General features: G+C 39.5%; 2 protein-coding genes across 3 annotated transcripts; one reads left to right on the top strand and one right to left on the bottom strand.

The window, feature by feature from the left end:
- Positions 1-29192: 29192 nt before the first annotated feature.
- On the bottom strand, positions 29193-41241 carry LOC109410470 (uncharacterized). 2 transcript variants are annotated; one of them, XM_019684028.3, is made up of 6 exons: positions 40904-41240; positions 40326-40754; positions 39493-39792; positions 35817-35909; positions 32889-33363; positions 29193-30446 (listed from the first exon to the last, which is right to left on the bottom strand). In XM_019684028.3, the coding sequence occupies exons 1-6, from the start codon at positions 40922-40924 to the stop codon at positions 29200-29202; spliced, it is 2565 nt and encodes an 854-aa protein (XP_019539573.2). In that variant the 5' UTR covers positions 40925-41240; the 3' UTR covers positions 29193-29199. The 2 variants fall into 2 exon arrangements, with proteins under 2 accessions (XP_019539573.2, XP_029724060.1); XM_029868200.2 differs by having other exon boundaries at positions 40326-41241.
- Positions 41242-51249: 10008 nt separating this feature from the next.
- On the top strand, positions 51250-56561 carry LOC115264479 (uncharacterized). Its single transcript, XM_062860413.1, has 2 exons — positions 51250-52552; positions 54995-56561. Exons 1-2 carry the CDS (start codon positions 52012-52014, stop codon positions 56239-56241), a joined length of 1788 nt encoding a protein of 595 aa, XP_062716397.1. The 5' UTR covers positions 51250-52011; the 3' UTR covers positions 56242-56561.
- The last annotated feature ends 15528 nt before the right edge of the window (positions 56562-72089 follow it).

Below are 72089 nucleotides of genomic sequence, written 5' to 3' on the forward strand. Positions count from 1 at the left end.
CCTTATCGAATGATAGCGGCCAGCGATGCGTAAACTTTGCAGCCTCCAGTGGTATGCTCGTCCAAAGCACCTTCTTCCTCCGCAAAGATATCCACAAAGCCACCTGGAGATCACCCGACCATCAAACAGAAAACCAAATCGACCACGTTCTAATCGACGGTAAATTCTTCTCGGATATAACCAACGTCCGCAGTGCGAATATAGATTCGGATCACTACTTAGTCGCTGTATGCATGCGCTCAAAACTTTCGACAGTTATCACCACGCGTCGAAGCCGAGCGCCGCGGCTCAACATCGAGCAGCTGCGTAACGTAGAAGTGGCTTTAGACTACGCGCAGCAGTTAGCAGTGGCCCTACCAACGGAAGAGCAGCTTAGCGCAGCTACACTTGAAGATGGCTGGAGGGATATCCGATCTGCCATAGGTAGTACCTCGGCTACAGCACTAGGCTGCGCGACTCCGAATCACAGAAACGACTGGTACGACGGCGATTGTGAACAGTTGAAAAACGAGAAGAATGCAGTATGGGCGAGAATGCTGCAACACCGTACGAACGCGAATGAGGCATGTTACAGAAAGGCGCGGAACAGGCAGAACTCAGTCTTCCGGATGAAGAAGCGCCTGCAGGAAGAACGAAATCGCGAAGCGATGGAAGAGCTGTACCGCGCTAAGAACACACGAAAGTTCTACGAGAAGCTGAACCGCTCGCTCAGAGGTTTTGTGCCACAAGCCGACATGTGCCGAGATATTCACGGGAATATTCTCACCAGTGAGCGTGAGGTGGTCGAGAGGTGGCGGCAGCATTACGATGAGCACCTTAATGGCGACGATGCAAGTACCGAAGGTGACGTGGTAACAGATCTAGGAGTATGTGCACAGTACGAAAAAATTCCGGCCCCTGGCCTATTGAAGAGGAGGTTGGCCGGTTGAAAAATAACAAAGCCGCTGGAGCAGATCAACTACCAAGCGAGCTTCTGAAATACGGTGGAGAAGCACTGGTGAGAGCACTACACTGGGTCATTATCAGTATTTGGGAGAAGGAAGTATTACCGGAGGAATGGATGGAATGTATCGTGTTTCCCATCTACAAAAAGGGCGATAAGTTGGATTGCGGGAACTACCACGCGATCACACTACCGAGCGCTGCCTACAAGACACTCTCTCAAATTTCATGCCGCCGTCTATCACCGATTGAAAGAGAGTTCGTGGGGTAATATTAGGCTAGATTTATGGGTGAACGCGCTACAACGGACCAGATGTCGCCATCCGCTAGGTGTTGCAGAAATGCTGCGAATACAACGTGCCCGCACATCACTTGTTCATCGATTTCAATTCGGCGTATGATACAATCGATCGAGAACAGCTATGGCAGATTATGCACGAATACGGATTCCCGGATAAACTGACATGGTTGATTGAGTGATGTGCGTAGTTCGAGTATCAGGGACACTTCCGAGTCCCTCCGAATCTCGGAGAGGGTTGCGGCAAGGTGATGGTCTTTCGTGCTTGCTGTTCAACATTGCTTTAGAGGGTGTAATTAGGAGAGCGGGGATAAACACGAGTGGAACGATTTTCACGAAATCCGTTCAGCTGCTTGGTTTCGCTGATGATATTGATTATTGCTCGTAAATTTGAGACGATGGCGGAAACGTACATCCGACTAAAGAGTGAAGCCAGACGAATCGGATTAGTCATTAATGTGTCGAAGACAAAGTACATGATGGCAAAGGGCTCCAGGGAGGAATCACCACGCCCGCCACCCCGAATTCATATCGACGGTGATGTAATCGAGGCGGTTGAAGAATTGGTGTTCTTGGGCTCACTGGTGACCGCCGACAACGACGCCAGCAGAGAAATTCAGAGGCGCATTGTGGCAGGAAATCGTGCTTACTTTGGATTCCGCAGAACTCTACGATCTAATAAAGTTCGCCGTAACACGAAGTTGGCTATCTACAAAACGCTGATTAGACCGGTCGTCCTCTATGGGCACGGAACATGGACCCTACGTTCAGAGGACAGACGCGCCCTTGGAGTTTTCGAACGGAAGGTGTTGTGGCGGAGTGCAGGTGGAAGACGAATTTTGGAGAAGGCGAAAGAACCACGAGCTACATCAATTGCTGAGAGAATCAACCAGCGTCCGCACCACGAAAATCGGGAGACTACGGTGGGTGGGTCACGTCATTAGGTTATCGGATAGCAACCCGATTAAAATGGGGACGAGAGCAATCCGCCGGTACATGAAGACGTGGTGCGCAACGAGCTAGTTGGATCGATTAAGTGGAGGACGATTTGCGGACCCTTTGCAGAGTACGGAACTGGAGTCGCACAGCTATGGACCGAGTAGAATGAAGACGACTCCTACGTACAGCAGAACACACTCAGGCCTTAGTCTGACCGGTAAGGTAAGGAAAGTAACTTTTTTCTGTTAACAGTTTTAAGTTGTCCCTCTGTTATTGGCTGTTTCCGGTCAGAATTGATTTTTACCAACGTTTTGGCTCTTGGTTTGGGCCTTCCTCAGAGAGGTTATAGGCGTACCGTGTTATGCTCAAAGGGGATTATCCCGAGACGCTCGCTGGGGGGGCGAGACCTAACAGGCCTGCTCACCAGGGGTTCCCAAACTCTTCTTTACAGGGTCGGCTCTTCACGCTGATCAAAAGTCCAAACACTTTTCACTTGATTTTAACTATAATATATTTCGACTTACGGTTAGTGTAGTGTGGGTGTGTAGCTATGGCCGGCCGGCACTGGAGGGAGGGTTGCGACGGATCTGGTGGGCCACCTCTGGAGGCTTGACTTCGCTGCTGGGCTCACAATGCTGATGGGGTTGGATTCTCTGTTGGACGCTTTCCACGTGGTTCCACGGACTAGGGAGGGAATATCGTAGTTCCTCGGGTCAACTACTCGCTCGTGCGTGATCACCGGACGTGAATATCGTGATCTCCGGGTGCACTGCAGGGTTAGATAGCGGGATTGGCTACCGCTCGGACTCCTAACCGGAACTTAAAGGGTCCTGTACGAAATATCGCGGAGGAGAGGTATTAGGGTAAGGGAGGTATTTTGGACCGCTTTAGGAAGTGGATGAACAATTCAGCGAAAAAAGAAGGTCCCCACTTCTGAATGTGGATAATTTCAGTAGGCATTACGTAGAGCAACATGTTTTCTGTCGAAAAAGGCCAAACAGAACTCAAAATTGTTGTAGTAAATACAAGAAATATCAAAACTCCTGAAGGATCTCGGGCTTCTATTTTGGACCACCTGACTTTATTTTGGACCACCAAGTGCACATATTTTGGCCCACCAAATTAAACTTCAATTGATTGATGAAATGAAAGCCACCTCAGCAAAAATTTAAACATTGTTAAAACTACGTGAAGATTACATCTTTTCTATTCATTTTTTGAGGCAGGGAACGTTTAAAAATTACGTAACGGTAAAAAAGGTGAAATTTTGTTGCTATTGCCAGTATTTTCGCATTGTAGTATGATGTTTCATAAAAAAAAATTACGCAAAACGTGTATTTATTAACTATTGCATGACGTAAGTCACCATGTATAAATTACGTAACGCTTCATAAGAAGTGTGAAAGTCTAGTGATTTTGCTAAATATAAAGGCGATCCACACATATTGTAATGAGTGGAAAGGCCATCAAAAATAAAGTAATTTGAATGATACATAATTTATCAAACATACATTAGATAACACAGTGTCTCAGTCAACAACTAATTGCCGAAAAGGACAACTTTTCTAAACTGGATGACTGAACACCTGAAAACTTCAACTTGTGGAAAAGTTGTTAGGGCATAAATTGAATCGAGACGAAACAACTTGGCGAAAATTTGTTAGAACAAATCGAACCCACAACAATCTCATTGTGAAATAAACGTATAACAACTCAGATCACGGGAGGTCCCAACTTATTATATTCATTTGTTTTCAGAGTACATTACATTGGCATGAATGTTTTCTCCCTTTAGAAGGAACAGGAGAGATGGATCTGGCAGGGGGTCCAAAATATGTCCACATCTGATTATGTTGAACATATTTTGGCCATACCTCACATCACCATTTTAGTAAATATTATCGCTCCACCGAGGTTAAGAACAGTTTATTTTGAGTTCTTACATGGCCCTAACTACATTCACATAAAATAAATATATATTTGTAAAATTTAATACCTCTTCGAAGCCGAATACAAATTTGTCATCTCTTTTGTTTTTGGTGCTTTTCCGTGCGTTTCATTGGAAGTGAAAACATTTTCTCTATTTTTGATACTGAACAGCATATTTAACTGACATCCAAAATATTGGTCATCACACAGTTGAATACTTTTCGTGTTCCAATAAAAAATTACCAAGATTTAGTAGAGATTATGTGATAAATATCATAAAACTCCCTAGGTGGGCCAAAATACCTGCCCGGTCCAAAATACCTCCACTACCCTACGGATCTGGAATGCCACTGATCTTCTGTTTCGGGATCAATTTACCTGACTCGGAATAGTGTGGTCTCTCAAAACTTTTCCACAGAACTTGGTTTGAACTAGTGAACTAAACTTTCAACTAGAAATCGTCACTTGCTAATAACTTTGTCTCTAAATGGACACTTCTGGTCTGCTTGAAGTTCTAAGTAGAAAAGACCTACTCCGAGTTTTCTAACTCGTGGCATACCCATCTTCAGATCTTACCTCCCCCTCCTTCCGCCTCCTTTTTCCCATCTCTTAGCCACTCCTCTAAACAATTCCATCCGTTAATCCAACGCCCGCTTAATCCTCCCAATCCAGTTCCCTTGTGTGTATGTGTACGTGGTGTGTTATGTGCGTTACAATTTTCCTTTTTATTTAAAAGAACAGTTGCTAGTGGGAGTATATAAATAATTTTCCTTTCTAAAGGTATATAATTCAAAATATTGCTAACAATATTGCACACAAGAAATGGATGCGACAATAATTCACAACGAATAGTACAATACATTTATTTCTCTTCTTCTCCACTCTCTATCTTACTACCAACGATTCGCTCGGGTTGGATCCTAGGGTAAAGTACCCGAAACGGTAACAACCGCTAGCGTTCAATCGTCCTTTGCTGGTCTGTGGAGTGTCGGATTAATTTTTGTGAGTAAACTGAAAATCGGGTTAAGTACTGTTGACTTGAGTCGAGTCATGTACAAGATTCTGAAGACGACCTGACAGTTGAGTTCGAAATACGAATCTGTCAAAGGATGCAAATTCTTAGTGGAATTAAAAGGAACAATATTTAACTCGATTTTCTTTTTAGTTACAGGTATTACACTACCACTCCCACTAACACTAACACTAACTAACACTAACACTAACTAACACTAACACTGAGGGTGAATTTGCTCATTTTCGTGTTTACCACTTCGCCAACCACTAACATGTCGTATAGATACAGTATACTGGTCACAGTAGTGTCTAAAAGTCATGGAAATGGCGCAAATTTGAAATTCTTCCTCTAAAATGTAGTGTATGACCTTTATTACATTGGGTTGAAAGCTTGTCTAAGGGAGGCCATCCATCTCCGGATTGATGATCAAAATCCTTTTCTACTCCAAGAAGAAGTTCTACATTCAAATTTTGTTGTAAATTCTTCCCACTACTGATGCATCTTTCAGATTTTATCTAGTTCAAAGAAGTTTTATTTTTCTTATACCACTTCCCTGGATGTTAAACCCTTCAATATAAGTTGCACATATTCCGCTGCCCCTTCCCGAAGAAGTGTTAATCACCGAGCACAAAAAGAGCAACAATCTTACCGATCACCCGTAGCGTCGTCGTCGGCGACAACAAAATGTATTCCATTTCACTCCTCTTTGTAACGCGAGCATGCGAAAATCAAAAGTGACAAGTGAGCCATAATTAGCACGGTAAACAGTACGCACGCAGTTAGCACACACTACGGTAGTGCGGTTCTGGTCCTTTCGGAACAGATGCATCTGGTACGCGCGATATGTGCACAAAGTATACGGGAGGCGTTAATTGTTGAGGGCATTGTTCGTTTAAAAGGGGTGTAGAAGGAATCGGTAGTGAAACGTCCTTTATATTGGAAAGGACTGATTAAAATTCAAAATAACTGAACATACTGTATACCCTGCAATATGGGAAAAGTGTTGAAGCGTAGCATTTGAACACAATGGCGCATTTTCTCCTGATTCCCTCTAGCTTTAACTCGTTCATTTCAGGATGCGGGATTATGGGAATCAAATTTCATATTCTGAAGTGGTGCTACTGTCAACGGCAATTGGTATTTGTCACACATATAGCTAAATTATTCTCGCCCTCGATGGGTGGTCCGCATCCCTTGACTCAATCACCAAATGTTACAATTCCTTAGTTTGCTGAAGTTTCCAAATTAATGTCTTAATTAAAAAGACGCCATCAACAACGGGAGCCCAGATTACACCGGAAAGAATGACTCCGGTCGCCACATTATAACCCTAAAATCTCCAATAGTCGTAATTATTTATGGACCTTTTAGGACAGAAGATTGTTTCAGGAAGAAGAAAAAAACTTCCTCTGCGTAAGTCCCATTAAGCCATTATCTCACCCGCTCGTTGTAATGCTGCGTTTTTCTTCACTTCGTAGCATCTTTTAAGTAATGACAGCTAATGCTTTCATTTTTCTTGTCCTCGACCCCACCGAACTACCACAGAAAAAATATACTTACTAAGAAGGGTTAAACACTCTTTCCTACCATCAATACGACCGCGGTAGGCGGAAATCCCGGACAGGACGAGCCTCACTCCTCGTTTTGACACAAAAATTTCATAATCGTAAAAATTTTACAACTCCCCCGTGTAAGGCTAAGCTGAGTTGTCTGTCCATCGCGAAGAAGTTCTCCCCTCGCTTCACCAGCCTCGGACGGGGCGCCGTAGAACTCACGGGGACAGTTTTTCGCCCGTTTAATGAAATACCCCTATAACTCCCCAAGGGTCGATAAAACCATCTTCGTTCTAGCTCATTTGCATACAAATTTGGCCGATACAATCAGGACCTGCTGCAGCCGAAGCGACACTTTGTAGATACTCTTGGCAAAAAGCTATTTGTACGTAGTTACTTCGTAACAGCAGATAGCTGTCGACCCGTCTCGCTAGAGGAAGAATGCATCCACCGAGAGAGGTGAACGCGTTTTTCCCTTCACCACCGCCAGCTATAGCCGGCCCAGACAGCCGAGAAATATTAAAACAGTAATTGAATAAAATTAAATTTTCTGAAAATTATGTCATCACCCTTCCTAATTATCCCAGTGCCGTGTCATGCGATGTGCCCAAGAGAGGTAGTATCGTTGAGCAATTTTTTTTTATCTGGTGATTTTTACTTCTCTCTTGATCCTTTTCGGTTGGTGGAAAAATGTAAATAAGATTAAAGGATTGCATTTCAAAGGAATGGTGCGAGAAACGTTCAAGATATCTGGTAACAGCGAAAATGTTTCGATGTAGAAATTGTGGAAGAGAACGATTTGCAGCACAGGGAAATCAGCATTGGTTTTAGATATTCGGAAAAAGAGTCGATGTACTCGTAAACGACTCTTTTTCCGAATATCTAAAACCAACGCTGATTCCCCTGTGCTGCAAATCGTTCTCTTCCACAATTTCTACATCGAAACTATACAAAGGACCTTTTACCACAGAGAACAGACGTTTAGCTCGATAAAAAATACGTCGAAATCGTATGTGAAGGATTTAAGTGTACCTCAACGTCATCAACGGAGACTGCCCGGCATATAAACTCGATTTGACCACACGATGGCAGTGTTCATCGTTAAAACACACTAGCCCACAAAGCGACACGGGTGTTCAAATGTCAATTAACGGCGAACACTGGAATTAACAAAAGTGACAACACGACAGAGTAAGTGATTGTATGCTAGCACCACGCAACTGGAGCATAACAACATGCTCTGATATGACCGTTACAAAGTTTTACATAAGACAGAAAGCAAAGATAGACGTCTGCTATCTGTGGTGAAACTAACTTCAGAAACCTGAATCTTCAGAACGTTCTGTTGTTCTTGACCCACTGTGGTAAAGAGCTATAGGCCCCTTTTAGGGCTCTGTTTGAACCCATTGAGGTATGCTCATGCGTTTACGAAGATCCTATTCCCTTACCTTACGGCATCCCTACCTCACTACGTTCATAGAGGTCCTTTGCGAAATGTCACTTTGGCTCTATGTTCCTTCATCGTTCAGAACCAAATTTCTGCCCAAAATGGCGGGGTTCTGCTGTCCTTTACCCGCAATTCATTCGGTATTCAAAGAATTCTTCACTCAAACTTTTTGCCTTTCTCGTACACTAAGCGTACTGGAAAGGCTATATGTTCACTCCAAAAATGACTTTTTGATAGGAAGCACGGAGGGTCGAGTCACATATACTAATCGACTCAGCTCGACGAGTTGAGATAATGTCTGTGTGTATGTGTGTGTGTATGTGTGTGTACAAAATAAACTCACATCACTTTTAGGCAGTTAACCTCAACCGATTTTAATGACCGATGGTTCATTCGACGCGGAATCTGGTCCCATTGTTTCCTATTGAAAATGGTTCAGATCGGTCCAGCGGTTCCAAAGTTTTGGCCATTTAGGTGTTCCGGGCCAGTACTCCAGGAAGGGGCCAGATATGAAAACGCTACAAAGACAAAACCATCCATGCGACAAATCAAACTACGGCATTTTTGTTAACTTGATGAACGGTAAGCAAAAAAATGGTCTTAGTCCACATCTGAACCGGTACTGTCCCGGAACCGGTTCCGGGTGTCCCGTCGGAAGTGGTCAAACATAAAAGTAAACTAAACCCATGCACGCGACATATCAAACAGCGGCTTTTTCGATAACCCGATGAACAGTAAGCAGGAAAACATTCTCAGACCATATCGGAACCGGTAGTGTTTCGGAACCGGTTCCAGATGTCCCGCCGGAGGTGGCCAAGTATAAAAATTACCCAAACCTATGTATGCGACATATCGAATAGTGGCTTTTTTGATATCTTGATGAACAGTAAGCTGGAATAGATTCTGAGAACATATCTGAACCGGTAGTTATCTGGATCCGGGTCCGGGTGTCCCGCCGGAAATGGCCAAATATAAAAGTGAACCAAACCCATGCATGCGACACATCAAATCGCGGATTATAGGTATCTTGATTTGGCAAAAAAAAGTTTCCGGCCATATTTAAGACAACCGGTAGTGTTCCGCAACCGATTACGGCTGCCCCACCGGAAGTGGTCAAATATAAAGGAGAACCAAACCCATAAATGCGACACATTAAATGACTTTTTAGGTAACCTGATGAACGGTTAACAAGTCGTAGACCATACTTTGGAAAACCAATAGTGTGCCGAAGAACGGCCAGCAAGAAAATAGCCTCAGGCCACATTTGAGACTACCGGTAGTGTTCCGGAACCAGTTTTGAGTGTCTCGCTGGAACTGGCGAACTGCACAAATGAACCACACCCATGCATGCGGTACAACAATTCGCGACTTTTCAGGAAAACTAAATAATAATTTGCATGAAATTAGTCTAAGACCACATCAGGAACAATCGGTAAGTGGTAAAATGTGAACCGAAAGTGGTAAATTGTGGTACCATAAAACCACGCTAATTCGACAATGATTGCAGTCACCTGGGGTAAACCTGGGTTACCTGGGTAAGCTTTCAATTCGATAAACTAACACTATTTTAGTTTTTGTTTAGATTGTAGGATTTGTTTTTGAATACAAATCCTACAGGTACTGTGGTGATACGAAATAATAGCTTGTTCATTTTAAGATTGTTGGCTTCCGAAGTTCACTGCGGTTGATCACCAAACGGATCAGGTGTCCGAAAGTACAAAATTTGAACTTCCGGAAATAACAGCTGCACGAGGAGCCCATTGGCGTAGCTAGGGGGGGTTCCAGGGGTGCCTGGCACCCCCTAGAACAAATTTGGCACCCCCTAGAATTTGTCCTTGACAGGCACCTAAAATTTAAAACTTCACCCAATAATGCCAGTATTTATTAATGGCACATTTAAACAAAACATAAGCAAACCTAAAATTACTGATATACAGGGGGTGGCCAAAATGTTTGGAATAGACAACTTTTTTCTTCCACAAAAAAATTCAACATACTATAACTTTTCATAGAGTGCATCAAAAAATCTCAAATTTTGACTGTTTGTCAACCTGTTATATGTGCATCATTGGTACAAATTTGGGCTCGATTGAATAATTTTTCGCAAAGTTAGAACCGTTCGGGTAAAGCACTATTTTTTAGACAAATCATTTTTGAGCTGTCATATCTCGGAAACCAGTGAACCGAATTGAATGAATTTTTTAACGTTTATCAACAATATATTGATACTTAATACATTGTTAAAATATGTAATATTTTCTCACGGCGAATTAAGTTATACCGGGTTGAAATTTTTACCCATATGAAGGAAAATAAGTCAAATTTACAATACCACACAAAAATTACTAAATGTGTTCTTCTTTAATCTAAATAGGCTCCAATATATCTGATTAGAGATAACTTGAGAACAAAAGTGGAAAAGCTTTGGATATCAACACTAAAATTTATTGACATTGATGTAAAAAATTATCATTTTTTCGAGAAAAATCCAAAAAGTGTCAATCTATGATAACTTTTTTCAACGTTCAAAAAGTATCTATGTTTTAATAGTTTGTGAAGCACTTTTATATTGTTAGTGTACGTTCAAAATTTTATTCGATTCGGTTCACTGGTTTCCGAGATATGAAAGCTCAAAAATGAGTTGTCTAAAAAATAGTGCTTTACCCGAACGGTTCTAACTTTGCGAAAAATTATTCAATCGAGCCCAAATTTGTACCAATGATGCACATATAATAGGTTGACAAATAGTCAAAATTTGAGGTTTTTTGATGCACTCAATGAAAAGTTATAGCATGTTGAACTTTTTTGTGAGAGAAAAAAAGTTGCCTATCCCAAACATTTTGGCCATCCCCTGTACTTGTTGTAGGTTTTGGCGTTATGGATATTGGTAAGAACAATGAACAGACTTCTCTCAATGGATTCCTCCAGAAATACCTCTATCAATTTATACAGTGATTTCTCTATGCCTCCTTAATGGATTCTTCAATAGACTTCCCTTAGGATTTTGCATCTGGTGGGGTTGTACAATGTACATACAAGAAATTTCTGCAGAGATTGAGCTTCGGTGATTCTTCTAGCAATTCCTTTGGAGATTTTATTCAGTGGTTCTTCCAGAAATTTTTCATGGAATTCCTCCTGGAGGTTATATTGGCCTTCCTCCGGGAATTGTGGCTAGCCTTCCTCAAGCAACTCCTGCTGAGATCCTTCCAGCAATTTCACTTAGAACTCCTTCAAAAAATCTCACTCAGGTACCTTCAGGAATTCTACTAGGGATGTTCTTCTGGAAATTCTTTCGGAAAATCTCTCTGAGATTTATCTAAAAATCCCTTCGGTGATTCTTCCAGAGATTTTTTCAACGATTTATCCTCTAGAAATTCCACAGCGGATTTCTCCAAAAACTTCTATTGACCTTCTTCCATGAATTTCAACTGTGGCACTTCAGAAATTCTTCTAGAGCTTTCTGCTGGCTTTTGTGCTGGAATCTTACCAGGTAATCTTCCTGGAATTCTTGCAGAAATTCTTTTGGTTGTTCTACCAGAGTTTTCTCCAAGGACTCATCCACTAGTTCCTCTAGAGATTTTATCCAAAGATTTCTCCAGAAATCTTGGCCTTCCTTTAAGAATACCTCAAACAACTCCTCCTACGGTTCTTCCCGCGATTCCTCCAGAAGTTCTTACTATGATATATCCAGAAATTCTTGTAGTGATTCATATATGAACTTATCCTGGATATCTTCCGGGATATCTTCCTGCGAATCCTTCAGAAATTCCTCCTGCGATTCCTTCAGGGCCTTCCTTATATATTCTTCCAGAATACCTCTACCGGTTCTTGCAGGGACTTCTCTAGGTTTTCGAAGGCTTTTTCCTTAAGATTCCCCCAGGCATTCCTAAAGGGGTTTCTCTAGAAATTCCTGTATAGTTTACTTCAGCAGTTCCTCATAGGATTTCTGCTGAGATTTCTACAATGATACATTCTGAGAATACCTCCCGAGATTTTTCTGTGATTTCTTTAGAAGCTCTCCTCCAGGAATGTTTATCCAAGATATTTTATCCAAAGATTCTCTCATAATTTTCTCATGGATTTTTTCCAGGCCTTCCTCCAGGAGTGGATGGATTTTTCAAGCTCAGAAGTATCTTCGGTGTTTCCTCCTGGAAATCCTAAAGGTTTTTTTTCCTGGGATTTCTTCAAATATTTTTCATTGGGTTCCTCCAGGAACTCCTTTGACTTTAGGATATTTCCAGAAATGATTTTGATTTTTTTAGGGATTTTTCTTAATACTCATCTAAGAATTCCTCTTGAGTTTTCAATCCTGGATTGCTCTAGAAACTAATCATAGTATTACTTCTGGAACTCCTCTTGGCATTCTTCAAAGAATTCCAGCTGATGGAATCCCAATAGAAATCTCTGTAGGAATTCCTTAACGAATTTTGAGAATAGTTGGAATTTTCAGAGAAATCCTAGGAGGTATTAGTAGACAAATCTCTAGTGATATCCCATAGGAATAAACGGTAAAAACTAATTGATTAGAAGGCACCGAATGTTGCTAATTGACAAATTGAGAGATGAATTTGTAAAAAAAAAAACGCTTTCTGGTGGGATTTGAACACACGACTCCGTATTCGCTAGACCACAGTATGGCAATTTCTTAGAGGGTTCATTCGGCAAGTTTTTTTTTTTTTTTTTAATTTCTGGGGTAGTTTTTAATCAGCAATTCCTTTGGATTGTTTTTCTATAACTTCAATAGCTATTCCTCTGAAAATTTTCAGCAATTTCTTTTTCAGTTGTTTTGTAATTTTCTCAGGCAATTTCACCGTGATTACTGTATGATTTTATTGTGATTATATATATTGCTTCTGAAAATTGCTGAACTGGAAATTCCGAAATTCTCAACTGGACTTGCTCAAAGAAACCCCTATGAAATTCACGAAAACCATCCAGATAAATTCCCAAAGCGATTGCCGGGGATTACCAGACGCAGACTGCGTAGCCGGAAATACTCTAAATTAACCCTACAGTCGTTCAATTACCAGTTTAATAACAATTTTTGATATTATTATTGATAATAATCGGAAATCAAAATTTGTTTTGATATCAAAATTGTAACTAAGTAAATTATGATACTTATTATATAAATGTATTCTCTTTGTCTCACAAACCCACTAATAACATGAGTAACAATATTTTAAATGATCGAAAAACACTATACAGGTATTCTTCGATATAACGTACCCTCGATATAGCGAATTCGATATAACGTACATTTTGCTTCGATATAACGTACAACATTTAAAATTTTTATTTTTCCCAGGAATAACCTTCACATAAACTACGAAATCACTAATTTCAATGCTGTGTTTCAGCATTAGCCTTGTTACCCAAAATTAGTGCAATTTGGGGAAAAATTTAGTGTACGTTATATCAAAGCAAAATGTACTTTACATTGAAGCAAAAAAATACGAAATTAATTTTTCGTGAAAATTCATGTTTTTCATTATTGGTTTTGTGAATTTGACCGAAATCATTATTTGGGGTTTTTATCTTGTCGAATACATCAACACTAGCATAAAAATTATTGAATTTTTCTCTGCTTCGATATAACGTACACTCCGATATAACGTACAAAGAGAAAACTTTTTTGTACGTAATATCGAAGAGTACCTGTATTCAGTTTTTAATTCATTCTAAGAGAATGAAAAAGAAAAATCTTCCAGAAATTTCTCCGAGAGTTCTTCCACGGAATCATCCACAGATTTTCAAAGACTCCACTAGAAATTCCTCCAGAATTATGAATAGAGTCCCTTCAAAGATTTCTTCAGAATTTCCCGTGAATATTTGTCCCAAATTACATCTTAAGATTTCTCTGAAAATTTCTTTGAGAATTTCACCAGGAGTTTTTTCCGAAGAATTCTCTTGTAGTTTTTCAAAAGATTTTGCCAAGAATGCTCAGAAGAATTACTTCTGGAATTTCTAAGAAGATTGCACCAGAAGTTCTTTTGAAGACTTCCCAGGGTATCGAAGGGCTCCTCCAGAACTTCTAAGTGTTTTCCGAATATTATTTAAGGAATTTTCAGAGGATTCGTTCAGAAATTTCCTTCCTCAGTGAGTATAAAAATAGAACAAAACAAAAGGACAGATCATTATAATCGAATTGTTGCTTTGATTTCAAAACTTGTTACTATTGTTGATAAGTTGAATAATACAACAAGAACAAAACTCGTACTTCAACAAAACATGCTATTGATATGTGATTAAGTGATTGTATATCAATAGCTTGATTATAACAAAATGAGATTGTCCATCAAAATTTGTTATGGAAAAGCTATACCTTGATAATTAAATAATAACAAAACAAGATATAAAAACAAGTTATGTGATTTCGTAGCTATTAATTTGATATTCTCCTCTGCTCGGGTACCGAATTCCAAACATATTATCAAATAAATTATTAAAGAAATTGCTGAAGGGGATACGAAGAAATTTGCCAAATCCAAAGAAATTACTGAGAGATTTCCAAAAGAAGTCTCAATTGAAATAAATTGCAAAACAATTTCCAAATAAATTGCCGGAAATGTTCCCCTGAGGAATTACCAAAAGAATGTTTTGCCGAGAACACAAATTATAAACCAGATCCGATTATCTGAATGTACGGAGCTGACTGATTACTACAATGTTGGTTTTACGTAAGTCAAAATTTCAGCTTTATGCACCATTCTGTTCACCAGTTATATTATCAATCCAGTCGAAATCATAATTTGGTGCGAGCATCAGAATCCCGAAGAGAAGAATCGAAGTTCGATCGCAACAATTTCTCTGTTAGAGTATGTTCATGTCCACGTGGTAGTGTTGCAACTAATGAAACAACAACGCTGTCGCCATAAATGTTGTGGTCAAACCAAAAATGCAAATATGTATTATGATTTTGCAATTTTAAGCATTTATAACTCTCACAAATGTTCTTGAAAACTATTTTACAAAGGGTTGTTATTATGCTAAAACAAAGAGTATGTCACGATGAATACAAGTTACACGCAGATTGGTGGATATTTTACAGTTTCCGAGATTTACACTTCTAATAATTGCTCTGAAAATGCATTCTTACGAACCTGATTGTTTTCAATTCACAAAACAAAGTGGTTGTCGCGATGATTGTTAAGTTCAAACTCAAAATGCAAACTCCATGTATTATACGCAATCAAGTTATCAAGTTTCCAAACCTCACGTGACGGAGAAAGTGTTAAATCATTACATTACTAATTACTAAGAAATTGAGGGTGAATCGGTATTTTTCCTTTACAAAAAATAAACAAAACAACCTGGAAGCCACTGAATCTGGCACCCTCTAGGCACCCCCTAGGAAAAAATCCAAGATACGCCAATGGAGGAGCCGCTGCGGGTGTAAGTTACAGCACAATATCGGATCATTCGTATTTACAGAGTATTACACTGTGACATTTGAACATTTTTTTAATTCGACAAATGTCGAATGAGCGGCACGAATTAAAAAGTGTCATATTGAAGAGTGATGAATACGCGATGTTTGACAGTACTCAAATAGCAGTTTTTTTTTGTTAACCTTCCGTAACTCGCGCGGTTGACTACCTGCGTCAGCACCACGCTAATGCTGAGTATAAAAAGCGAGATTCTTTCAACGTGTTGTACAAAATACAACAGCGCGATCGCTCGTGGGTTAACACGATGATCGATTCGTAAGAACATAGCCTCAGACCATATTTCAGACAACCGGTAGTATCTCGAAATCGGTTCTGGGTGTCCCACTGGAAGTGGTTAAATGTAAACGTGAACTATACCCATGCATGAGATAAATGAAATCGTGGTTTTTAGGTAATCATATGAACTTTAGCAATAATATAGTCTCAAACTATATTTGGGAGACCCGGTAGTGCTTTGGAACCTGTTCCAGTACCGCATCGAAAGTAACCAGATGTAGCATGCGACACATCACATTTCGGAATTTTTTAATAACCTGAGGAACCGTTAACTAGAAAATAAGCTCATACCATATTAGAGACTACCGATAAGGTTATACAACCAGCGTTTGGTGCTTCGCCAGAACTACGAAAGTAAATAAAATCAATCAAAGCGATAAAAATGTGTAAGAGAACAAAATCTTGACAAATTAAATCCACATACAAACAAACATCTCACTATACTCACTACCTATCATTATTGTTGTCAACTGTCATAAAATGCAGAAAAAAACTTTGTCGAAGACTACAAAGTGGTCTGTGATTGTGTAAAAAATTAAATCTTAGCTTGTTAATATCGTCATGATATTGATCAGTCTCCAGTGCTAGTGAAGGTGCTCAAGCAGTCAAGTAAGAAGTCTGATATTATTCAGCTCTGCGTATACGTTGAACATAACGTCGGACTATGTGCCATAATAAGTTTTCAATTAAATGATGGCTTTGATAAAATGCTTGCTTTTCTTAAAAAAAATATAAGGATTTAGGAACACTTTGACTCACGTCGGAAGATCATGAGAACATATTCGACGAGAAAGGCACTATCACCACTAGGTGGATTAATTTAGGTTTTAGTTGGTGGTTTCAACACGAGTCAGAAGCATCATGGAGTACAAATGAGTCACTGGCCTTCAGCGTTCGAGCAGTGACCCGAGATAACGAAAGAAGGTTTGTGTTAATCGTTAATCCGTTCGTCATCCTTCCGTCTTGGTGGATCTACCGTATTGCCAGCTCTCTTGGGCTACCAAAAGACGAATGGTAGACCATCCTACCCTTGACTGACAATTAACTAACGGAGAAAACTGCACAATACTTACGAACACTACCTGCATTTTATATAAAAAAAAACGCGTTTATAATTCACACAAAATCTCAAAAACACTCCACACTGAACCAAGGGGAATGACATATTCTTTTCTAATCGGAAAATTCGCATTTATCCATTCCTAACCATCGCTAACCGCTGGTAACTGAGCAGCAGTTAGACGTGGTTAACGACGGTTAGCAACAGATAAAAGCCGGTTTTTTTCTATTAGCAAAGGAAGTGTCATTCCCCCTGCACTGAACACTTACACACTTTCAAACATTTTGGCACCCATTCACCGTACAGCTTCCACTACCCCTTTTTAGCTAGTATATTGCTGCTCACTTTCTGTTTGGCACTGCCTTCGCAGTCAAACAGCACATTTTTTATTGTTATCACACATCAAATCGCATTATGTAAGCAGAAACGATTCTAGCTTATACGAGTATGCTTTTACATTTATGAGATTTCATTCGTACATCAATGCGAGTTAAACTGACATAATAAGAATAGTATCAAGTGACAACATCAACATCAGAATATCGTTTACTAGTTACAGTGTTGTGATGCCTTATTGAAGTTTATTTGTATTCTTATATGACTTTACTAGATACAACGCACTAAGCTCAAAAAAATAATGTTGCGATAGCATTTCGTAACTATAATGCGATAGCTTTAGCCTATCCACCAATAACCTGGGACGTTAAGATTTGCTGAAAGAATTTCAATCCACGACCACTAGCCCTACCCGTCAGCAACAAATAACATCATATATGGTGAAAATTGTTCTTCCGCCGTACATATGTGCGATAGTGAAATTGTTATATGCACCATTTAAGGACAGACTTGTTAGAATCCCAAAATGGCCGCCACAATGGCCGACTTTAGCCCTACTTACGATTTCGAGCGCACAAATCTCTTCGTAAACAAAACCAACGCACCTGATTTTCTTTTTTTAAGCTTATAAAAAGTGAGCAAGAATAGAATTAAAAAATGCACTGTTGTTTGAAGTTTGCTTCTTGAGAATTGTTCGTCTGAAGTTCTGATGCACTGTTGAAACGGGATTTTAACCCATATCCGCCCAGCGTCCTATTTATAGGACAGATGCCCCGAACGCCCAGCGTCCTATAAATAGGACAGTCCTTTGGATGTGAATATCTCCACAATTATGTAAAATTTTAGAATACTTTCTTCAGAGAAGATGTTCTCCACATCCATACCTTGCTCATAGTGCACAATATAGTATGTGACTGGTTCACTAGGTGGCGTAAACGATGCTGCAAAGAATGCATATTGTCACGATCTGTGAGCATCATTTCCAATGCGAAAAAAAAATATTTCCCTGGAATCTTGACAATGGTTAGTAATTAACAGTTCATTTCTTCGGCAGAGTTGTTAGTCACACATTCCTTAGGATGTGGAGGTGGTAGCAAGGATATTTAAACTCAAGATGGCGACTTAGGTTCTAAGATGGCGGTCAAAACTCCAGAATATATGCTTTTTAACGACAATGCTGCTTCGGATACTATGCAATATGGGTATCTATCGATCGGGCTTCACAAGTAGAACTCAAAAATGAATATTCGACGCCATTTTGAAATTAAAGATGGCGAACCATATCCAATATGGCGGCCATGAAATGGCAGTTTGATTTATAATACCATGCAATATGGGTATCTATCGATCGGGCTTGATGAGTAGAAGTCAAAAATCGATATTTTACGCCATTTTGAAATCCAAGATGGCGGGCCATATCCAAGATGGCGGCCACGGAATAGTAGTTTGATCTATAATACCATGCAATATGGGTATCTATCGATCGGGCTTCATGAGTAGAAGTCAAAAAACGATATTTGACTCGGTTTAGAAATCCAAGATGGCGGCCCATATCCAAGATGGCGGCCACAGAATGAGAGTTTCAGCTATGAAACCATGCAATATGGGTATCTATCGATCGGGCTTCATGAATAGAACTCAAAAATTAATATCCGACGACATTTTGAAACCCAAGATGGCGGACCATACCCAAGTTAGTGGCCACGGAATGGTAGTTTGAGCTATAATACCATGCAATATGCATATCTAAAGGGTAGATGGTAGGGTAGCGGGTAGGATAAAAGGTGGAGCAGACGGTCGGGTAGAGGGTTTGGGTGAATGATAGAGTAGAGGGAGTGGAGTAGAAGGTTAGGGTAGCGGATAGGGTAGACGGTAGGGAGAAGGGTAGAATAGAGAGTAGGTTTGAGGGTAGGAAAAATGTTAGGGTAGTGAGTAGGGTAGACGGTACGATTAAGTACAATATATACTAGAGGGTACGGTAAAGGATATGGCAGTGGTTATAGTAGAGGATAGTTTAGAGGGTAGGGCAAATGGTAGGGTTGAAGGTTATGATAGAGCGTAGGATAGAGGGTTGAAATAGAGGGCAAAGAAGACAGTAAGGTAGAGGCTAGAGAATAGGGTGAAGAATTGAGATGAGATTAGATGAGCTTTTTTGAGGCACCTTAAGGATTTCTTTGCAGGATTTCTTCAGGCATTCCTTTCAAGAATCTTCTCAGGTTTATTCCCGAGATTCCTTCAAATATTGCTTCCGAGATTGCTGTATGGATTGCTCCGGAGTTCTCTTCAGGGATTTTTGCAGGCGTTGTTTTGGTAAATCCTGAAAGGATTCTGTTGGGTATTCTTTTCTGCATTCTTTCAGGGATTTGTGCGAATTCCTTCAAAGATTCCTTCCATGATTCCTGCTGTTATTCCTTAAGGGATCCCTCCCGAAAAAAAAATGAAAAAATATATATTTCTTCCGAGATTGCAGCCCTAGATCATAGAGACATCTTCTATGGTTCTTGCAGGAATGTCTGCTCAGCTTCTGGCCGGCATTCCTGTCATGATCTCTCTAAGGAATACATCAGGTATTCTTTACGGGATTCCTTCAGGAATAACTTCAGGGATTTCTGCCAGAATTGCTTTAGAAAATCCTTAAAGGATTCTTTCAGAAATTTTACCCAGCATTCTTTCACGGATTTTTTCTGGAATTACTTCACAGATTCATTTTAGTATACTTTCAAAGTATTCTGTCGAAACATATTCAGAGAATCCTAATGGAATTCTTTCTATGAGCCGGGATCCTTGCTCGGGATTTATACAGCAATTCCTCCCGGGATTTCTTCTGTGATTATTTCAGGAATTCCTACCAAGCTTTCAGTTGAGATTTCCTCGGAACTCCACCAGATATGACTCTCAGAATTCCTTCTGTATATCCTCCCGGGATTCATTCGGGGATTTCACATTATCTTTTTGATGTAACTTTGATAGTTCCCAGAATAACACCATAAAATTCACATATTGTTCACGAATAAGCAATCATGGAGTAGTACATACATAAGTGGAGAAACCGTGTAGAGTATATCTGGTTGAAATTTTATATCAAAACATGGAATGATGATGAACCTGGGCGTGTTAGTAGAATACCTGTAAATACGAGACACCGAAGACGACCATATAAATGAGGTCGAAATACGTATCTGTCAAAGGAGACAAATTAAATGGAACATTACTCAACACGATTTTCTTTTTCAAATATAAAAAAACTTCTGAAAAGTTTACGTATGGTGAGTACATAAAGAGAGTTTGTGGGGTGTTGAAGGAAAAACTCAATTATTTTATTAGAAATAATATTCTGTGTAAAATCTTACTTCCAAAGTATTTTAACGTTTGCTTATGCCACACATAGTGAGCTCTCTTTATTTGAGTTGGTAAAAAAATTGAGAAATGTTGAACACTGCAGTCGAAAGAAAATACATGAAATTACAAGAACCATGCATTGCATACTTTTAGGCGTTTATCGGGTTATATTTCTGCCCCAATTTGTAAGTCCTTTTTCTATTCTTTTTGAGTGGTTATCATCTCTCTCACTTGTTTAGAGCTGCATTCTATCTCTACGGATCAGAATATAACGATAGCATAGAAGTTGTGCTGAAGTAGAACTCAAGAAAATTATCAGATATTGAGGACCTACAATGAAGAATTTTTTTGGAACTACACCATAGACTTCCATTTTTTTCATCAAATCATGCTTATTTTATTGGAACTTGACATTTGATAACAAATTTATTTGAAGATTTGAATTGTGAGACACCTTGGGCGTTAACGGGTTAAGACGTTTGTTCTTAATTGTAATATGAAAATAATGAAAAAATATTCGAAGGCTCCCGGTGATTGGCGAGTTGACGATAGTTGATGGTCACAACTTTTTAACAAGATTTTAACGCAGTGTAGTGTTTCAATCACGTATTGCTTTAATTCAGATAGAATTCCGTTCATCTATAATGTTATGTCAAAAACTTGATAAACAGGTGATATGACCTGTTATTTGGGGCATTTTAGAAGAATTATCGTTTCATTTACGAGCAGCCATTCAAGAAGACCACTTGCTAGTTTTTCACAAATTCACCGACCTTCAGCATAAGAACTCTTCAGTGTTTTGAGCAACTTTGCTGAATTATACAAAATCAGATTTTCAGGCATTCCATTACTCCATGCGATAATTATTCTTCTTTTACTTGACGTAACGTTTCAACTGGGACAAAGTCTGTTTCTCAGCTTCAGTATTCTATAAGCCCTTCTTTAGTTATTAACTGGAGCTTCCTCTGCAAATATCTATTAACGTTCCTGAAAACTTCGAAACTGCATGAATGTTTCCGAAGGTCAGTGGTAATCCGCGAATGCTCATAGAGCCACTATGTCAAGCCACTTTTTTGTAATAAGAGACAAAAATATTTAGAGGAAGAAAGCCAAGATTCCATGTATCTACATTATCACTGAATTTATTACCCGCCAAATAAATTCATAGGATTTTTCATGGGATTCATGGGAAGTGTCAAGGCTTCCGGCATTCTAGGTCATTTCCTTCGAAAATAAAATATCCAACAACCCTCGCCATTGTCACACAGTCATCGTCTTCGCCACCACCGTCTTCCTCTTGAAGTGCCAGATATAAATTTTGCAAATTTGCAATTTCCCCCTCATTGTTATGCAAAACCTTACGAAACGGATGCCACCGCGCGGTGGAAAACAAAAATCCAAAGGCAACTCCGAAAGTCTAGAAGAAAAAAGTGCCATCCATCAAACGTGCGCGTCAAGTATTTTTATAATGTGCGAAACATGTACTTATGACGTCAGAAGCACTCAATTTTCCCTCGGCTGTCAGGGAGAATATTATTCCTTTGTTACAACACACCGAGCGATGGCACCCTCACTCACGCTGCCGCTGCAAGGACCAAAGCGTGGCGGACGCTTTTGGCGAACGAAATTCTTTGCGAAATTTCACGACACATCGCCGTCCGAGTAGGCATCTAAGCGCGCGTAGGGAAGACGGATTAGCTTCCCTTCGCCGGTGCCACCATCACCAACGTTTTGTCGGATTCCAGAAGGGTAGCACATTTAATGCCATCATAAAACACCCAAAATGCCACGTTAAACAGACATACGTACATTCATAAATAGGAAAGTATACCACAGGTTCTGTTTATCATGATTTTTTGTTTGTCTTTTTGTCGTATGTTTGTTCTCTATTTGTGATGTTTGCCATTTATGTATCCCTTGCTTATCTCCTTTGTTTATTCCTTGTTTATTTCTGCTGGACCTGCTGTTTGTCTGTTGTTTATTCATTTGTTTGTCCCCTGTTCATCCCCTCTTTTGCCATGTTTATCCCTATGTTTATCTCTGTTTGACCCTGTCTTCATCTGTTCATCTTGTTTTCTCTGTTGTTTATTTGTGTTTGAATTTTTAACACTTTTTCTTTTTGATTATTCTTATCAATCAAGTACAATTTCAGATAGTAAATTGAAATTCAAACGTATTCTTTTATTGTGAGTACTGTTGTTTAGCACATTTGTCTTTTGATCATGTGTATCGCAAAAACATTTTGCTACTGCCAACAGCCAACAGGAAAACGAAAAAGAATGTGACAAGCGAAGCAAACGGAAGACCACTTTTGGAGACCGCTGACTGCTACGTTGGATGGCAAAGCAAGCACTTGGGTTGGCAACATCCGAAGGGAGGGAGACCGGAAGGTGAGACTGGCAATGTGTCAAACAGTAAATGTCTTTAATTAGAAATAAATTAGAAAACAGCTATTAAGTGTGACATTTAATATTACGTATAAATTACCCCCGACCGGGGCGACCGAAGGACGACTGACTGTGAGTGGTTGAGTACCGGTGCGGCGGTGGCACTGTCTACGCACGGGAAGCGAACGAAATTGGCTACCGCAGAAAGAGGAATTACACAAATAAACCATTATTTGTTTTATTGTTTTCGGGATTAATCACTGAAAGGTAGCACTCACAGATGGGCGGAGTAGAGCAATGTGGAATCTCGTTGACGACGTCACCCTAATCATGGAGGCGAGAAGGTGTGCAAAAATCGGAGAGGTATGTCATGTTTACTAATGGAACTGTAGACACTGCCGGAAATAAGCAATATTTTGCTTCTGAAATTTTCAGGTTTAAAAGCACTAGATATCTAAGAATTTGAAATCTCTGCCCTCATCGAGATTCAGAGAATCTGACATTATTACGAGGATTTTGATTAATGATTTTGGCATCCAGCTAAAAGTACCGGATACCTTAACTTCTTTCGGGCATTAAACAAGTTACGTATAAAGGTGTCATTATGACCCAGAAATTCAAACTCTTATGGAACTTTTGACTTTTTTTTACCAATTCAAATGACCAATTTCTGCACCTCTCGGGGGGTGCTTCTTCCGGGATTCTTTAAGAAATTATCTCAAGCATCTTTCAGGAATCCTTCCAAAGGATCATCCATCAATTCTTTCAAAAATCCCTTTAGAATTTTTTTCTTGGTGTTTCTCCAGGAATACCATAAGGAATTATTTTTGAAATTACTATCTACTTGATTCTTCAGTTTTCCAAGCATTCTATCAGAGACTTTTTGCAGCTGAAATTTCTTTCTAAAATTCCTCTAGGCTTCAGAAATTGCGTTAGGGATTTTTGATCACAAATACGTTTCAGTCATTTTACAAGAAATTCTTTTAGGAATTCTTTAGGAAAGAATCTTCAAGAGCTCTTCCAGGGTTTACTGCAAAATTTCCTCCAGGAATCCCTCTAGAAATTTAATGAGAAATTTATTCAAGATTTCCTTCAGTACCTTTGGCTGCAGTTCTTCTTCTTCATGGCTCTATGTCCCCACTGGTACTTGGCCTGCCTCGCTTCAACTTAGTGTTCTTTGAGCATTTCCACAGTTATTAATTGAAGGGCCCTCTTTGCCTGCCATTGCATGATTTTGTATATTGTGAGGCGAGTACAATGATACACTATGCCCAGGGAGTCGAGAAAATTTTCCCGACCAGAATGGGAATCGAACCCGTCGTCTCCGGATTGGCGATCCATAGCCTTAACCACTAGGCTAACTGGAGACCTGGAAGCTGCAGTTTCTCCTCGAATTTTTGTAGATTTTTTTTTTCAATAATCCTTTCAGGAAATCAAATTTTCTCCAGGGAATTCTTTGGAAATTCCTTCAGGGAGCCCTCTGGAAGAATTTCTTCAGTATTCCTTATGTAATTTAAAAAATGGCAGACTATTAAACGTCCCATAAAAAATACAAAATTCCCATAAAAAAATCAGAATTAGCCAGTAGAAAAATAAGGTGAGGTGCAATAAATAAGCTAAAATTTTCCATAGAAAAATCAAAAAGAGCATAAAAAAATAAAAACTTTCCATAAAATAAAGATTTTTAAGCAATAATAAAACCCGGAATTGCAATAGAAAAGGCAATAATGTCCATAAAAAATATAAGATTTCCCAATAAAAAAAACGAAAAAGCCCGTAAATATGCTACAATAAGCAATAAAAAAAAACAAATTTTCCACAAATAAGGTATGGATTTTCAATAGAAAAACATAAATGTACCCATAAAAAATTTAAAAATTTCCATAAAAAAAATGAAAAATGCAGTAGGCATAAAAGCAAAAATGCAATAAAAAACTACGAATTTGCAATAAAAAATATCAAAGTTGTACATGGAAAAAATAAAGAAAGTACACTTTTTTATCTGAAATTTCCCATAGAAACAACGTTATTTTCCAAACATAAAAAAGCATAAAAGCAGCCACGAATCAACAGTGTTCAATCAAACATATCTATGCTGCGGCTTAGAAAATTTAACTGATTGGTTGTCATGTGAGGATGGATTCTGCGTTTTAAACGAATATTGAATACTGCTAAGAAATGTGCCTGCCAAACAATAAGTTTCATACATTATACGACAGCGATGATTCAAGAAGCTTATCATACTTATTTAAACAAAGTTATTTAATTTTTCGGACAAAAAAGCTTGAAATATTTTATCTTCAAATATTAGGGATTACTCCAGTCACTATTTGGGTGACGTCTAAGTGCGTAAACGGTTGAAGCTTATGCTCTCGTGTCCCACCAGCCAGGTAACTGGGTTTAGCAAACTAAGCATCATTTGTGGCAACACTTTATGCGGCATGATGGAGCTTTGCCGAGCGCGCTAAGTGTTGTTAGACCACTGATGTAGTTGCATAAGTGGATGACGAGGTACAAAAGTAGCATTACAGCATGCCTAACCCTTTTTTGTAGCACTAGGACAACCCGTTAGATCGAAAGAGCGAACCTGTTAGAAGATATTTCAAAGCGTTTGCATATGCAAAGTTAACGCTAGTTCACGAATAAAACAACAATTGCCCTGTTAATCAACGATTAAAATTTTGCATCACCAGTTTTCAAAAATTGAAATTTTACTGTTACATACTACTAATAAGTTTCATTCAGGTAGATTTTCAAAATAACCACCAAGTTAAGAAATGCAGTAAAAATTTGGAATTATTCTGTTTCCGTGATAAATTAGATGATTCGTCGCAACTCAAAAGCTGAACTTCGCCAAATATGGCAAATAAAACACTGAAAAAGCCCGCTGCAAGCCTAGCAAGTGGAGAAAAGCGAAAAAAAAACGGAGGCTCACCTTTTTTTTTTGATAAACTTGCCTGAAGTTTTTCCATCGGTTCTGCCTTCTTATTCGTGGTATCGTTGGTCGTCACATTTTCCAGCTCATCGAACGTCTTCCCGAGCAACCCACTCTGGCTTTGTACTTCACACCTCGTCCCAGAAGGCCGATAACATTTATCGTTCGTGGTATTCGTCGCATCGTCGTCAATTTAAAATATCAAATGGATCCTAAAAAATCAAATCATCGTGTAAAATGTTAGTTTGAATATGCTAATTATTTGATTTCACAGGTAAGACTGCATTAAGATTGTTTCTTGTTTTTATTATTAACTAGCTGTCCCCGGCAAACTTTGTCCTGCCTATCGCGTTTTTTGACATTTCAAGTCCCAAGCCAATCCCCCATTCATCCCGTTCAAAATGCATGAGAAATCGATTTTCAAAAATGTTCAATAAACCCATCTTTTGGCTCATAAACCTTCCTTGAGAGAAAACTAACAAACAAAACAAAGACGACCCGAATCGATCGTTTCGTTCGCAAGTGATGCGCTGTCCCACGTACGCCACTGCATATATATATATATATATATATATATATACCGATATAAACCGATCAAAAGTGGTCTTGTACCATTTGGGCAGGTGTACCTATTTTGGGCACTTGCCGCTATAACTAAGTCAATTTCAAACCGATTGATTTGAATTTTTGTATAGAGTTAGGCACGTACAGTATCTAACTCTGTACAAAAATTCAAATCAAACGGTATGAAATTGACTTAGTTATAGCGGCAAGTGCCCGATTTCGGTCGTCTTAGCATTTTTCTGTTAGTTTTCACCCAAGGAAGGTTTATGAGGCAAAAAAAAATGAAAAAAGTGAGAATTTCTGAAAATCGATCTTTCATACATTTTGACCGGGGACTTGGTCTTGGCCAGAAAATTGAAACGTCAAAAAACGCAGTAGGCAACACAAAGTTTGTCGGATACTGCTAGTTCGGGCCATATAAGTGAAGTATCTACCGTGACATCACCCAATTCCAATCACTTTTGATCGGTAATTGGAATTAGGTGATGTCACGGTAATTTGATTAGGAAATGGATGAGCGTAATAGCATTCTAGGTTATAGCGAATCAATTCAATCAACAATTTAATAACCTCTCAATTTGTTGACCTTCCTATCTATTTATGTATACAAGATTTGCTATTGCAAGAAGAAAAAATAAATAAATCAATGTATATGCTTACCATAAGATATGGAGTTAGATGTACAGCTGATTGACGTTACGATAGGTGTTCGACCAAGGTAAATCCATCGTCCATATTTCCCACGGTAGAGGCCGATCGAACACTGACGAAGCTTGGTTTGTTTTTGCTACTTCAAGCCCAATTTCTTTACCTTCGCTTAGGCATTCAACCTGGTTTAACTATATAACTTGTTTGTCTGAGCTTCACTGATTGAATACCGGAATAGTCTGCTGCATTTCGGTCCGCGAACTTTAGTAAGCCTCATAGCTTACAGTTTGTAGAGCCTTCAGCTAAAGGAAATCCAGAAATTGTTGAAGGTAATTAACTGCTGTGAATGAAAAATATTTTGAGTTAATTGTCTTTACGGATCAAGAAACCATTATTCAATCATCATATCTCGCGTTTAGTATCATACGGGCGTATTTGCATTGATGAATTTTCTCTTCGGATTATCCCGTGAAATGCGACCAGTATTCGGATGATCTTTCGGTGTGTTTCGGTGAAGGAGGACAGGGACTACAAAAACAATCGATTTACCGGCAAAGTTATTAACCAAAGAGAAAATCGATGAAGAGAAATCGATCATTGTAGATACGCCCGTATGACACTAAGCGCGAGATATTGGTGTTTTTGATGCGCTTACTCCTGGAGTCCTAGAAGTTATCGTGTGGAAGACAGTAAAACGACGCAGTGCAACCATGGGGCACGAACGGTGTAGCACTAGATTTGTAGTAATGAGCTGAATGTTTGTATGATGAGAAGGTAAGTTCTCCGTTTCTGCAATAAAATGGTGAAAAAGGCCTCCGACTTTTCTCACGTCACTTAATTCGCAGAATGAGCACAAAAAACAATTGTGCTCATTCTGCGAATGGACGGACGTAACAAAAGTCAGAGTCGTATATCGAGGTGAGAAATCTCGACTCAAATGAAGTGACTCGCCGTATAAATCAAATTGGGAGTCACTTCATTCGAGTTGAGATTTCTCATCTCAATACACGACTCCGCCCTTTTTACATGTTGGCCTAGTAATACGCTTTTACTCAGAGTTTTCGGATTGCTTCAACAGGATTGACATAGATCAAATTCATATTCGTACGGCCATCTAGACCAACAGTGATTTTGTATGTATTGTCATTTAAATTTGATGTTACAAATTTTTTTTCATTGTTTGTAAGGACAACAAGTTTAAAACAAAACAAAAAAAAAACAAGTTTAAAATAAAACAAAAAAAAAACAAAAATAGCAACAAATTCAAAATTAATCGGGGTTACGGTTGAATTCAAGTTTAAATCACGTTAACGGCAAAATATATTCCGGATTTAGCGGAAAGAGCAATAAAAATAAAAACAGAATCATTGATTTACAGTCGATTTCTTCACCTCGGCTTAACCGGTAAGCCAGGCGTTAAACCTGGTTTAACCCTCTAATACCCAAATTTTTGATTTTGTTCTAAATATCATTTTTCGTCATCTAAAATCGATTTAAACATGTTTTGGAAGATGATTCTTTTTAATTCTCGATTTCGTGAATTTCAGTTTTTGATTTTTCTAATTTTTATTTTTGAACATCCCTACAGTTTTATATTTTTCCTGGAAGCCTATTTGGGGTACGGATTTTTTGAGATGAAAACATTTTGAGATTTTATGATTATTGTTGAAATATTATTATTTTAAATTTTTTTCACAGAAAATTTTATTTTCCGTGTAATTTTAAGGAAAATAATTTTAGAGTGTATTCGATTCCCTTAAACTATTAAACAAGGATAGAATGATTTGGGAAAAATTTAAAATATGTTAATTTTAGCGATTCAATACAAAATATACAATGACTTCCGAAAGGTGACTAAAACATCAATTTTTCAATGATTTTTAAAAAATGTAAATACGCTTTAAAATACACCAAAAACCATTTTGAGATATACAAAATAGTCCTAAATATCAGCCAAAAATATATAAAATTTGATTTTCCGCGAAACAAAAATTACAAAAATGCTCAAACTATACCCCGTCTAAAGGCGGGATTGGGTATTAGAGGGTTAACGCTTAAGCCAGGGTGAAGAAATCGCCCCTTAGTCAACTATGAGGGCTTTGGTCATTTTTTTTGGTCTGCCGGGGGGACGCTTTTGTGTCAGCGAAGATGTGTTTGCCTCCGGGCGGAGCTGATATTTTTTTGTTGTGACCGCTGCAACCACCACGTGGTAGCAGGAATTATGCTTGCTGAACCAGCGGCATGAGCAGTTCCACGTCGTCCAGTGATCGTCAGTTATTCCAATGCAGTAAATCAGCTCCATGTCCTTCAGATAGTGTTCCAAGCTGCGGCGGTCCGGGTTATTAAACACTTCGATCTCACGTACAGTTACCTCTGTATTGTTAGCGGTTGGGAAGTACATATATTTTGCCCGGTCGGACCAATCTTGTACGATCCGCGTTCGCTTCCCTGCACGGATGAAGTTAAAGGCTCGGCGTTCATCTTCAATCGTATACAACCGTTTATCGTAAATGATCCGTTCGTCCGCGCCATACTTCTCCACGACTTTCATGATTTTTGTTTTGAAGGTACCGAACGGCTCCCTCGTACGGTCTAAATGGTGGTCTTTTATCGCCCTGTTCAATGCTTCCAGGGAATTGTTGGTGGCCGGGTATCCTGGTAAGGCACATTCGTACCAATTTTTGTAGTACTCGTTATCAATGTATTTTTCGAAAAATTGAACGAAGCCCGGCAGAGCACCGTATTTCATACAAAACAACCCGCACGCATCATCGAAGTGCCGCGGAGTGGGCGCAACCTGTATGCGGTTCACATCCTTGAGGATGCGTTCCTTGTGGTCGGCACTTTCCTTGGCCTTCGTTAGGTACTTTTTTATGTTCTGTACCACGTGGAAATAACAATTTACTAGTAGTACGTGTTCACCGAAGACCGACCGCGCTGCTTTCTTCAAGGCGATTTCACCATCGCTGATGAACGCCTTCACCGAGCAGCTTATGCCCATCCGATTGCACTGATCCTGCAGGGTTGCCAGCACAAAATAATAGTCGGCTTCTTCTTGCTTTGTGATCGAAGCAAAAGCCACCGGGTGCGCGTGGCGCATTTTGTCCACCAGACATACCACGACCAGTGGGTACCCTTGCAAAGTAGTTTTGAACGTGCAGTCAGCCGACAACACGTCCAGGGTACTGAACCGCGACATCATTTTTTTGCTGGAATATACCAGTCTGAAGCGCCCGGTCGTACCGTCAAAATCCGAGCCAATGACGAACCCCGTTTCATTGCCCGGTGGCGTAGTTGAATGAAGCTTGGCCCAGGCTGCCAGGTCACCTGTGTAGATGTCGAGAACGAAGAATTATTAAACACAAAAAAAAACATTTTCGGTTGTTGAAACACATAATTTCTGAGCCAAGATGTCTGAAGCATCAAACTCATTTTTGTGAACAAACTGATTTATCTTGCCCTAATCTGATAGTTTGATAGTTATGTATTTGATGATTCATCGCTTAAACCCGCTACAGCTGACCAACAACTTGTTGATCAAGATGTAAATAAACTAGTGTTAAAGTATCCCCTGCGCCAAGAACTTAACTAGCTTCAACCTAAAGTTATTTATTTTTTGAACGAACATTAACATTAAACATGCCACAAACAAACCATAACATGTTCTTAGACTGGTAATAAGTTTTTATGACAAAGTTGACTGAGATCATTTGGAGGTGAGATTATTTTGTATCGTTTCTAAGGGGTAACCTTTTTCGCTTTTTTGCTTCTTTACAGCCACATATACAGGATGCCGAGCGGAACTAGTACCAAACATCCCCTCACAACAGTAAATGCGAAGAGGAGATTTAACTCTTCACTGCTCTGAGCGGTGCCGATTCTTAGGGTCGATTCCATTTGGCGAATTAAACTTAATTTTTACTTAAATTTGACAGATCGACACTTAAACTTGACAGTTCTCCTAAGGAAATAATTATCAAACTGTCAAGGTGAAGTGAAAATTAATTTAAATTCTCCAATTGGAACAGACCCTTAAAGACAATATAGGGTGGGGTGGGGCAAGATGGGTCGCCTAAGGATAGATCATCTAAGCTTTGTAAATACAAATCGTATAGGTTAGCTATGCTAAAAGTTGATAAAAAGTTTTTTCAATACAAAATATGATGTAAACAAGTAGTTTTAAAAAGCGACCGATTTTGCAGTTTTAAAAAGTGACCGATTTTTGTGAAAAAAGTAAGGGGCAAGATGGCTCACCTTTTAAGTAACTCACATTTTCTCAACGAAAAATGGCAATATATAAGATTTGTTTCGTATTCATATATGCTCCATTTCCATACTGAGTAAACAAGAGCTACTAGAAAACGCTTTATAAATTTATTTGGAAAATAAAAAACTTTACGATTTGAGTGGTCCTAAGACGACTTGAAAATCGATGCATTCACTAAAAATTATCATAATTTTATGTTATAATTTTAGGCGTTCATTCCGCTTGATGGAATGGAGTTATGAGATAGTCTTGTAACAAAAAAATAAAAAGCTTTTAAATGCTTCAAGAATACGCTCAAAACTGAAGGTGACCCTTCTTGCCCCGCGATCGTTTATATGGAGATTACATGGAATGTATCGCAAAAGAAACATGGCTAAAAACCATTTATTTTTTTATTTCCAATGAGAATGAACAATTTTTCAATCAATACCCTAAAATTCTGTATATTCATGCTGGTCACCTAACAAAATTATTAACATAATCATAACACAGACAAACAGACGTAACTCTTAAAGGAAATTCATCAAAAACTTTTGCCCTGTGTCATTTTCATGAGCACACTGCCACCTGTTGGTAGAACCGCGCGTGATACTGTCGGCCATGATGGATTTCGATTTGACGTTTTGCTAACGCACACACTACTACACAAATTGCCTGTAATTTTCGTTTGCATCATTGAGCAACGTGTACACTGGCAAACGTCAAAGCGATCGAACACTAGCGCCTCTGGTGGAACGATCGCGCAAATCAAATGAAATGCATGTGCCAAGCCGCTTTGAAGAGTGTTGCGTCTGCTTGTCTGTGATCATAACATGAGTAATGCGCGTGAAAATGGCACTGACTCATCTTGCTCCGCGACATAAGCAAAAACTCATGCTTTTCATACCTTTTTCCCTTAATGTGCATAATCCATTCCCCCATATGAAAGGGCAAACATGTAGAAATATCGGTCTATATGCTACACGGAGACAAATGTCACGTATATTCGTTAAACTGATAAAACGTTCCAATCTTAAATTCCGATTTGATTGATTCGTACAATGCCCATTGTGGAGCCCCTCGTTCCGCCGTCGAGAGCATAAACAAAAGTCACAAGTTCCAGCGGCAAATTCGAAGATTTTCTTCTGCACAAAAAAATGCTGAGTTTCCCGGAAAGTTTCCATAGAATCTCATTGTTTTCGGGAGCGATTATGGCCAATATAATGTAAGCATTGGAAATGCCACGAGGGAGGTGGGTTGTCCCAGCAAAAGGAAATAATTTGTAAATTTCATGGGAAGCAAATATTTCCGTAGAGCCGACCTGCCACACAAAACAATTTTTTGTAAATTCATTTCAAACATATCCTGTCCTTCTAACATAGATTTTATTTGATTCATATCTGATGGTTGATTTCTTTCGAACGGGTTTTTTTTTTGTGGCCAGAACCAATCGACAATGTATTTGAGTTTGGTTTTATCATATGTTTTTCTACGTGTAGACATAAGCACAATCACTGACTTACCCAATGATAGCTCTCCACACCCGTACAAAGCCTGCGATGCTTGCTTTACCGCATAGTTGACCCGGTTCTTCGACACTTGCTGATTAGAAGCTCGGATGTGTTTTTTGATGTCCTTCAGCGGGATACCGCTATGTAGCAAGTCGTTTATTTCAGCAACATCCTTTTTGCTGAGTGGTATCTTGGCCAAATCTTCGCTCTTCGCGGTACCGCAAGTGTGGGTGCCTCGGAGGTTGATGCTGCAGTTGACATCCGATCCATTCGGGATGAACACCATTAAGCGTCGCTCACATTGCTTGGAGGCTTTTGCTTTGATCCGTCGGCAGTAATAGTATTGGACCCTGCCCTTGGTAACTCTGTTTTCCACTTTGTAGCGGAACCCGAACTCGCAGTCCTGCACTGCCAGTTTAACACCATCGGGCGGTACGGAGGTGTATAGTGTCCATTTGGCGTCGCTGTCTGGTGAGGGTGATAGGTCCTGTAGAAAGGCAATAGGCAATGCCCATGATAATAGATAAATTAGTACAAGTTTTGAGGCGTTCATGGTAGTGGTTTGAATTTGACTACCACTAAGGCAGCATCCATTTATTATGTAACACTAAAATCGGGATTTTCCAGAACGGTTTCCATCCACAGTTAGAGGAAGGATCAAAGTAGCTCCTGATGAGGTGGAAAATGCTTATTAGTTCCCCAGAAACCATTTTTTTTTTCGAAATTCCGTTTAAAAATGGTTTTTGTATACCGCATTTAGTTCACCACTGGACTGTGCACTCAGTCTTCATAAGTGCGAAAACGTCAATAAAAGTGCGCAATTGCATCAAATCAAGTTGATGTCTTCGGTGCACTATTTCTTCGATATATGCTGAATAAGTGCCCTGAAGACACCGAGTTGTTTTGATACAATCGCGCACTTTTATTTGCGTTTTTGCACTCTTGAAAGCTAGTGCGATAGTCTAGTGGTGAACTAAATGCGCTATAAAACTGATAAAACATTTTCCACCAGGAAGATACCTTAATCATTTCTCTAACTGTGTTTCGAAACCGATTTGGAAAATATTACTTCGTTAAGGACAAACGTCTTGAAATCCCGCTTCAACAGTGCATCAGAACTTCAGATGCACAAATCTCAAGAAACAAGCTTCAAACAACAGTGCATTTCATTATTCTGTTCTTGCTCACTTGTAATAAGCTTAAAATAAGAAGATCAGGTGCGCTGGTTTTGTTTACGAAGAGATTTGTGCGCTCGAAATCGTAAGTAGGTGAAAAAATCGGCCATAGTGGCGGCCATTTTGGGATTCCAACGAGTCTGTCCTTAATATATAAAAACAATCTAAAACAAAACAAGTTTCGCCAAGTAAGTACCTTCACTTAGTGCACGTGCAACGCAAGCAAATGTATGCATGCAATGGGGCACGTTCGGTGAAGTACCAGATTTGTAGTAGGGTGGGGCGGGGCAAGATGGGTCACCTAAGGATCATCATAACTTTGTAAATACAAATCTTGATGGTTTGTATTCGCCCTTTACTCTTCAATACATTTGTTAGCTATGGTAAAAGCCGATAAAAAGTTCATAAAATACAAATCATGCTTTCGAACAATCAGTTTTCAAAAGTGACCGATTTAGCGTCGCGAAAAAAGGGCGGGGCAAGAAGGGTCACCTTTCAAGAAATTCAGATTTTCTCAACGAAAAACGACAATGTATACGATTTTTTCTGTATTCATACATGCTCCATATCTATACTGACTGAATAAACCATAGCTACCAGTTAAAATTTTATTAATTTATGTTGAAAACAAAAAAGTTTACGATTTGAGAGGTCTTATAGCGACTTGAAAATCCGACTTGTTTTCACAAAACAATTATCATAAATTTATGTTATAATTTTAGGTGCTCATTCTTCTTGGTTGAAGCGAGTTATGAAATAGTCTTGTAATAAAATAATAAACCACTTTTCAATGCCACAAAAATGCGCTCGAAATTGAAGGTGACTCATCTTGCCCCGCGGTCGTTTATATGGAGATTATATGGAATGCATCGCATAAGAAAAAATAGCCAAAAACCATTTTTGTCTGTGATACTATCTTAATCAAATCGCTTTTCAGATTATTCCAGTGCTTTAGGCAGACGCCTTGCTACAATAGATGGTAGAACAAATCTTTATCATAATAGGGTCTTGTACCATTTGGGCAGGTGTACCTATTTTGGGCACTTGCCGCTATAACTAAGTCAATTTCAAACCCATTGATTTGAGTTTTTGTATAGAGTAAGATACTGTACGTGCCTAACTCTATACATAAATCCAAATCAATCCGTTTGGAATTGGCTTAGTTATAGCGGCAAGTGCCCAGAATAGGTATACCTGCCCAAATGGTACAATACCCTATGGCACGTTCGGTGTTCCCGTAACATGGAAAGATCACCTTAGAATGATGCGTGGCGGCGTAACATCTACCACCACATAAAATTTAGAACTTTTTACATGTTTTCCCCACTAATGTGGTGTGGAAACATTTCAGAATCGAGGTTTGATGTGCTTTTTTGATATATGTGTTTTATTTTTGTATGTTTATTTATGCTGCTAATTAAAATTTTATTGCAGGAAGATTCACTGCCTATGATCGCATATCAGTCCCATATTTGCTGGGTTTCCTATTCATAGGGGACAGTTATGCGATCATAGGCAGTTCAGGTAACTTTCGTGTGAATAAATGCTAATCGATTATAATACTCTACCTCCATTACCCCAACCGCCACTACCCCGAAAGCCATTACCCGAATGGGCCATTACCCCGAAAGCACATTTAGCACATTAGCCTTTTTAAATTAAGGTAACCTCGAATAAAAGGAAATTAATTTGAGTTTTCGAAACTGCACGAAATTTAGATTTGCGAAATTATTTTTCATTCACTCTTTGGGGGATTGAAACTTACCACAATAGGCGCTACGTTGGCTCCCTGTTCGACGACATGCTTCACCTCGACTTCAGAGTCGTTTTCGGTAGCCCAGGATGTAGATACAGGTGGCTGCAAATAAAGTAAACGTGAGCGTGATAGTTGTGTCGATGCAGTCGTTTAAAACATGCGTTTTCTTTCATTGATGATTTGACTATCACGGTACAAAATTTCGATATGATCGGTTGAGTTTTCATGTTTTAGCAGGTTTTTGAATTCAAAATTTCCTTAACCGCATCAAATATGGTTCCTTCACGGTAGGGCCGACCAACTTGTTATAACTGTAAGCAGAGATGGCATGCTCCTCAGCGCGAAACGTGAGAAGAGAAAACATACACTCTACACACGACTTTCAACGAGAGCGAGGGTGAACAACGCAACTTTTTTCACACACAAACCAGCCGCTCACTCTTTGGCATCCATCAGCGGCACACTCAAAATGAGTGCTCAAAGAAATGATAGAACAAGCATGTTTTTCAGTTTCTGCGTGCACATTTTGTGCGCACAGAAAATGTGCACACAAAAATTCATTGAGTGTGCACTCAGTCGTGCTTCCAGTGCAATACTGTGTGTACCACAGGGAGTATGAAAGTACTATTACGCCGTCTAGTAGCAAATGCATCTGCTAGTCTAAAATATCACATAAATCACAGACAAATAGATGTGACACTAACGAAATTTCAATCTCATATATCTCATGATCCTGATTACTTAGAGAGTTGGTGTCTTCGACAAAGTTGTTTGGCTGGTCAAGGACTAAGCGATAATAAAACTTAAGATTCAAAATTCCACCGCTAGGCGGTGCTAGTGAGTTAACAAATTTTGTTTTTCATATATATCAGGAAAATTTGCAAAAACTTGCAACTAGCGCCGCCTAGCTGCAGAAACTTGAACCAAACGGTAATTATTCGGAAAGCCCATGATCTACCAAACAATATTGCCGAAGACACCATCTTTCTACAAAATCAGGATGCTGAGATATGCGAAATTTAAAATTTGTTTGCTCTCTAGCGCCGCCTAGCGGTGGAATTTTGAATCTCAAGCCTTATTATCGGTTAGTCCTTGACCAGCCAAACAAGTTTGCCGAAGACACCAACTCTCTAAGTAATCAGGATCATGAGATATATGAGATTGAAATTTCGTTAGTGTCACATATCTATTTGTCTATGATTTATGTGATATCTTAGACAAGCAGATGCAACACTGACAAAATTTCCATCCCATATATCTCAGGATCCTGATTACTTAGAGCGTTGGTTTCTTCGGCAAAGTAGTTCAGCTGGTCAAGGGCTTTCAGAATATGGGCCGTATGATTCGTGATTTCACCGCTAGGCGGCGCAAGAGAGCGAACAAATTTTACATTTCACATATCTCAGCATTCTGATTCTTTAGAAAGATGGTGTCTTCGGCAAAATTGTTTGGTAGATCAAGGGCTTTCAGAATAATTACCGTTTGGTTCAAGTTTCTGCAGCTAGGCGGCGCTAGTTGCAATTTTTTTGCAAATTTTCCTGATAAATATGAAAAACAAAATTTGCTAACTCACTAGCACCGCCTACCGGAGGAATTTTGAATTTTAAGTTTTATTATCGGTTAGTCCTTGACCAGCCAAACAACTTTGCCGAAGACACCAACTCTCTAAGTAATCAGGATCATGAGATATATGAGATTGAAATTTCGTTGCAATTTTTTGCAAATTTTCCTAATATATTTGAAAAACAAAATTTGTTAGCTCACTAGCACAGCCTTTTGGTGGAATTTGGAACCAAAATATCCATCAACTGTAAGTTCTTGACCAGCTTAAGACGTCTGCTTGTCTTTGATATCACAGGATTTGATACCCCTTAGCGGGTTGTGGACTCACTGGCATGCTTTCGGTTCACCAAATGCTCAAACAACACTGACCCCTTTGAACACACTGCGTGTGCACTGAGTTCTGCTTTTTCTGCGTGCGCGCAGAAATTGCGCACTGGGATTATGATCTGCGGGCTCTCATTGCTCTCACGCAGCACTCTAATCACCCGCACAAAAACTCTGCGTGAGAGAAATTATGTACATTTTATTGTGCGATTTTTCTCTTTCTCTTCTGTATGAAAAATGAAACTGAGAGGTTCAGTGAAGGGCCCATATAGCCGAGGCGGTAAACGCACGGGTATTCAGCATGACCATGCTGAGGGTGACGGGTTCGATTCCCGGTCGGTCCAGGATCTTTTCGTAAAGGAAATTTCCTTGACTTCCTTGGGCATAGAGCATCTTCGTGCCTGCCACACGATATACACATGCCAAATGGTCATTGGCAGAGGAAGCTCTCAGTTAAAAACTGTGGAAGTGCTCATTGAACACTAAGCTGAGAAGCAGGCTTTGTCCCAATGAGGACGTTACGCCAAGAAGAAGAAGAAGGTTCAGTGAAAGATGAGCGTAAATGGGCACAGTTTCTGCGTGACATGCCATCCCTGACTGTAAGGAAGCATCCATTAAGTACGTCACGCTAAAATAAGGATTTTTCCGCTGTTACATAATTCAATAGGGTAGGTAATCATAATTTGAACAAAATTGCGGCTTTCTGAAGCAGTGCAAATTTTAAGTGATTTTTTCTCCCACATGGAAATAATTTACTACGGCGAAATCGTATGTACATGAAAGCCACGGGTATAAGCTTTCTGTTAAATGGTAAAAAGTTTGTATTTGTACCGAATTTCATTGAAATATTTGATGTTTCATCAACAATGGTTTTAATCTTAATTTGAACCATCGTAATCATAATTTGAACCAATTTTAATCTTAATTTGAACTACTGGCGGCAGCAGCTCGAGCAACTCACAAAACAGTCAATTCCATGCTAAACAATGAAAAATCACATGAATCTGATAATTATCATACCTATTTTTCATTAGGCAGTGGAATCCCGACTCAGAATGTTCGAAATTCTTTAGGAATTTGGAAACTAAATTAGGAATTTTTCATCCCCCAAGAGTAAACAAAGCAACCACTAGCGCAATCTACAGGCCAACACTAGAAGCTCACCCCCATTTACTAGTTCAAATTTAGATTACAAATGGTTCAACTTAAGATAACATTCTCCAAGTAAAAATTACTTAAATTTGATAATTTTATGTCAAATAATGCGGAATATTATTCGGTTGGTCGATTCTACGATAAATAAGCTTTCATTTGACGCGTTCACATATTGCGTGTGATACAATGCATGAGCTGTACGAGTGCACCGAAAATGTGCTTTCTGTTGGGGCAAATGGGTGAAATCACAGTGATTTTTCAATTGCCTGTTTTCCATGACAAATACGCTTTTTTCAATGCTTTTAAAGTCCATGTTATCAGGTTATATTACGGAAAGCTGTTCAACATCTTTTTCGGGACAACATTTGCCTGAAAAGTACTTCGTTTTAATGAATTTTGAAATGGTTCAATTTGACTAGTTCAAAGTTTGATTTCTTACCCTAATGCTGAACTCAGATGTCTGAAGTGAGCAAAGTTCAAACCCGCACAAAATTAGGTCGCCACACGGTAATTGCAAATCGTGACTTTTGCACGTTAATAAAAAAAATTAAAAAAATAAATCAAATAAAAAAAAGTTAGCTAGTCACTAAAACTGACTCGCTACCAGGCCTGTCCCTAAGAAGCAAAAAAAGCGGTTACTCACCTGAACAGCGTCTGTGGGAACAATACATTCATCCTGCTCCTGCCAGCTCGGTGTGCCGACTTCGTCACGCTCTCCAGAATGGTCCGATCGGCCGATCTGTGTCCGAACGATCTTTGTCCGATCCGTTTCCTCCGCGTCCTCCGAATCGTCACCGGTCGGTACAACTTCGGACAGCGCTTCTGCCTGAGCACCAGTGCTGGAAAACTGCTTATGTCGTACTCCGCTGTCGTCCTTATGCGCCTGCACTACAGCCCGGATGCCGATGGTGGGGCCTTTTTTCGATCGCTTCTGTCGCTCATCCTATATAGCAAAGCATATGGCAGGTGAAATAAATGGTGAATTCTACAACTCGAGAGCGTGACACTTGCACTTCCAAGCCCCAAAAAAGCTCTTGCGCATTTATATCGATTTTTTGAGGCATTTAGGAAAAAAAACAAGCGGAACGTGTCCAAAACAGGCACCCGAGACAACTACCCGTCAACCCCTCAATTGTAGGTATTTATTTTACGAAACGGCAACATGTTAATTTTTAACTTTAAATCGTGGCAAGGGAATTGAGTTAGAATAAGAGCGAAAGTAGCATGATCGATTTTTCTTCTGTTTCTTTTTGATGTTTCATTCCTAAGGTAGTCATAAGCGGGATGGGAGGTTTGAAATGGCCGATTTAAGTGTTCCGTAATTTATGTATTTATTTTAATTTTAGGAAGGTTCAAATTCGAACACCGTAAAATGGAACTAATGGAAGTGGCCACGATCGTGATATGTGACCAGATAGTCATATGGGTATTTTGCTCCGCTTTCCCTTTGAACTAAGACAAAATATGCTTTCTTACCTGCACCGCGCGTGCGGAAACAAGACACTCATCTTTGTCCTGTCGGCTCTGTCTGCTAGCTTCGCCACGCTCCATTGAATGGCCCGCTTCGTGTCTCCCGGCGGCCGGTACGGCTTCGGGTCGCGCTTTCGTCCCTGCAGCGGTACTGGACGACGCCTTCTTCGGTCGGCCCTGTCCTACGCTGTGCTCCTTATTCGTCGGCACTGCCGTCCGGGAACCGGTACTGGGATACCGCTTTTGTCGGCTCTGCTCTTTATCCGCCCGGATAGCGATGCTGGACTTCTGTCGGCCATCTGTCTCGCTGCGCTGCCTGACATCCGAACCACCGGCGTATCTGGTGGATCTAGCGGCCCGCGTCAATCGACCCAGTACGCCATTTTCTTCAGCGCTTGTTTCGCCTACTGCAGTAATGTTTTTCGATCGAAGGTTCTGCGAAGTGCAAGCGGAATCAGGAAAGTCAAAGTCAACGACCATTATGGGCCAAAATGGCCGTCTAGCGCATGGGGGCAACACAAACTTTTAGCTCATTTATGGCGGGATTTGCGGCCAGCGAAAATAAATTTCAACGAATAACTTACCCTATTACTGGACGATGCCATTATCCGCCAATTTCTCTTTGGTTACGTACTACAATACGTACTACAATGCGAAAAATCGCGCAATCAAATATGTATAACACCCGAGATAACTATCGTGCACAGCTAGTTTGCTAGAAAAACTGGTTTCCTCTAACGAGCCTGGAAGAATGGAAGAATACTCGAGACCTTTTACTTTCTTCTGCTGCCGCGATCGCTTTCGGAGGGAAACAGCTGCTGCCAACCGCGCGAAAAAAAAAACCGATTGAGCAAATGGTCAACACCACACGGAACACAAATTTTACTTAGTTTTTGGGTGCATCCCAAAATTGTACACGGAAAATCCAAACAACCCTCTTGTTGGGTCTATTTTACTCAAAATTACGTATATATAAAAAAAACGACGTATTTTATTGGTTGTTTTTCCGGAACAAAATGGAGGACCAGCGGAACATCGAGGGTGATTCGGCGGCGGCCGAAAAAAGTTACCACAACTCGTTAGGCTGGTTTCCCTCTTTGGTTCACCGATGTTGTCAAAAACAGAGATGCAACCACCCAACGGGGTTCCTTGACCCCAATAAGGGAAGATTCAAAAATTACGTCCATCGTTTTTCAGGATTTCTAGACCCCCCTCCCCCCTCTGTCACGCAATTTCCCTATACCCAATACACGTACTGTCACACTTTTTTAGACCCCCCCCTCCCCCAAATTTTGGACGTAATTTTTGAACGTTCCCTAAGCCAATTTTGGGTAAATGTAGACAGAGATGGCATGTCACGCAGAAACTGTGCCATGTACGCTCGTCTTTCACTGAACTCTTCTTCTGAAAGAGAAAAAACGCACAATGGAATGTACATAATTTCTCTCACGCAGAGTTTTTGTGCGGGTGATTATTTAGAGTGCTGTGTGAGAGCAATGAGAGCCCGCAAGTCATAATCTCAGTGCGCAATTTCTGCGCGCACGCAAAAAAAAAGGAACTCAGTGCACACGCAGTGTGTTTCCCGCTAAGGGGTATCAAATCCTGTGATATCAGAGACAAGCAGACGTCTTAAGCTGGTCAAGAACTTACAGTTGATGGATATTTTGGTTCCAAATTCCACCAACAAGCGGTGCTAGTGAGCTAACAAATTTTGTTTTTCATATATATCAGGAAAATTTGCAAAAAATTGCAACTAGCGCCGCCTAGCTGCAGAAACTCGAACCAGACGATAATTATTCTGAAAGCCCTTGATCTACCAAACAATTTTGCCGAAGACACCATCTTTCTAAAGAATCGAATCAGAATGCTGAGATATGTGAAATGTAAAATTTGTACGCTATCTAGCGCCGCCTAGTGGTGGAATCACGAATCATACGGCCCATATTCGGAAAGCCTTTGACCAGCTGAACAACTTTGCCGAAGAAATCAATTCTCTAAGTAATCAGGATCCTGAGATATATGGGATGGAAATTTTGTCAGTGGTGCATCTGCTTGTCTTAGATATCACATAAATCACAGACAAATAGATGTGACGCTAACGAAATTTCAATCTCATATATCTCATGATCCTGATTACTTAGAAAGTTGGTGTCTTCGGCAAAGTTGTTTGGCTGGTCAAGGATTAACCGATAATAAAACTTAAGATTCAAAGTTCCACCGCTAGGCGGCGCTAGAGAGCAAACAAATTTTAAATTTCCCATATCTCAGCATCCTCATTTTGTAGAAAGATGGTGTCTTCGGCAATATTGTTTGGTAGATCAAGGGCTTTCAGAATAATTACCGATTGGTTCAAGTTTCTGCAGCTAGGCGGCGCTAGTTGCATTTTTTTGTAAATTTTCCTGATATATATGATAAACAAAATTTGTTACCTCACTAGCACCGCTTAGCGGTGGAATTTTGAATCTTAAGTCTTATTATCGGTAAGTCCTTGACCAGCCAAACAACTTTGCCGAAGACACCAACTCTCTAAGTAATCAGGATCATGAGATATATGAGATTGAAATTTCGTTAGTATCACATCTACTTGTCTGTGCACTTGTCGTGCACTGGAAGCACGACTGAGTGCGCTCTCAACACGAATTTTTGTGTGCACATTTCCTGCGCGCACAAAGTGTGCACGCAAAAACTGAAAAAACATGTTTGTTCTAACATTTGTTTGAGCACTCATTTTGATTGATTGATTTGTCTTTATTAGAGAGACTTTCAGCCCTTGGCTGGTTCGTCTCTTCACTCATTTTGAGTGTGCCGCAATGGATGCCAGATAGTGAGAGGCTGGTTTGTTGTGAAAAAAGCAGAGAAAATAGGTAGAGAAGCGAAGAGTGTGAAGCCAAAAAAACCTTATCGAACCGTCAAACTGGTATCCTATCGAACAAAATCAACAAACTTTGACGATTGCCGCATAATTCATAATAAGTATTGCGATCATTCAAAACATTTTTTTACCAATATTTTTTAATATCAAGGATATTACTGTAAATAACATTGATTCCTTAAATTGACGAAAATTGATCCTTTTTGGTATACAATTTTTTTTTTCTTGTTAATAAATCAACAGCATAAATCATTTTCTAGTGCAGTACACGGGAAAGACACTACCCTCGATAGGTGGATTAATCTGTTTTTCGGCAGTTGCCAACATCCGAGTTACGAAATCAAAACAGAAAAAGTGTTGCCGTTCAGACGGCTGTTCACTCTTCGCTTCTCTACCTATTTTCTCTGGAAAAAAGTTGCGTAGTTCACCCTCGCTCTCGTTGAAAGTCGTGCACTGAAATAAATTTTGTTGTCGTTTCCACCGAATCCATGGTAGAATTAAGAACTGTACCAACAATTTTCAACCGAATGCAAAATTCTGTTAATTGTACTGAAACATTGTTAATATTACCATGCGTGTATTACTGTTGACTAAAAACATTCTTGGTTCTACTATTTGGGCATTGTAATTTCGACCATGTAGACTTGAATGTTGCGCGTCTTAGATAAACATGGTCAAAAATACAATGTCAAAATAGTAACATCAAGAATGTTTTTAGTCAATGGTACTTCACGCATGGTAATATTGACAATGTTTCAGTACAATTAACAGAATTTTGCATTCGGTTGAAAATTGTTGGTACAGTTCTTAATTTTACCATGGATTCGGTGGAAACAACAACAAAATTTATTTCAGTGTGTGAAGAGTGTACACTGAACTGCAAATCAACCCAAATTTAAGTTGTTTTGACGCAATCCCGGTCTTCCGTGGAATAACTCAAATTTGCGTTAAACAGCGAAAGTGGTTTGAGAGCGGCAAAAAAATTAACCCAGTGGTAAGTTATTTTCACCCAACGGAGGCCTCAAATGACGCAAATTTGGGTTAATTCAAGAAAACCCAAATTTGGCTTCTTCCACGGAAGAGCAGCGGATGCGTCGGTGCTTCTCTCTTTGTTTTCGACAACATTGCGCTGAGGCGAGGGAGAAAACAACCCAACTTTGAGTTAAAACTTTAAGCAGTTTACCCAAATTGGAGTTTTGAAAACTTATTCTTTGGGTTATAATATTTTTCCGTGTATGTTTTCTCTTCTCACGTTTCGCACTGAGGAGCATGCCATCTCTGCATGTACACACTAAGATTCAGATGTTCCAGCTCAGTAATTTATTCGCTGAGTTCAGTTATTTTTCCATCTTTTTACTGAGTTTTCAACAGCAGATTTATCTCGGAACACTCGGTAATCGTATTTACCGTTCACCAGTAATGATATTTACCGTGCTTCAGTAACTTTTGACAGTTCATTAGCTGAGCTCCGTAACTCATTTACAGAATATCCGTAAAAGAAACAACCGAGCGTACCGAGTTAAATCTGCTGTGTTGAGAACTCAGTAAAAAGATGGGGAAAATACCGAGCTGATCTTAGGTTTACCCAAATTTGAGTTGAACGAGGGTGGTCTTAGGTCTGTTTCAATTGGCGAATTAAAATTAATTTTTACTTAAATTTGACAGTTCGACACTTAAACTTGACAGTTCTCCTAAGGAAATAATTATCTAACTGTAAAGTTAAGGTGAAAATTAATTTTAATTCTCCAATGGATCACTAAAATAACTGAAACAGCCGCTATAGGCTAATCCAGATTACCCCCAATTGTAGAGGCGCTTTGTGAGATAAGGAGAAAATCGTTTGTTTACATGAAAAAGTATATTTTTTGCCGTCAAATTTTATTAATTTTTTGCTCTAGAAGTTGCTATTTTCCATTTGCAATAGGCAAATCCAGTTGACCCCCAATTGTAGAGGCGCTTGGTGAGATAAGGAGAAAATCGTTTGTTTACATAAAAAGGTCAATTTTTTGTCGTCAAATTTTACTCATTTTTTGCTCTAGAAGTTGCTATTTTCCATTTGCAATGGCTTCTAATATCACCATTCTCGATGCCCATGCCGACAGATACCGGATTGGCCAGCTAACAACAAATCCGGAAGATCGCCCGCCGGAGGCATAGCAAGAGCTCCTCAAATTAATCACATAAATTGTTCGTAAGTACCTACCGGATCGTAGCGCACCTGAAAGAGAATTAAATTTTCTTTCCAAAAAGTGCTCGTTTCCAAACGTGCTCTACGATGCGGAATTCGATATGAAAAAGTGAAAAAAGTGCACTTTGTCTATAGAGGTAATCACGTTCAAATGTATGCGTGCCTTTTTTGTAGATGTAGTTGTGAAACTGCGAGGAAAATATTTGCACTCTTGCCCCGGACGTTAGTTTTATCATTATTTACCCGTTTTACCCAATTCGATTGGGTAATATTTGCATATGCAATCTGAATAGCCTTTCAATCGGCGTGCACTTTTGTGTGAGGAAAAACTTGCGCTAGTGTTCGTGTGTTGAAATGTCACTTATCTCTATGCTGCGCCATGTGAAATTTTGGAGGAGTCACGTTTTTCATAGGGTTCTCATTCCTGCCACCAGATGCGGAGGGATCGTTAGCTTCCGTTGGATTTAAATACCTATGGAATGAACAGATAGCGCCACCGTAGCCTTGTGTGTTTGACATAACTCCACTGCTGTCACAATGTTAATGTCCATAGTGGTTTCGCAGCGCGGCGTCACCAGCGGCGTCATGGTCGCGATTTTTTCCGCAGTCAGGTTCGCAGATTGTGAACAATCCTCGGTACTCACTTTACTGCCCATAACTGCATAACAGTCACATTCGACAAAAGTAGGCATTGGAGAAAATAGAGCTCAAATTTTGCAATTTGCGTTAGTATGGAAAAGGACAAAATTTCAAAAAATTGTCAGAAATTCAAAATGAATCCTTTTGCAATGAAATCTTCTATGCTGGGCGAATAGTTGAAAAATTAATTAGATCAAAATATGATCGACGGTTTGCTATCAGGCCAGTTTGTATTCCCAGTGTGACTGTTATGCGGTTACATTCGTGAATATTTGATAATGAGACAAAACGACTTGGTATTTATTTCACATTTTGTAGAACAAACTTGTTAAGTTCATTTGGGTGGATGGAAGTACCACCGACGAACCGACGTGACAGCTAGAACAAATAAATTCAAATTTGTTGTTCGCGACGCCATGATGAAAAATAGCCGAACACTATCGCCACCTCTATAACGGCTCGCGATGATTTGATAGCTCGACACCGAACCCCCGTGTGTTCATATAGGAAACGGTTCGCGTCTGCGCTGATTTGACAGAAGCGATCGCTCGCTTCGGTGGTCGACCGTTAAATTTGGGGGGGACACTTTTGAGTCACCACTGTCACGTCGGTTCGTCGGTGGAAGTACTGATGATTTAGAGATAATCCCCGATATTAACTCAATATTGACAAAAACTGCGAATGTTACAAATATGCAGTTATGGGTAGTTTACGTAATTTATGTTTAGTCCCTTACTGTCAGAGCTGTCAGATCGATGTAACACGCTAAATATATTTTACACAAAAGGCAATTTACACGGAAAAAAATACACGGTAATGAATATTTATTGGGTACACTGAAATAAATTTTAGAGTAACTTCAACTAGTCAACCATGCTTAATTTTACCATGCCTTAAAATAAAAATGATGAATATGTTTACTGTATTAGTTACCATGTTTATGTTAAAATTACCATGCTTTGATAACAAAACGAATAGTAATCAGTACTATCAAACATAGTCACCTTGCTTACATCATTCGTGGTATCCAGTACTATTTTCATGTTTGCCTCTACTATGCCAATGTTAAAAAAGTAGCAGTAGCCATCTTTTTTATCTGCAAAAATATGTTCAAGTCGTCTTTTCTTCATTCTGAAGTATGGCACTGTTTGAAGAGAAGTGAGTTAATTTATCAAATTGTAATTTGTGAAATGTAATAAACTGAACTGTAATTTTCATCAGGATTCACTGTAGTATATCAACAACTGCAGATCCAGTCGAATTATGGTCATTTGTGAAGCGAACAACGAGTGCACAATGACGATCACTTCAACCAAAACTCTTTTTGGCGGAAACAAACTCTGATTAAACGGATCCAAAGAAACTGGAGTTGGATGTAGCTGGAGCTACATAATATGGATTCCGGAAGATGCAGATTCATAGGAAGAGGAGTACCGACTGACGGAAAGGATGGAGAGGGTTGATGGCGGAGAATGACGATACGGAGCAGGGAGATGTAGCACAGTATCGGGGGAAGATGAATGGGATGGATGATAAGAGTACAGCAGGAATGACCGTCATGGATGCTGTGGGAGTGCCCGAGGGGAATGGCACCAGCCGTTTTTCAAAAATCTTACCATGTCTTTTGAAAAGTTCTAAGAGGATATCGTCGTAATGATTACTTTCGGTGTATTTGGTACGGGATAGAGAAGACTGTGAACGCTTTCAAAAAGGATAGAACGGATAGAAACGGATATGGGCGGATATTTTCGTCGAGTTCACTTCATCCTGTCAACAAACTGTCAAGCGAGCTGTCAAATGTGGACAAGAACAAAGAATTTTGATGGCTTTAGCCTCGGCTTTAGCTGTTTTTGCGGTGTCCGTAGCAGCCGACTAAGACCGGTCACGGTCCATCTCGCCATGGCTTTAGCTTGTTGGGATTCCAGTGGAATTGCTCTATACAGAATACCCAAGAAGAAATATTTTGCTCGTTTGACTGTCAACATCGATCAGGCTTTGGCTCTTATGCTCCAGTTCCTTCCTAGGCATGCATATGTATTTTCTTTGGTGGTAAATCAGATTTAATGATGATGGAATATCTCACTAGTTATATTCTACCTTGACTCCTGGCACAATTCCAGTGGACGTACTTCCGTGCTGGTAGTCGATAGAGGGAAAGCAATGAGCTGTGTCCATGACCTCCCGGATTACCTTCAAGTTGTTCGCATTGCTGAGATATGTGAAATGTAAAATTTGTTCGCTCTCTTGCGCCGCCTAGCGGTGAAATCACGAATCATACGGCCCATATTCTGAAAGCCCTTGACCAGCTGAACTACTTTGCCGAAGAAACCAACGCTCTAAGTAATCAGGATCCTGAGATATATGGGATGGAAATTTTGTCAGTGTTGCATCTGCTTGTCTAAGATATCACATAAATCATAGACAAATAGATATGTGACACTAACGAAATTTCAATCTCATATATCTCATGATCCTGATTACTTAGAGAGTTGGTGTCTTCGGCAAACTTGTTTGGCTGGTCAAGGACTAACCGATAATAAGGCTTGAGATTCAAAATTCCACCGCTAGGCGGCGCTAGAGAGCAAACAAATTTTAAATTTCGCATATCTCAGCATCCTGATTTTGTAGAAAGATGGTGTCTTCGGCAATATTGTTTGGTAGATCATGGGCTTTCCGAATAATTACCGTTTGGTTCAAGTTTCTGCAGCTAGGCGGCGCTAGTTGCAAGTTTTTGCAAATTTTCCTGATATATATGAAAAACAAAATTTGTTAACTCACTAGCACCGCCTAGCGGTGGAATTTTGAATCTTAAGTTTTATTATCGCTTAGTCCTTGACCAGCCAAACAACTTTGTCGAAGACACCAACTCTCTAAGTAATCAGGATCATGAGATATATGAGATTGAAATTTCGTTAGTGTCACATCTATTTGTCTGTGATTTATGTGATATTTTAGACTAGCAGATGCATTTGCTACTAGACGGCGTAATAGTACTTTCATACTCCCTGTGGTACACACAGTATTGCACTGGAAGCACGACTGAGTGCACACTCAATGAATTTTTGTGTGCACATTTTCTGTGCGCACAAAATGTGCACGCAGAAACTGAAAAACATGCTTGTTCTATCATTTCTTTGAGCACTCATTTTGAGTGTGCCGCTGATGGATGCCAAAGAGTGAGCGGCTGGTTTGTGTGTGAAAAAAGTTGCGTTGTTCACCCTCGCTCTCGTTGAAAGTCGTGTGTAGAGTGTATGTTTTCTCTTCTCACGTTTCGCGCTGAGGAGCATGCCATCTCTGCTTACAGTTATAACAAGTTGGTCGGCCCTACCGTGAAGGAACCATATTTGATGCGGTTAAGGAAATTTTGAATTCAAAAACCTGCTAAAACATGAAAACTCAACCGATCATATCGAAATTTTGTACCGTGATAGTCAAATCATCAATGAAAGAAAACGCATGTTTTAAACGACTGCATCGACACAACTATCACGCTCACGTTTACTTTATTTGCAGCCACCTGTATCTACATCCTGGGCTACCGAAAACGACTCTGAAGTCGAGGTGAAGCATGTCGTCGAACAGGGAGCCAACGTAGCGCCTATTGTGGTAAGTTTCAATCCCCCAAAGAGTGAATGAAAAATAATTTCGCAAATCTAAATTTCGTGCAGTTTCGAAAACTCAAATTAATTTCCTTTTATTCGAGGTTACCTTAATTTAAAAAGGCTAATGTGCTAAATGTGCTTTCGGGGTAATGGCCCATTCGGGTAATGGCTTTCGGGGTAGTGGCGGTTGGGGTAATGGAGGTAGAGTATTATAATCGATTAGCATTTATTCACACGAAAGTTACCTGAACTGCCTATGATCGCATAACTGTCCCCTATGAATAGGAAACCCAGCAAATATGGGACTGATATGCGATCATAGGCAGTGAATCTTCCTGCAATAAAATTTTAATTAGCAGCATAAATAAACATACAAAAATAAAACACATATATCAAAAAAGCACATCAAACCTCGATTCTGAAATGTTTCCACACCACATTAGTGGGGAAAACATGTAAAAAGTTCTAAATTTTATGTGGTGGTAGATGTTACGCCGCCACGCATCATTCTAAGGTGATCTTTCCATGTTACGGGAACACCGAACGTGCCATAGGGTATTGTACCATTTGGGCAGGTATACCTATTCTGGGCACTTGCCGCTATAACTAAGCCAATTCCAAACGGATTGATTTGGATTTATGTATAGAGTTAGGCACGTACAGTATCTTACTCTATACAAAAACTCAAATCAATGGGTTTGAAATTGACTTAGTTATAGCGGCAAGTGCCCAAAATAGGTACACCTGCCCAAATGGTACAAGACCCTATTATGATAAAGATTTGTTCTACCATCTATTGTAGCAAGGCGTCTGCCTAAAGCACTGGAATAATCTGAAAAGCGATTTGATTAAGATAGTATCACAGACAAAAATGGTTTTTGGCTATTTTTTCTTATGCGATGCATTCCATATAATCTCCATATAAACGACCGCGGGGCAAGATGAGTCACCTTCAATTTCGAGCGCATTTTTGTGGCATTGAAAAGTGGTTTATTATTTTATTACAAGACTATTTCATAACTCGCTTCAACCAAGAAGAATGAGCACCTAAAATTATAACATAAATTTATGATAATTGTTTTGTGAAAACAAGTCGGATTTTCAAGTCGCTATAAGACCTCTCAAATCGTAAACTTTTTTGTTTTCAACATAAATTAATAAAATTTTAACTGGTAGCTATGGTTTATTCAGTCAGTATAGATATGGAGCATGTATGAATACAGAAAAAATCGTATACATTGTCGTTTTTCGTTGAGAAAATCTGAATTTCTTGAAAGGTGACCCTTCTTGCCCCGCCCTTTTTTCGCGACGCTAAATCGGTCACTTTTGAAAACTGATTGTTCGAAAGCATGATTTGTATTTTATGAACTTTTTATCGGCTTTTACCATAGCTAACAAATGTATTGAAGAGTAAAGGGCGAATACAAACCATCAAGATTTGTATTTACAAAGTTATGATGATCCTTAGGTGACCCATCTTGCCCCGCCCCACCCTACTACAAATCTGGTACTTCACCGAACGTGCCCCATTGCATGCATACATTTGCTTGCGTTGCACGTGCACTAAGTGAAGGTACTTACTTGGCGAAACTTGTTTTGTTTTAGATTGTTTTTATATATTAAGGACAGACTCGTTGGAATCCCAAAATGGCCGCCACTATGGCCGATTTTTTCACCTACTTACGATTTCGAGCGCACAAATCTCTTCGTAAACAAAACCAGCGCACCTGATCTTCTTATTTTAAGCTTATTACAAGTGAGCAAGAACAGAATAATGAAATGCACTGTTGTTTGAAGCTTGTTTCTTGAGATTTGTGCATCTGAAGTTCTGATGCACTGTTGAAGCGGGATTTCAAGACGTTTGTCCTTAACGAAGTAATATTTTCCAAATCGGTTTCGAAACACAGTTAGAGAAATGATTAAGGTATCTTCCTGGTGGAAAATGTTTTATCAGTTTTATAGCGCATTTAGTTCACCACTAGACTATCGCACTAGCTTTCAAGAGTGCAAAAACGCAAATAAAAGTGCGCGATTGTATCAAAACAACTCGGTGTCTTCAGGGCACTTATTCAGCATATATCGAAGAAATAGTGCACCGAAGACATCAACTTGATTTGATGCAATTGCGCACTTTTATTGACGTTTTCGCACTTATGAAGACTGAGTGCACAGTCCAGTGGTGAACTAAATGCGGTATACAAAAACCATTTTTAAACGGAATTTCGAAAAAAAAAATGGTTTCTGGGGAACTAATAAGCATTTTCCACCTCATCAGGAGCTACTTTGATCCTTCCTCTAACTGTGGATGGAAACCGTTCTGGAAAATCCCGATTTTAGTGTTACATAATAAATGGATGCTGCCTTAGTGGTAGTCAAATTCAAACCACTACCATGAACGCCTCAAAACTTGTACTAATTTATCTATTATCATGGGCATTGCCTATTGCCTTTCTACAGGACCTATCACCCTCACCAGACAGCGACGCCAAATGGACACTATACACCTCCGTACCGCCCGATGGTGTTAAACTGGCAGTGCAGGACTGCGAGTTCGGGTTCCGCTACAAAGTGGAAAACAGAGTTACCAAGGGCAGGGTCCAATACTATTACTGCCGACGGATCAAAGCAAAAGCCTCCAAGCAATGTGAGCGACGCTTAATGGTGTTCATCCCGAATGGATCGGATGTCAACTGCAGCATCAACCTCCGAGGCACCCACACTTGCGGTACCGCGAAGAGCGAAGATTTGGCCAAGATACCACTCAGCAAAAAGGATGTTGCTGAAATAAACGACTTGCTACATAGCGGTATCCCGCTGAAGGACATCAAAAAACACATCCGAGCTTCTAATCAGCAAGTGTCGAAGAACCGGGTCAACTATGCGGTAAAGCAAGCATCGCAGGCTTTGTACGGGTGTGGAGAGCTATCATTGGGTAAGTCAGTGATTGTGCTTATGTCTACACGTAGAAAAACATATGATAAAACCAAACTCAAATACATTGTCGATTGGTTCTGGCCACAAAAAAAAAACCCGTTCGAAAGAAATCAACCATCAGATATGAATCAAATAAAATCTATGTTAGAAGGACAGGATATGTTTGAAATGAATTTACAAAAAATTGTTTTGTGTGGCAGGTCGGCTCTACGGAAATATTTGCTTCCCATGAAATTTACAAATTATTTCCTTTTGTTGGGACAACCCACCTCCCTCGTGGCATTTCCAATGCTTACATTATATTGGCCATAATCGCTCCCGAAAACAATGAGATTCTATGGAAACTTTCCGGGAAACTCAGCATTTTTTTGTGCAGAAGAAAATCTTCGAATTTGCCGCTGGAACTTGTGACTTTTGTTTATGCTCTCGACGGCGGAACGAGGGGCTCCACAATGGGCATTGTACGAATCAATCAAATCGGAATTTAAGATTGGAACGTTTTATCAGTTTAACGAATATACGTGACATTTGTCTCCGTGTAGCATATAGACCGATATTTCTACATGTTTGCCCTTTCATATGGGGGAATGGATTATGCACATTAAGGGAAAAAGGTATGAAAAGCATGAGTTTTTGCTTATGTCGCGGAGCAAGATGAGTCAGTGCCATTTTCACGCGCATTACTCATGTTATGATCACAGACAAGCAGACGCAACACTCTTCAAAGCGGCTTGGCACATGCATTTCATTTGATTTGCGCGATCGTTCCACCAGAGGCGCTAGTGTTCGATCGCTTTGACGTTTGCCAGTGTACACGTTGCTCAATGATGCAAACGAAAATTACAGGCAATTTGTGTAGTAGTGTGTGCGTTAGCAAAACGTCAAATCGAAATCCATCATGGCCGACAGTATCACGCGCGGTTCTACCAACAGGTGGCAGTGTGCTCATGAAAATGACACAGGGCAAAAGTTTTTGATGAATTTCCTTTAAGAGTTACGTCTGTTTGTCTGTGTTATGATTATGTTAATAATTTTGTTAGGTGACCAGCATGAATATACAGAATTTTAGGGTATTGATTGAAAAATTGTTCATTCTCATTGGAAATAAAAAAATAAATGGTTTTTAGCCATGTTTCTTTTGCGATACATTCCATGTAATCTCCATATAAACGATCGCGGGGCAAGAAGGGTCACCTTCAGTTTTGAGCGTATTCTTGAAGCATTTAAAAGCTTTTTATTTTTTTGTTACAAGACTATCTCATAACTCCATTCCATCAAGCGGAATGAACGCCTAAAATTATAACATAAAATTATGATAATTTTTAGTGAATGCATCGATTTTCAAGTCGTCTTAGGACCACTCAAATCGTAAAGTTTTTTATTTTCCAAATAAATTTATAAAGCGTTTTCTAGTAGCTCTTGTTTACTCAGTATGGAAATGGAGCATATATGAATACGAAACAAATCTTATATATTGCCATTTTTCGTTGAGAAAATGTGAGTTACTTAAAAGGTGAGCCATCTTGCCCCTTACTTTTTTCACAAAAATCGGTCACTTTTTAAAACTGCAAAATCGGTCGCTTTTTAAAACTACTTGTTTACATCATATTTTGTATTGAAAAAACTTTTTATCAACTTTTAGCATAGCTAACCTATACGATTTGTATTTACAAAGCTTAGATGATCTATCCTTAGGCGACCCATCTTGCCCCACCCCACCCTATATTGTCTTTAAGGGTCTGTTCCAATTGGAGAATTTAAATTAATTTTCACTTCACCTTGACAGTTTGATAATTATTTCCTTAGGAGAACTGTCAAGTTTAAGTGTCGATCTGTCAAATTTAAGTAAAAATTAAGTTTAATTCGCCAAATGGAATCGACCCTAAGAATCGGCACCGCTCAGAGCAGTGAAGAGTTAAATCTCCTCTTCGCATTTACTGTTGTGAGGGGATGTTTGGTACTAGTTCCGCTCGGCATCCTGTATATGTGGCTGTAAAGAAGCAAAAAAGCGAAAAAGGTTACCCCTTAGAAACGATACAAAATAATCTCACCTCCAAATGATCTCAGTCAACTTTGTCATAAAAACTTATTACCAGTCTAAGAACATGTTATGGTTTGTTTGTGGCATGTTTAATGTTAATGTTCGTTCAAAAAATAAATAACTTTAGGTTGAAGCTAGTTAAGTTCTTGGCGCAGGGGATACTTTAACACTAGTTTATTTACATCTTGATCAACAAGTTGTTGGTCAGCTGTAGCGGGTTTAAGCGATGAATCATCAAATACATAACTATCAAACTATCAGATTAGGGCAAGATAAATCAGTTTGTTCACAAAAATGAGTTTGATGCTTCAGACATCTTGGCTCAGAAATTATGTGTTTCAACAACCGAAAATGTTTTTTTTTGTGTTTAATAATTCTTCGTTCTCGACATCTACACAGGTGACCTGGCAGCCTGGGCCAAGCTTCATTCAACTACGCCACCGGGCAATGAAACGGGGTTCGTCATTGGCTCGGATTTTGACGGTACGACCGGGCGCTTCAGACTGGTATATTCCAGCAAAAAATTGATGTCGCGGTTCAGTACCCTGGACGTGTTGTCGGCTGACTGCACGTTCAAAACTACTTTGCAAGGGTACCCACTGGTCGTGGTATGTCTGGTGGACAAAATGCGCCACGCGCACCCGGTGGCTTTTGCTTCGATCACAAAGCAAGAAGAAGCCGACTATTATTTTGTGCTGGCAACCCTGCAGGATCAGTGCAATCGGATGGGCATAAGCTGCTCGGTGAAGGCGTTCATCAGCGATGGTGAAATCGCCTTGAAGAAAGCAGCGCGGTCGGTCTTCGGTGAACACGTACTACTAGTAAATTGTTATTTCCACGTGGTACAGAACATAAAAAAGTACCTAACGAAGGCCAAGGAAAGTGCCGACCACAAGGAACGCATCCTCAAGGATGTGAACCGCATACAGGTTGCGCCCACTCCGCGGCACTTCGATGATGCGTGCGGGTTGTTTTGTATGAAATACGGTGCTCTGCCGGGCTTCGTTCAATTTTTCGAAAAATACATTGATAACGAGTACTACAAAAATTGGTACGAATGTGCCTTACCAGGATACCCGGCCACCAACAATTCCCTGGAAGCATTGAACAGGGCGATAAAAGACCACCATTTAGACCGTACGAGGGAGCCGTTCGGTACCTTCAAAACAAAAATCATGAAAGTCGTGGAGAAGTATGGCGCGGACGAACGGATCATTTACGATAAACGGTTGTATACGATTGAAGATGAACGCCGAGCCTTTAACTTCATCCGTGCAGGGAAGCGAACGCGGATCGTACAAGATTGGTCCGACCGGGCAAAATATATGTACTTCCCAACCGCTAACAATACAGAGGTAACTGTACGTGAGATCGAAGTGTTTAATAACCCGGACCGCCGCAGCTTGGAACACTATCTGAAGGACATGGAGCTGATTTACTGCATTGGAATAACTGACGATCACTGGACGACGTGGAACTGCTCATGCCGCTGGTTCAGCAAGCATAATTCCTGCTACCACGTGGTGGTTGCAGCGGTCACAACAAAAAAATATCAGCTCCGCCCGGAGGCAAACACATCTTCGCTGACACAAAAGCGTCCCCCCGGCAGACCAAAAAAAATGACCAAAGCCCTCATAGTTGACTAAGGGGCGATTTCTTCACCCTGGCTTAAGCGTTAAACCAGGTTTAACGCCTGGCTTACCGGTTAAGCCGAGGTGAAGAAATCGACTGTAAATCAATGATTCTGTTTTTATTTTTATTGCTCTTTCCGCTAAATCCGGAATATATTTTGCCGTTAACGTGATTTAAACTTGAATTCAACCGTAACCCCGATTAATTTTGAATTTGTTGCTATTTTTGTTTTTTTTTTGTTTTATTTTAAACTTGTTTTTTTTTTGTTTTGTTTTAAACTTGTTGTCCTTACAAACAATGAAAAAAAATTTGTAACATCAAATTTAAATGACAATACATACAAAATCACTGTTGGTCTAGATGGCCGTACGAATATGAATTTGATCTATGTCAATCCTGTTGAAGCAATCCGAAAACTCTGAGTAAAAGCGTATTACTAGGCCAACATGTAAAAAGGGCGGAGTCGTGTATTGAGATGAGAAATCTCAACTCGAATGAAGTGACTCCCAATTTGATTTATACGGCGAGTCACTTCATTTGAGTCGAGATTTCTCACCTCGATATACGACTCTGACTTTTGTTACGTCCGTCCATTCGCAGAATGAGCACAATTGTTTTTTGTGCTCATTCTGCGAATTAAGTGACGTGAGAAAAGTCGGAGGCCTTTTTCACCATTTTATTGCAGAAACGGAGAACTTACCTTCTCATCATACAAACATTCAGCTCATTACTACAAATCTAGTGCTACACCGTTCGTGCCCCATGGTTGCACTGCGTCGTTTTACTGTCTTCCACACGATAACTTCTAGGACTCCAGGAGTAAGCGCATCAAAAACACCAATATCTCGCGCTTAGTGTCATACGGGCGTATCTACAATGATCGATTTCTCTTCATCGATTTTCTCTTTGGTTAATAACTTTGCCGGTAAATCGATTGTTTTTGTAGTCCCTGTCCTCCTTCACCGAAACACACCGAAAGATCATCCGAATACTGGTCGCATTTCACGGGATAATCCGAAGAGAAAATTCATCAATGCAAATACGCCCGTATGATACTAAACGCGAGATATGATGATTGAATAATGGTTTCTTGATCCGTAAAGACAATTAACTCAAAATATTTTTCATTCACAGCAGTTAATTACCTTCAACAATTTCTGGATTTCCTTTAGCTGAAGGCTCTACAAACTGTAAGCTATGAGGCTTACTAAAGTTCGCGGACCGAAATGCAGCAGACTATTCCGGTATTCAATCAGTGAAGCTCAGACAAACAAGTTATATAGTTAAACCAGGTTGAATGCCTAAGCGAAGGTAAAGAAATTGGGCTTGAAGTAGCAAAAACAAACCAAGCTTCGTCAGTGTTCGATCGGCCTCTACCGTGGGAAATATGGACGATGGATTTACCTTGGTCGAACACCTATCGTAACGTCAATCAGCTGTACATCTAACTCCATATCTTATGGTAAGCATATACATTGATTTATTTATTTTTTCTTCTTGCAATAGCAAATCTTGTATACATAAATAGATAGGAAGGTCAACAAATTGAGAGGTTATTAAATTGTTGATTGAATTGATTCGCTATAACCTAGAATGCTATTACGCTCATCCATTTCCTAATCAAATTACCGTGACATCACCTAATTCCAATTACCGATCAAAAGTGATTGGAATTGGGTGATGTCACGGTAGATACTTCACTTATATGGCCCGAACTAGCAGTATCCGACAAACTTTGTGTTGCCTACTGCGTTTTTTGACGTTTCAATTTTCTGGCCAAGACCAAGTCCCCGGTCAAAATGTATGAAAGATCGATTTTCAGAAATTCTCACTTTTTTCATTTTTTTTTGCCTCATAAACCTTCCTTGGGTGAAAACTAACAGAAAAATGCTAAGACGACCGAAATCGGGCACTTGCCGCTATAACTAAGTCAATTTCATACCGTTTGATTTGAATTTTTGTACAGAGTTAGATACTGTACGTGCCTAACTCTATACAAAAATTCAAATCAATCGGTTTGAAATTGACTTAGTTATAGCGGCAAGTGCCCAAAATAGGTACACCTGCCCAAATGGTACAAGACCACTTTTGATCGGTTTATATCGGTATATATATATATATATATATATATATGCAGTGGCGTACGTGGGACAGCGCATCACTTGCGAACGAAACGATCGATTCGGGTCGTCTTTGTTTTGTTTGTTAGTTTTCTCTCAAGGAAGGTTTATGAGCCAAAAGATGGGTTTATTGAACATTTTTGAAAATCGATTTCTCATGCATTTTGAACGGGATGAATGGGGGATTGGCTTGGGACTTGAAATGTCAAAAAACGCGATAGGCAGGACAAAGTTTGCCGGGGACAGCTAGTTAATAATAAAAACAAGAAACAATCTTAATGCAGTCTTACCTGTGAAATCAAATAATTAGCATATTCAAACTAACATTTTACACGATGATTTGATTTTTTAGGATCCATTTGATATTTTAAATTGACGACGATGCGACGAATACCACGAACGATAAATGTTATCGGCCTTCTGGGACGAGGTGTGAAGTACAAAGCCAGAGTGGGTTGCTCGGGAAGACGTTCGATGAGCTGGAAAATGTGACGACCAACGATACCACGAATAAGAAGGCAGAACCGATGGAAAAACTTCAGGCAAGTTTATCAAAAAAAAAAGGTGAGCCTCCGTTTTTTTTTCGCTTTTCTCCACTTGCTAGGCTTGCAGCGGGCTTTTTCAGTGTTTTATTTGCCATATTTGGCGAAGTTCAGCTTTTGAGTTGCGACGAATCATCTAATTTATCACGGAAACAGAATAATTCCAAATTTTTACTGCATTTCTTAACTTGGTGGTTATTTTGAAAATCTACCTGAATGAAACTTATTAGTAGTATGTAACAGTAAAATTTCAATTTTTGAAAACTGGTGATGCAAAATTTTAATCGTTGATTAACAGGGCAATTGTTGTTTTATTCGTGAACTAGCGTTAACTTTGCATATGCAAACGCTTTGAAATATCTTCTAACAGGTTCGCTCTTTCGATCTAACGGGTTGTCCTAGTGCTACAAAAAAGGGTTAGGCATGCTGTAATGCTACTTTTGTACCTCGTCATCCACTTATGCAACTACATCAGTGGTCTAACAACACTTAGCGCGCTCGGCAAAGCTCCATCATGCCGCATAAAGTGTTGCCACAAATGATGCTTAGTTTGCTAAACCCAGTTACCTGGCTGGTGGGACACGAGAGCATAAGCTTCAACCGTTTACGCACTTAGACGTCACCCAAATAGTGACTGGAGTAATCCCTAATATTTGAAGATAAAATATTTCAAGCTTTTTTGTCCGAAAAATTAAATAACTTTGTTTAAATAAGTATGATAAGCTTCTTGAATCATCGCTGTCGTATAATGTATGAAACTTATTGTTTGGCAGGCACATTTCTTAGCAGTATTCAATATTCGTTTAAAACGCAGAATCCATCCTCACATGACAACCAATCAGTTAAATTTTCTAAGCCGCAGCATAGATATGTTTGATTGAACACTGTTGATTCGTGGCTGCTTTTATGCTTTTTTATGTTTGGAAAATAACGTTGTTTCTATGGGAAATTTCAGATAAAAAAGTGTACTTTCTTTATTTTTTCCATGTACAACTTTGATATTTTTTATTGCAAATTCGTAGTTTTTTATTGCATTTTTGCTTTTATGCCTACTGCATTTTTCATTTTTTTATGGAAATTTTTAAATTTTTTATGGGTACATTTATGTTTTTCTATTGAAAATCCATACCTTATTTGTGGAAAATTTGTTTTTTTTTATTGCTTATTGTAGCATATTTACGGGCTTTTTCGTTTTTTTTATTGGGAAATCTTATATTTTTTATGGACATTATTGCCTTTTCTATTGCAATTCCGGGTTTTATTATTGCTTAAAAATCTTTATTTTATGGAAAGTTTTTATTTTTTTATGCTCTTTTTGATTTTTCTATGGAAAATTTTAGCTTATTTATTGCACCTCACCTTATTTTTCTACTGGCTAATTCTGATTTTTTTATGGGAATTTTGTATTTTTTTATGAGTCGTTTATATTTTAGTCTTTAAAAAATACTTCTGTAAAAATCTGAAATAATTTGTAGGGGCATCTCCAAAGGAATCTCAGGAGATATTTCTGAAGGAACCGAGAGAGGAATTCCAAATAGTAACGTTTTAGAGATTTGTACAGTTACCGCTGACGAACTATCCATGGGATTCCTGGAGGAACCCTTGGAGGAATTTCTGACAGAAATACTCCGTATGAAATTCTGAAAAAAAGAGACAACCAGCCAAGGGCTGAAAGTCTCTTTAATAAATCAATCAATCAATGAAAAAAAAAAACTTTGAACAAATTTCTGACGAAATTCCTTTGCTGACAATGATGAAAAGAAACCCTTTAACTACTGAAGACGTCATGGGAGATAATTCTGAGGATATTCCTGAAGCAGATTTAGAAGGAATCCGTGGGGCAATGTCTGATTACTTGTAAGATTTTTTTAAATAAATCTTTTGTCTGATTTCTGCTTAAATTTTGAAAAAAATCCTCAAGAAACCACTTACCAAAATTAATAGAGAAAATTCTAAAACAATTCCCGGAGGAGTTTGTGAACGTATTTTTAAGGGAATCCCTGGAAGAATGTCTGGAGAAACATATATACTCCAGTAAAGATTCCTAGAAAAATCTCATGATAAATTTTCAAAGCAATTTCTGTAGAAGTTTATAGAAATTATTTCTAATTTTCCGAATTTCTTAACGAATCCGATTAAGACTTCCTGAAGGTATATTTGGTTTGAGTCGTGGATGAAATTCTGGGGAAATACACGTAAGAATATCTGATCTGAAGGAATCTCTGAAAAAATGCCTGCTGGATACACGGAAAAAACATGAATGAACTGCTGAAGGAATTCCTGCGGAAATTTTCAATAGAATTGAGAAATTCCTGAAGAAATCTCTGGAGGAGTTAGTGAAAAATACATTACTAAAGGGATTTCTGGAAGATTTTTTCAGCGGTTTCTGAGTTTCTGAGAGAAATACTGGAGGAACCCCTAGAGATATGTCTGAAGACATCCCTGGAGAAAATTTTAAGGAGTTACGCTTTGAGAAAACAGGGGGTACAGTACACAAATTCCAGAGGTCCCACACAAAAAGTGTGCAATTGGGGGTGAGAGGTTGAAAAGCGCAATGGATTTTCTAATGAATCAAAAGACCCATTTAGGAAGTAATTCATAAAAGGTTCGCTTTAGAAATTCTTTAGAAAATTTTTAGGAAGAAATTAAGTATTCAAGTTACCACGCATTTAGTCGCATCGTGATGAGGGACATGGGTTCTTTTCCCACCGCAGCTGTCAGGAAATGTATGCGGCTGAGCCACTGGGCGTTGCATGCTAGTCCGTTGTCTAGTGTTGAGTGTCCTTCAAAGAGAAAATAGCTCACTGGAAGCATTAAACACATCGGTGTCTTTTTTTTAAGGCATCCATAAACAGTGTGTTTAAACAACATTCTGAAGATTTAATGAAGAAATACCTGGAGAAATTTCTTGAATAATTCTACAGTTTTTATTTCCTGAAAAAAAAATGCTGTTAGAATGTCTGGGATCCTTAGATAGTTTTCTGAATAAAAAAAACCCTGGTGAAATTTCTGAAATCATCCTTGGAGGAATTTCCCAAGCATAGAAGGTTATTTAAATAAATTCTTGGCGAAATTTCCAGAGCTTTTTTGCTAGAGGAATTTCTGAAAAAAAAAACATGGAAATTGTTTTGAGAGGAATCTCTAGAAGAATTGCTGAAAAATCGCTGAATTATATTGAACTTTTAGTAGGAGCAGTAATCGAATCATCCAGAGTGTCTACTACCTGGAAAAACCTGGAAAACCGGGAACACTCAGGGAATTTTAATTAATTGGGAAAAACCTGAAATATCGTGAATACTCAGGGCAAAAGATTAAAAAAAAATAAAACATTGGGTCGTTTGAATAAAAAGAAGCGAATTTTATTGCTTGTTGGTTTACTCGAAGATAGAGTCTACAGAGTTCACTACATCATGTTAGCTTATCCATCTAGAAAATCGCCAACAAGGTATTTCCAAAAATTCTGTGAGGATTTCTTTCTGCAATTTCTTTGGAAATACCTCTTGAAATTCCTCCCGTATTTTTTCACGCCATTTGTCTTGGTATTCCTTTTTGAATTACTTCCGGAGACTCTTCCGGACTCCTACCAAGATTCGAACATTTCTTTCCGGGATCCTTTCTTGAGAATCTTTTTCCATGAATCCTTGAGATTCTAATAGGATTGCCAGTGGCTTAATTCCCCTAACAGGGGAGGGAAAAATCTTCTAGGATTCCCGAATTCCGATTGATTTCTTCTGGAATTTTAGCGTTCAGAATTTTATACCATACAGATCAAACATCAATTTTTCAAGAGTCTTTCTCAGTATTGCTCCCACAGTTCCCGTTGGTTTCTACCAGGATTTATCCCAAGATCTCCACCAGAGTTTCTTCCATGATATACTGCAAATTTTGTCGTGGATTTTATGTTAGTGTTTATCTCGGGATTCTTCTGGAAGGTGTTATTCCTGGGATTTCTACTAAAGCTCCTCCGACGGTTTTTAGGAGTTTTTCACTAATTTTCTGCAGGAATTATTTCCGGAATTTCTTCCGAAGTCTCTTCTGTGATTTCTTCAAGAAATATAGCGTGCTTCTAGAGTATCTTCTTGGATATGTACAGAGGTTCGAGCTGGTATATTTCCCAAATGTTCTTACGGGATTCCGAGAAAAAGATTACGGGAGCTTCCGAGAAAAAGATCCCTTCCGATGTTGATCCTGGGATGTCTCTCAGAATTTATCAAGGACTTCTGCTAGTATGTTTTGGAGAATCTTCTTGGATTTTTGCAGGAGCTAGTGCTGGTATTTCTCATGGAGTTTGTGCCGTTATTTTTTTTTCGGATATTCACCCAGGCTTTTCCTTGTAGTTGATTATCTTATTTCTTGCAGTGATCCACCTGAGATTATTTTCTTACAGATTTTCTCGGCATTATTCCTAGAGTTATTCCCGGAATCCCTACCAGAAATAAATTCGAGACTCTAGATGTTCTTCTTTAAGATTTTTTAAAAATTGCCCCCGGAGTTCTTCTAGGATTTATTCAAAGAGTTTTTTCGGAATATCTCCTGGGTTAACTTCCCAGATTTCTTGTAAGAAATTCCCGGAGAAATATCTAAAGGAATTCCGGTAAAAAAAACTTTGCGAAAATCTCCGCAAAGACTAATTGGAGAAATCTCGAGAGGAACTACGAATGAAATCCTGAGAAAACTGGGACATCTAGGAAAATAGTTATAGGACTAATCCCAGGAGGAAATAATAAGGGAATTTAAGGAAGAAATTCGAATATCTCTAAAAGTTATCCCGGGAGAAACTACGTGGAAATCTCGCAAGAAAAAGTCTTCTGTAATTTTTGGGAACTTCCCTGGTAATAACCTTGATTTTTGGAAATTCTTTTAAAATTTTCTTTGGCCATTCCACTGATTTTTTTAATCGTAACAAAGTATCTAATAGAACGTCCGAAGTTATATCAGACACAATTCTGTCGCAGCTATCGAAAGAATTACAAAACTGTCAGTTAAATTTCCAAAGGAATTGCTGGTGAAACTCCCAAAGAAATTGATAAAGGAAATCCCGTAGGAGTTGCCTGGTAAGTTTGCCAAACCAGTTGTACCCACCGTCTTCAGCCAGAGACTGTACAGACTGAACATAACTTACACTAGACAACGGATAACATGTAAGACAGCCACAGTGGCCTAAAAAAAAAATCCGTAGGACGAAATTCTTCCTCCGGCTGGAATGAGAATCGAACCCACAGTTCATGCCTAACAAATGCTTTAAAAGGCTGGCGCCACTAACCGCATGGCCACGAAGCCAACGGTAATGCAGTAGGTATTTTCAAAAACAATAACCTATATAAATTTCCCAGTATTACTGTTGAGAGATTTCCAAACGAGTTATCGAACGAAATCCGAGGGAATTGCCGAAATAGTTAAAAAAAATTGTCAAAGAAAACCCAAAACAAATCCTTACTGGAAGTGTGGATCAAATCCAATAAAAATTGCTGAAAGGATTTCCAAAGCAATTTCCGTCGAAGGAAGTTCTATATAAGTTAACAAAGCCATTGCTGAAGCATTTGCTACAAGAATCCATGAAAATCCATGAAAAAATTGCCACAGAAGTTCTAAGTTCCTAAAAAATCCTGAAAATTCTCACCAAAATTCGGCTCCTTATACATTTATTAACCGCGGAGTTCCTACTTACCCAATACTGAACGTTCATGGCAGCATGGTTGAGGAAGCTGAAGGACATACACTTCTGGGACTCATAATCGACTCTACAATTAGCTGGTCTGGACAGATCAGTTCCTGAAGAAAAACCTCAAATCTTCATGTCGCATCATACGGAAAGTATCGTGTGGTTGAAGCGGCTATATTATTCGTTAATCCACTCAAGACTTCAATACTTGGCAGCTGTCTGAGGTTCGGCTAGCAAATCGACTTTCCGGGAGCTCGGTGTCTTAAACCAGTTCTTCGCAAGCCCTACTGGTATTCTATAATCTTCATATATTCAAAAGAAGTGAATAGTTTTGTACCGTCAATGAAAGCTTTGCACGATTTGCAGACGCTAACTTCTGTCCAAAGAATAGTTCATGATCCAATTAACATTTTTGTGCCGTAAATATTAGAGTCACCATATTAATATATGCATTGCAAACATGTTTAAATATCTACATCGTTATCTGGAATCGTTTGGTACGGGAGGTCCACGCTTCCATCTTTCCCCCCGATTTCAAGCCATCGTTCTATCTCTTGAAATCTTCTCTGCGGTACATACTGCACAGTTGGCCTGGCCGTTAGACAAAAAAAAAATGATAGGCTTGAAAAGTCTTCATTTTCCAGAATGTATTCAAGTAATGGCTGCGTTAGTGTGAGATTAGATTAGATTAGATTAGTAAATATTAGAGTTAGCATGTGACGTCTTCGGTGAATATTGTGGAAAAATAAATAAATAAGATAACACAAAACCCCAGTTTCGAAACGTAGGGAAAATAATAAACCTCATTTTCCTATATTAAAAGACTGCGTAGCCGTTTAAATTGTAGATTACTCAGCAGTATTTTGAAGGAATACCTATCAGAATTCTACGGAATCTCTGGATTCTAAGAAAATCCATTTCAGGGTATTCCCTACCAGGGTTCCCTACCAAGGGTGAAATCCCTTTCAGAATTCTAAGACAATTATGGATGATCTGGGTTGATTCTTCTAAGGACTCTGGAAGACCCCCACTTAGGATCCCACTCAGAATTATGAGGAAATCTTTCTCAGCATTCTCTAGAACTCCTCTCAGACTTCTTGGAGAATCATACTCAGCATTCTCAGAATTGTGGCGAAATTTCTCTTAGAATTCTGGGGGAATATTTCTTAGGATTCTGGGGAACTCCCTCACAGGGTTCTGCGTAAGGTCCTTCCCAAGATTCTCAGGAAATTCGGCTTTCTGGGGAATTTCCCGTCATGATTCTGAGACCATGATTCTGGAGAAATGTTTGGAAATCTGGGGCTATATTTTTCAAGATTCTAGGGCGTTTTCTTTCAGAATTAATTATTGAAAAATCTCTCACGAGATTGAGGGCAGAATTTTCTAAAGAAATTTGGATTTTGGAGAATCCCTCGCATAGATTTTGTGTGTCTTAGGGTTCGAATGAAATCCTTCTCTGCATTCTATGAGAATCTCGGTTGAATTCTGTTTTCTGTATTCTGGAGCAGTTGCTCGCAAAAATCCCTTTCAGGATTCTGGGAGAATCCCTCTTAATAATCAGGGAAAATCCCTGACAAGACTATGGGAAGATTCTCTTGAGGTTCTGGTGTAATTATTTAAAGCAGGGGTTCCCAACCTTTTTGACGTAGCGGCCCCCTTTAAAAATTGTCTAAACATCTGCGGCCCAATGAAAATTTTTAGAAAAAAAATAAGAAGCAAATGAACGAAACCAAGTTTTTTGGGAACAGTGACCTAACCAGAAATTTACTATGGGAGGGATTCTCGACGATCAATAATACGTTTTTTTTATTCGACACTCACATTTTGTAAACAATAATGTACATTCAGTTTCAGTCGTAACTGAAAAATGGCGGGACAACTCCTTTCAGAAGTTCAGGGGAGTCCTTTCAAAGATTCTGGGGGAATGTCTTTCAGGAATCTGTGGTAATTTTTCTGTTTTATGTGGGAATACCTTCTGGAAATTCAGGGAATCCTTCTCAGGATACTGGAGAAGTCCGTTCTAGAAGCTACACGTTAGGAACAGACTTGCCCACATGCCATATATATAGTATCTGGAAGAACCCCTCTTGTGATCCCTTCTTCGTACAATTCTGCGGAATACCTTTCGGGATTGTGGCAGAATTATTCTCAGCATTCTAAAAGACTCCACCCAGGACTTTAGGGGAATTCTGGGAAAATACTCAGATGATTCTGGAGGAATTCTTCTCAGGATTCTGGGGGAATCCTATCTTCCAGAATTATATGAGAGTATATCTTAGCTTTCTGTGGCAGTCCCGCTTGGTATTTTGAGGGAACCTTTCTCAGGATTCTGGAGTAATCCTTATTAGAGTTCTAAGCTACGCTTTTCAGGATTCTGGGTAAATTCTTTTAAGTTTCTTTGGAAATTCATCTTAGAATTCCGAAAATTTTGGTTAGAATCACTCTCAGTATTCTACATGAATTTATCTCAATAAAGTGGGAGAATGCGCTTGGACTTCGGGATTCTGGGAAAATTCATCTAAGGATTCTGGGATAATCGTACTCAGGATTCAAAGATAACTCCTCTTAGTATTCTAGAACATTTTGGGAGAATCCCAAAGGAAGAACTTCTCTTAAGATTCTGGGACAATCTATCACAGGATTCTGGGAGAATTCCTCTCGGGACTCAGAGACAATCCGTCTCATAGATATGGAGTAATCTCTCTCAGGATACTAGGAAAATTCTCAATGGAATCCTGAGAGAATTTCTACCAAGATACCGGAAGAGTCTTGCTGCCTTTTCTAGGTAGTGTCGCTCAGGATTGTGGCGTGATCATTTTCAACATTCTTAAAAAATCTCTTATAATTGTAAAGGAACTCCTTTCAGAATTCTTTAGGAGTCTGTTTAAAGATTCTGGGGGAGTTTTTCTCATAGTTTTGTATTAATTTATAACATCGAATCGATGTGAAAACATCGATTCAAAGCATTCGATTAAATCGGTGAATAGATTCTGCTGATCCGATTCGAATCGATTCACAAAAATCGATGTCTCAGCCAGATTTGCCCAATGCTAGTTAGCATGTGACGTCTTCGGTGAATATTGTGGTAAAAACACTAATCTACAAGCTGCTGAACTGACTTATAGACAAATAAGCCAACTATTGACAGGTGATCTAAAACATCGTTTGATGGCTGTGTACATTTGAATTGAGCTTAATATTCTTCAGAACATAAAAAAATGAGTGAATGTTCGTTTCGAAATTTTTATCCGTGCTTTCACGGTTACCACCTCACACCGTGAATTTCTCTTCTCATCGACACCACCTCCAACATCCATTATTGTGGCGAAAATTTATTGTCTCCAGCAGCTCGTTTCGGTCTCCATCAACACAACCAAGTGGCAGGTGGAGAGTGTTTTCAGGTCCAAAGAGACGCCACATCCACCAAAACAATAAATACACCACCGGAATAATGGTTCATTTACTTTGGTTCGACACAGCTTCCATCCACTCTGGTCCATAAAGGTATGCCTTTTCATTAGCTTCCGTTCGGAGCGGAAATCTGAAATCCCTCCTCCCCTTTTTGCATGGTTGTACACTCATTGCCGTCCCGCAACGAGAGGGGTCGAGGGAGGTGATCCAATTGGGTCATGAATTCCTGATATTCGCCCCGTCGTAAATTCATCCCTCCCCTGGGAGGGTGCAAGCTCCATTTCCAGGTTTGAATTACCACCACCGGTAAAAAGTATCACAGGACTGGACCAAAATCAATTTATTGGTCATAAATTTTAAAATCAACTGGCTAGATACCTACTCTTCTCCCGAGATGAGGGGGCACCCGGTGTCATGTCGAACGGTGATAAGGGATCAGGTCGGTGGCGACACAGGTGACCTGAATTTGATTTTACTCCTCATGCTTAGGGGTTGGGAATTTGAAATTGGCGGAAATGGAATGGAATTTAAACTCCCCAAGGGGTCAACCGTGATGGTTTCGATTGCGTGCGGTTGAGAATTTATGGGAGGGTGTGCGGAGATATTTTATACCGATGATTGGATTTTTAAGAATGACACATTCTGGAATCCGGTCACGTATCTATCTGGGACAGTTTTCCACTTGATGGGACATGAAGTGGAGTGGGCATTTTGTAGTTGAAATGAAATGTTCAAATATATAAATTCTTGTTTCACAAATTTGACTAACGTACAACAAATTTTAGATAGATACTACTCAACAGAAAATGTAAAATCAAATCCACGTCGCTAAAAAAATGTTGGTATGTTTGCAAGTACCTTATTTTGATATTTAAATATAAATCAAGAAAAGTGGAAGCCATAGCATAACCACAGAATCATAAACAGTTTGTGACTGAATTACACCACACAATTCCAAGTATTTATATTACTCAACAACAACAGACACTTTCAGCCACGCTGCCAACCGTTATTATCTTAGATGAACTTCCAGATAATTGTTTCGAAATATCTTCAACATTATTATCGCTCTCATAAAAATATTTACCCTCGAACCTGTTATTGCCTGCACTTCTCGTTTTATGTCCCCGTTTGGCACGCATCCCAAACATCTTGCTAATCATATCGACATACAAACATACTCCCGTTTGGTTGGAACTTTCTATCCCTCCCAGATAGACAAACATGTGTGACTGTCTCGTCCTTACGTAATAACCCCTCCGTCGTCGTCGTTGTCGTATCATCCGTTTTGCGAACCCCTTTTCACTCAGAATTTCACCCTTCTCGACAGAGTACAGCATCACATACGACGACGAACCCATATGAGACGAGGGCAATTTCCAGGCACATTACCTCTAATCTCCGGGTTCGTTCACAGATATTCACCTTTGTTTTCGGCAAGGGAACACATGTGCCAGTTTTGGAGGTAACAAGGGGTGATTGCCTTAAATGTATAAGTTGGTGGAAATCTCTCATGGAATGCATTCCGTTAGATTTGAATTTTAATGAACTTCCTCCTGAAGAAATGATCATAAACATTGTAGCACCCCTTTTAAATATTTAAGAGTTATTACGAGAGCTTTCTTATGGCAGCCTATTTATTGCACCCATAAACAACTAGAAACGCTCCATAGAAAGTCAAAAAGCGCTCCATAAAGAACGAACATATGTTTCATGAAAATGTGCAATGTTACCCATTAATAATTGAAAACGTTCCATACTTTATAAAAAATGTACCGGTATAACATAAAATTTTCTCATTTAAAACGAAATTTTGCACCAATAAATTATACTGAAATGCTCCATGATAAAATACAAATGCTCCATAGAAAAATGCAAATACTCCATAATAAAATAAAAATGTACCCATAGAAAATTGAATATTGCTCCATAGAAAAATTAACTTGCACCATAAAAAATTGAAATTGCACCATAGAAAATACATGAATTCTCCATAAGTATTATCAAACTGCACCATAGAAAATATGAATTGCTCCATGAAAAATTGAAAATCGTCCATAAATAGCATATTCTCATAATTTAATTCGACAGGGCTGAATTGCTTTACATTGCACTGCTTTAGTGGTGCAAATGTTTAAAGTTATGGAGAATTTTCATTTTTTTATGGAGCAAATTGTATTTTATGTGGTACAGTTTGATAATACTTATGGAGCATATATCTATTTTCTACGGTGCAATTTCAATTTTTTATGGTGCAATTTAATTTTTCTATGGAGCAATATTAAATTTTCTATGGATACAATTTTATTTTTTTATGGAGCATTTGCATTTTTCTATGGAGCATTTGTATTTTATTATGGAGCATTTCAGTATTATTAATTGGTGCAAAATTTCACTTTTAATGAGAAAATTTTATGTTTTACCGGTACATTTTATATAAAGTATGGGGCGTTTTCAATTATTTGTGGGTAACACTGCACATTTCCATGGAACATATGTTGATTCTTTATGGAGCGCTTTTTGATTTTCTATGGAGCATTTGTTATGGTTGCAATAACCTTTTGCCCTTTCTTATCATCAATTAAATGGAGTTTTTTGATGTAGGTTGGTAGACAATTAAATGCCTTCAATATAACCTACAAAAATATTAGAGATACTTTCAGGGATTTCTCCAGGAGATCATCCAGGAATTCTTTCAGGACTACCTCGAGAAATTCCTACAGGAATACCGCTAGAAATACCTGCAGGGATTACCCCAGGGATTACTCCAGGAGCACCTCCAGGATAATCTCCAGGAATACCTCAAAGAATATCTCCAGGAATATCTCCAAGAATACCTCCTGGGATTCCTCCAGGAATACCTCCTGGGATTCCTCCAGGAATACCTCCTGGGATTCCTCCAGGAATACCTCCTGGGATTCCTCCAGGAATACCTCCGGGGATTCCTCCAGGAATACCTCCGGGGATTCCTCCAGGAATACCTCCGGGGATTCCTCCAGGAATACCTCCGGGGATTCCTCCAGGAATACCTCCGGGGATTCCTCCAGGAATACCTCCGGGGATTCCTCCAGGAATACCTCCGGGGATTCCTCCAGGAATACCTCCGGGGATTCCTCCAGGAATACCTCCGGGGATACCTCCAGGAATACCTCCGGGGATTCCTCCAGGAATACCTCCGGAGATTCCTCCAGGAATACCTCCGGAGATTCCTCCAGGAATACCTCCGGAGATTCCTCCAGGAATACCTCCGGAGATTCCTCCAGGAATACCTCCGGAGATTCCTCCAGGAATACCTCCGGAGATTCCTCCAGGAATACCTCCGGAGATTCCTCCAGGAATACCTCCGGAGATTCCTCCAGGAATACCTCCGGAGATTCCTCCAGGAATACCTCCGGAGATTCCTCCAGGAATACCTCCGGGGATTCCTGCAGGAATACCTCCGGGGATTCCTCCAGGAATACCTCCGGGGATTCCTCCAGGAATACCTCCGGGGATTCCTCCAGGAATACCTCCGGGGATTCCTCCAGGAATACCTCCGGGGATTCCTCCAGGAATACCTCCGGGGATTCCTCCAGGAATACCTCCGGGGATTCCTCCAGGAATACCTCCTGGGATTCCTCCAGGAATACCTTCGGGGATTCATTAAGAAATACCTTCGTGAATTCCTCCAGAAACACCACCGGAGATTCCTCCAGGAATACCTCCGAAGATTCCTCCAGGAATACCTCCGGAGATTCCTCCAGGAATACCTCCGGAGATTCCTCCAGGAATACATCCGGGGATTCCTCCAGGAATACCTCCGGAGATTCCTCCAGGAATACCTCCGGAGATTCCTCCAGGAATACATCCGGGGATTCCTCCAGGAATACATCCGAGGATTACTCCAGGAATACCTCCGGGGATTCCTCCAGGAATACCTCCGGAGATTCCTCCAGGAATACTTCCGGAGATTCCTCCAGGAATACCTCCGGAGATTCCTCCAGGAATACCTCCGGAGATTCCTCCAGGAATACCTCCGGAGATTCCTCCAGGAATACCTCCGGAGATTCCTCCAGGAATACCTCCGGAGATTCCTCCAGGAATACCTCCGGAGATTCCTCCAGGAATACCTCCGGAGATTCCTCCAG

The sequence above is a fragment of the Aedes albopictus genome, chromosome 3 (assembly GCF_035046485.1).
Source record: "Aedes albopictus strain Foshan chromosome 3, AalbF5, whole genome shotgun sequence".
NCBI classification, from domain to species: Eukaryota; Metazoa; Arthropoda; class Insecta; order Diptera; family Culicidae; genus Aedes; species Aedes albopictus.

Coding starts and splice junctions, on each gene's coding strand:
- LOC109410470 (XM_029868200.2), bottom strand. CDS start 40,799: ATGGTCGTTGACTTTGACTTTCCTGATTCCGCTTGCACTTCGCAGAAC. Junction 35,910..39,492: donor TTCCCACAGACGCTGTTCAG/GTGAGTAACCGC, acceptor CTTTATTTGCAG/CCACCTGTATCTACATCCTG. Junction 30,447..32,888: donor GTGTGGAGAGCTATCATTGG/GTAAGTCAGTGA, acceptor ACATCTACACAG/GTGACCTGGCAGCCTGGGCC.
- LOC115264479 (XM_062860413.1), top strand. CDS start 52,012: ATGAACGCCTCAAAACTTGTACTAATTTATCTATTATCATGGGCATTG. Junction 52,553..54,994: donor GTGTGGAGAGCTATCATTGG/GTAAGTCAGTGA, acceptor ACATCTACACAG/GTGACCTGGCAGCCTGGGCC.